The sequence below is a fragment of the Convolutriloba macropyga genome, chromosome 9 (genome assembly GCF_964194025.1).
Source record: "Convolutriloba macropyga chromosome 9, txConMacr16.3, whole genome shotgun sequence".
In the NCBI taxonomy this organism is placed as follows: domain Eukaryota; kingdom Metazoa; phylum Xenacoelomorpha; order Acoela; family Convolutidae; genus Convolutriloba; species Convolutriloba macropyga.
Window position 1 is genome coordinate 18,560,349 of NC_134476.1, and position 72,089 is coordinate 18,632,437.

Consider the following 72,089-nt stretch of genomic DNA (forward strand, 5'->3'; position numbering starts at 1 on the left):
TTAGGCAACAACAACCAAAAACACTTACACGTTCTTTTCTTTAGTATCACTGGATTTTTAAAGGCAGGAAATTTTTTGATATGTTTGTTTTTTTTAGTATAAAACAGTCAGGATGATCAGTTTCAATTAAAAGAAATCTTTGGTATGATTGATTCCAAAAATAGCAAATTCTGGGTATGTTATGTTTTGAAAGTATAATACACCTGGGTGCACAGGTACAAAACAGAAACAAAAACGACCCTACGAACATACATATCGAACTAAGTAAATGTGAGTTAATGAAGTGAACCACCGTCAATTTGTCAGCACACGTGTTAATTTTTTAAAAACATGGTGTTGCCTACATGAATTCTTGCTGTATGTGGCTACATTTTTCAAAATAATGACGTAAATAGCCAAAATGTTAGAACCAAAATTTTTGATGGCAAATTTAAAAATTAAAAACGCTTCCGAAATAGAAAGCCAAACATTACAACTTTTGGAGGAAGTTATTGAGTTTATGTCATTTTATAAAAACGAGAAAACTACAGTTGTTTTCTCTTCCTATTGTTTATGTGTTGAGGGGGAATGGTGTCTTCAGAACTATATAGGGTATGTAACCAACCGAAGTGACAAAAATGACCTGGAATTAATTTTAAAAAGAAATCTTAATATTTCAGCGGCTACTTACAATCTGGCCATACTAGATAACAACAATAATTGCTTTTGTATCAGTAGGTACAGGAAGCAAGCTGAGAAGGAAATAATAACAAAGGTACTGAGGAAACAGAACCAAGATCTCCAAAAGCAGAAGATTAGAACAAACAAAGAAAAAAATCCACTTGTCAAGTCAATGAAAGTTCATATGAGAGACCATGCCATTTCGGAGGCTACATTAAAAGCAAGAATTGAACATTTTAACTGCTGAGAAAGAGAGCTGACCAGATTGAGTGTCTCTTTGACTTCGTTGCTATTTGAACTCCTTCATCATCACTTAGACAAAGCGCAAACATTTTCAGATCACTTCTGTTCTCAGAAAAAACATCATCATATGTTTAAAAGTGAACTAAAAAGACCCAAAAGATTAGATGGCATGCTTAAAAATTTAAAACGCGTCCGAATTAGAAAGCCAAGCATCGCTAATTTTGGAGGAAGTTATTGAGTTCTTTCGTTCTATAAAACGAGAAAACTGCAGATATTTTCTCTCCCTATTCTTTTTTGTGTTGAGGGGGAATGGTGTCTCGAGAACTATATAGGAGATGTAATCAACCAGAAAATGCAAAATTGTCCTGGAATCAACTTTAAAACGTTAAAAGTAAAATCTTAATAGTTCAGCCACTACTTAAAAATTCGCCAGCGTAGGTAACAGCAATATTTGCTTCTGTATCAAAAGAGACAGGAAGCAAGCTGAGACAAGAAGGTGAAAATAATTACAAAGGTACCGAGGAAACAAATCCAAGATCTCCAAAAGCAATTAAAAAAATTCATTGGTAACAACTTTCAAGTCGTTTACAGATCAACACCGCGAAACTTCAACCACCTGATCACAGTCAAGCACTCCTTCACTGCGCTATTTGGAAGCGCTCTGCAATTACAAACTAAAAACTTGATAAAAATAGGAAATTGAAATGAAGAAGACAAAAACAATGTCAATTTTTTGCAAAAAGAAGATGATGCCTTTAAAACTAAAACTTGTGTTCAGTCCGGATCTGACATTGTCAAACTTAAATATAAAAGTTATACAGTAAATACGCAACAAAATCTAGAAACAACAAAACTCTGGATCTGCGATAACCCATGGAGCAACCACAGTGGTTACGTCGATTTGTGTCATCACTGCGTATGTCAGATAAAATCTAAACAATATAGTTTAACCTCTACTTCATTAGAAAAATTATGGGACCAATTCTCAATGCGACTGGTTAACAGGTCGACAAAAAGTTAAAAATAGCAACGAGGTGAAAAATTTAAAAAAAAACGTTTCATTCAAAAATTCTATTTTTGAAAACAATTAACTTCACAGGTATTAATGTCATTAGATATCACCTGAAATTTTCATTTATATCTCCGTAGGAAGCAATTGAGACAATGCGGAATCCAACCTTCAATTGCGCAAAAATTTAAAGCCAATGGGACCTACGATTATTGTTATAAACCAGCAAGAAAACAAAAATTTTCCAAAATTTACAAATATATAAAAATCTCATTTATTTTATGACATCTCGTAGTAAAAGTAATAAAAAAGCAGAGGAACGAAAGTTTGAAGCTAAAAATTTTACAAGGGTTAGTCTATAGCTCGCTTCAAACGGGCTGTGACCTTTTTCTACAAAGACTGAAATACAATTTGTCCAAAAAACTTTTTTAAAAAATGACAAAGTTCAAAAACCCAAATTTGTTTTGGAAACAATTATTTCCAAAGGTCTTAACAGCTTTAAGAATTCAACAAAAAGCTATTGATTAAATTACAACACCTAAGGAAATCAATTGGGTCTATGAATAGCGATACGACACCACGACTCCACAAAATAACAAATGCATAGCAAACACACAAAGAAGCCAAAACTTCAAACAATTTTACGACATCACACTATTCAAGGTACTATACTTATAAGATATTACCCGCATGGACTGTAAATCATTTTTCTCTCCTAACTGTAACATCAACGAGGCTTCCCTATAAAAGGACAGCGTAGACACGACAACAAAAGAAACCCCGAAAATTGAACTGTATATAAATCTAAAAAATTTTTTTGAAAATATATGGTCGAAGCAATCAGTCACAACGTATAACCAAGCTCAATAAAAGTGGATGTATCATCAAACGTAATTGAGACTTATAATCAGCGAGATTGAGTTACATGGTTCCCAAATTGAAAGCAAAAAGAGACAGTTAAAAAAACTATTTTAAAAAATTTAGTTTGAAAGTCATTAAAACAAACAGCTATAAACTGAAATCTTTATCCAGGTGGAGTTATACGCCCTGGGCAAGCAATTGAGACCTATCGTTATCAACTCTATGGTGGACAAACAACAAAGGCAAACATAGGAAAAACAACAAAAAAATTCACAAAATTTTGATAACAAGATAACTTGGTCTCAGCCCAAAAAGCATAAACTAATCAACATAAACAAAAAATATATACAGATACGCAATTTTCCAACGCTGTTCAGATTTGCTATTTTGCTTTTTTCAATAAGGTTTGCCAACAATTAGATAAATCGAGAAGGAAACGAAATGGACTCATAAAATTGCAATTATGCTCAAAAATGAAAATGAAAAAAAAAATATTTGAAAACGAGTTGTATCAAAACAAGGAAAATATAAAAACAATTACATAGAGGAAATGCTTTAAATAAAGTTTGCGCCTCATTTAAATCTAAAATTTTTTATCGTAAGGATCAACGGTGAGATCAAGATCAACCAAGGTCTTGCTTAGCGTCTAACAAAACACTCAATTGTTTGAATGATTACGAAATAGATCACGTTTTAAACAAAATTTTCTGTTTGTCAAAAAATAAATAATGCTTTTTTTGTAATTATCGCCTTTAAATTTGCAAAAACCTTGCAAAAGTATAATCCAGAAGACTCATAAAGCCTGCGGGATTAAAACTAGCTCCTTTTTGAGCGTAGGAAGATTTCGACCGCAGTTTTAAGGTGTCTACTTCCAGCAAATTTAAAACAAGTGGGCTAAAAAAAGCAAATGTGGTTCTATTTTTCTCGAAAAAATCTGACTTTTGAAAAATTTAGCCTATATTCTAGCCAAAAAACTCGGATCGAACAATTCAGCAGCCTTCTTACAAATTTTAGTACATTTAAAGCAGTACATTCAACAAATTTTACATTTTTTTTAAGCAAAATTGAAAAAAATTTGGTCAAAATACTGAAAATGTGAGAAACAGCAATTATTCACAAAAATTTAAACCTGGATAACTCCCTATAAAAAGCGAAAAATGAAAAAATCTTTATAATTCCTTATTCTACGCTGGACTGGCTTTCTAATGATACCGCTTACAACTCTCTACGATGATTATATCGATCGGAACAAAATTGACTGAACAAAAAACCCATTTGAGTATATAGTTCCTCCCTCCCCACTAAATTGGGGGTCGGAACAATTATAAGTGGGAGGAGTAAAAAATCAAACCCGTGTTTGACGTACATTTCTCAAATGGACACTCAATGACAGAGTCTCTCAATTTTACAGAGCCCAGTGATAACTACGCGCTCAATAACAAAACTGCCCCCCCCCTTGAAATTTGGCCACCTTTTCGGAGGTCTACTAACAACAAAACAGTTGATATCAATAACAAAAAGCGATGCCTTTTTGACATAAGAAGGTCTCATTTTCTGCGCTGCAAAGAACCGTAGAAGAAATCCAGTCCCTAAAGCCAGTCAGAACTGATTTTGAGGATTTTATACAAATACAATTTATGCAAATCCGTGCCGGCAAAGTAAATGGCCATCAATTTAAGGCAAACTTCATTTTGTCAAAGAAAAAGGGACTTTCAACCAAGACCCCAGAGAAAGTCCAGTTAAATCTTTTTTTTTTACGAACAGAATCATTTCAATGCATTTAACAAAAAGGAATTTTTTTTTGAAGTTGAATGACATAGTTTTATGATAGGGGGATAACAATGAACTAAGGAAAAGTCTTGGGGACCATGAAGACGACGAGTAGCAGAAAAATTCTCTAAATGTGATAGCGCAAAAATCAGCCTTATTTCACATTTCTAAAACGTTTGGCCGAGCTTGACATTTTACTATTTACAAAATGCTGTGGATTCTGCTATAAACTGTTTGAAAGTAAAGACGACCGGAGGAACACAAGAAATTAAATGATGAGGATGTTTGAGCAAAGACAGCATAGGTGACTTGAGAAACGATCCAATGGAGTCAAGGTATGAATTACATATTTTCTCAGATGTAAACCTGGGAGAATTGCAAATGGTTGCCTATCTCAGAACCGAGAAATTGGATCAAGGAATTAAAATACCATTAGCAATTGTTGTACTACATCGGCTTTATGAAAAAAACAAGAAGCAAACATTCTTTATAACCAGTTTAGCATACAAAACTAAAGAAAAAGTTCTGCTATAGATGGTCCCACCCAGGTTGAGATCCAGACCCAAATTGGTTTATGATCAGACCCAGTCGGACGCACACCCGTGTCTTCCCAGACCGAAATTAAAGGGTCTGGACGGAAGTTCGAGCGCACTACAGTCTGGACGATGGTCTGGAGACGGTCTGATCAGAGGTAATTTTGGTCTGAAAAGTCTGATCATAGGCGCATTCGAGCGCACTTGGGTCTTATTTTTTCATATATTTTTTAATTTGTTTTACTGAGTGATGTTGGCTCTGCCAAGAGGCAACAATAAAGCAATGTTCTGATCAGAGACTCATCTGCCGTCCGATAGCTCTGATCAGAAAAAGGAGTCCAGCTGACAGCAAAGGCCGGTCCCCTTCGAAATTTTGGTCAACTGGAGACCACGAAGTTTCTTATGGAAAGCTGTCCAAACTAATCCATTGAGTCAGAAATGTAAACTAAACGGTACACTCAGTGAAATTTGTTCTCAATAATTGGGTTTCGTTTTCTTTAGGAATACTTCTGTAATTGATTTATCCTTAGATGAATTAAATACTGCAAACATCAGTTTTTATTAAATGAATATATTATAGCGAAAACAAAAGAATTGATCATAAGTAAAATCTTTCTCTGATCAGACTATTTCGAGCGCACTTGAGTCTGATCATAGTCTGATTAAGGTCTGGGCAATGGTCTGAATTTGAGTCTGGACCATGGTCTGAAGATGGTCTGATCAGAACGCCTTTGGTCTGAAAGTCTGATCAGAGACCCTTTGTGTCTGGAAAGTCTGATCAGGGTTAATTTCTGTCTGGAAAGTCTGATCAGAGATAATTTCGGTCTGGGAAGCCTGATCAGGCAAAAATTTGGGTCTGAACCTCGACCTAGGCAGTTTTGCATGAGGAATTGTGAAACGGTGTAGGAATGAAGCCAAAACAACAAAAATGAGCGAGCAAAAATCTGATTGCAAAAATCAGAAGTCTTTGATCAAGATCAAGAGCGCACCAACCAAATCGAACGAGCCAACGTCTAATCGTGGATCGTTTTAGTCATGTTAGTCTTTTTTGAACTAGCACATTGATCTGGAGCAAATTCTTTCAGATTTCCCCTCTAACTTGCGCAGAAACGCGTTTAAAAGGCTCGGAGTAAATTCTGCGGCCCGGGACACGCTGATGACACAGATGTGACTAAACAAAAGTCTGGACGAGGTGAAAGTTGTCGACAGTTGTCGTACGCCCGAATGAAGTAGTTCTGACTGACATAGTTAAAGCTAATATGTTGACCTATTTCTAATACCAACGCCAATTTTCACTGCTTCAGAGAGTTTGTTTGCAGCCTGGAAGTTTGCTTTGTCACTGACTCTGTCCTCTGCCATCTCAACGCTTGAATGTGAACAGAAATTGATGAACTATATAATTCAGTTATTATTTCAACACACACTGTTTGAACTAGCAATTCAGTCGTACGTAAAACTCGACTCAATGGCAATTAATGGACACTTCAATTAGCTAAATGTGTCAAAAGTCATTCAAAAGCAATTTTTTATTCTTTTTTATTTCTTTTCGTCTGATCTCATGCATGATTCCTGTCAACTTAGTTCATACAGTGGGCCAAGTTGATTTTTGGCTCTCGTCGAAACATTTTTTGCGTTTTTGAACAAACAAAGAATTGTTCAAAAAATCAAAACAATAGCCAGCCACATGTATCTATTCGTATAAACAAATTTGATAATCGATATTATGTAATATTATGCGGTCTGACATAAATAGAAAGTCAGCTGATTTTTATTAGCAGAGATTAATAGATTCTCAAATAAGCTTTCTAACTCGGTCTACAAGTATTTGAATAATTTTGCATACAATTAAGGACCAATTTGATTCTACAAACAAATCTTAACAGCAAAAACAGGTAACTTTTTAGTATGTGTGTATAAATGCTTAGTTTCATACCAAAAACTACTAGCTGACTGTTTTTTCGTTGGTTGTGAAAGTTAGTTGCAGATGCTAGAAAACGTTTGCGTGTGTCAGATCGAAGCAAAAAGATTCTTTTCATTTTTCGCTTTAAAATAACGTGCTTAAGTTGTTTAAAAGCGTTACAAATTGACTGAAGTTGAGTGTTGCTACGCTCTGAGTACGACTCAATTTTTCAAACAAATAATCACATTGATCGTAACGCACGTGAACGGCAAAAACAGGTAACTTTTCTGTTTGTAACTTACGATTTTTCTAAATTGCAGCAATCCAACACTGAATTTTGCCCCCGCCCAAAAAAAAAATAATTGATTAGGATATAGCGTTTCAGTAAGCTTTCCAGCGAACCAATTTGCATTTTGTGACTGGAAGTGTCGATGTATATAATTCTGTCTTCCAATAATTAAAATTTTATTCCTGAACGCTTTTAACTATATTTTGAACTTTGAAGTTTCATCTATAAGTTTTCTAAATAATCGGCAAAAATATAACATCGTTTTGTTACCAGTGACGCCACTAGCAATAAATTTTAGTTAAAATTGTTGTGATTTGTAGAATTTTGAGACAAAGGCGTTGTAATGTACCAACCGAACCCCATGGTTTATTGTTCCGACCCACTGTAGTGGAGGAGGAACAATGCACTCAACTTGTTTTTTAATCAGTGAATTTTCGTCGATCGATATATTCATCGTTGAGAGTTGTGTGTGGCACCATCACATAGTTTGTCGAGCGCAGAACTTCAAATAAAAACGTTTTTACCGTACATCGTCGTTTTTCGAGCAGTTACGGAGGTTTATAGAATTGCGAATAATTACGATCATTTTTGCTTAAAATTTGATGAAAATTGTTAACAGTAGACCCATTGGGCTGATTTTGAAAGATAACAAGAAGACTCGGTAATGTGCGTACGCACATAATGTTCCGACCCAACTCATCCACATTTCTGACCTAATCGGCTACCAAATGGTGAAGAGATAGAGAACTTTCAAAAACAAACACACCATTCAATAAACCAAAAAAGGAATACAATGATGCAACGCTGATGCAATACAATGGGCTGATGAAAGTGGTGGTTGATACTGGGACTACAAAAAAAAGAAAATAATCAAACAACAACATTATTTACGACCAAAACTCGATGTCTATAATATAAAAAAAATCATAACAAAATCAAACTGGCATCAGATAAAATCTAAAAAAACAATTGAAGCTATACTTCATTGGGAAAGATATGGGATCAGTCTTCAATGCGACCGGATAACAAGTCGACAAAATAAGCAAAGTGGTGCAATGTTCAAATATACGTTTCTGTTTTTGAAAACAATTAACATCACAATTATTAATGTCATTAGATAACAACTGAAATCACTAAAATGTTCATTTATATCTCCATAGGAGAAAATTGAGACATGTCATTACTATTGTTCAATTGCCCAAAATTTCGAAGTCAATGGGATCTTCAATTTTGGTTACAAGTTAAAAAGCAAACAAAAACATTCAAATTATACAAATGGAAACAAGTCATAACAAAATCAAACTGGCAGCAGATAAAACCTACACAAAACAATTTAAATTATGTTTCATTAAAAAAACATGTTATCAGTCCTCAATTCGACTGGATAACAAGTTGACAAAAAGAGCAAAGTGGTGCGAGGTTCAAAATACGTTTCTATTTTTGAAAACAACATCACAAATATTAATGTCATTAGATATCAACTGAAATCACTACAATGTTCATTTATATCTTCAAAGGGAGAAATTGAGACATGTCACTACCAGTGTTCAATTGTCCAAACTTTCGAAGTCAGTGGGATCTACAATAATTGTTAGAAGTTAAAAAGAAAACGAAAATCCTTCAAATTATACAAATAAAAATAATCATGATAAAATCAAACTGGCATCAGATAAAACCTGAACAAAACAAATTGAGCTATACTTCATTAAACAAGACATGGGACCAGTCCTCAATGCAACTGGATAACAAGTCGACAAAAAGAGCCAAGTGGTGCGAAGTTCAAAAATACGTTTCTATTTTTGAAAACAATTAACATCACAAATATTAATGTCAATAGATATCAACTGTAATCTGTAAAATGTTCATTTATATCTCCATAGGGAGAAATTGAGACATGTCATTACCAGTGTTCATTTGCCCAAAGTTTCGAAGTCAATGGGATCTACAATTATTAATACAAGTTAAAAAGAAAACGATAATCCTTCAAATTATACAAATAAAAAAAATCATAATAAAATCAAACTGGCGTCAGATAAAAACTAAACAAAACAAATTAGGCTATACTTCATTAAAAAAGACATGGGATCATTCCTCAATGTGACCGGATAACAAGTCGACAAAAAGAGCAAAGTGGTGCAAAGTTCAGAAATACGTTTCTGCTTTTGAAAACAATTAACTTCACGAATATTAATGTCATTAGATATCAACTGAAGTCACTAAAATGCTCATTTATATCTCCATAGGGAGGGATTGAGACATTTCATTACCAGTGTTCAATTGCTCAAAGTCTCGAAGTCAATGGGATCTTCAATTACTGTTACAAGTTAAAAAGCAAGCAAAAAACATTCAAATTATACAAATGAAAACAAGTCATAAAAAAATCAAACTGGCAGCAGATAAAACCTAAAAAAAATCATTGTAAACTATTTTTCATTAAAAAACATGGGATCAGTCCTCAATGCGACTGGATAACAAGTTGAAAAAAAGAGCAAAGTGGTGCGAAGTTCAAAAATACATTTCTTTTTTTTTTGAAAACAGTTAACATCACAAACATTAATGTCAAAAGATATCCACTGAAATCACTAAAATGTTCATTTATATCTCCATATGCAGAAATTGAGACATTTCATTACCAGTGTTTAATTGCTCAAAGTTTCGAAGTCAATGGGATCTTCAATTACTGTTACAAATTAAAAAGCAAACAAAAAACATTCAATTTATACAAATGAAAACAAGTCATAACAAGATCAAACTGGCAGCAGATAAAACCTAAACAAAACAAAGTAAGCTATAGATATAAACTGAAATCACTAAAATGTTCATTTATATCTCCATTGGGAAAATTTGAGACATGTCATCACCAGTGTTCAATTGCCCAAAGTTTCGAAGTCAATGGGATCTTCAACTACTGTTACAAGTTAAAAAGCAAACAAAAAACATTCAAATTATACAAATGAAAACAAGTCATAACAAAATCAAACTGGCAGCAGATAAAACCTAAATTTAACAATTTAAACTATTTTTTCATTAAAAAACATGGGATCAGTCCTCAATGCGACTGGATAACAAGTCGACAAAAAGAACAAAGTGGTGCGAAGTTCAAAAATACGTTTTTATTTTTGCAGAAAATTAACATCACAAATGTTAATGTTGTTAGATATCAACTGAAATTACTAAAATGTTCATTTATATCTCCATAGCGAGAATTTGAGACATGTCATCACCAGTGTTCAATAGGCCAAAGTTTCGAAGTCAATAAGATCTTCAATTACTGTTACAAGTGAAAACGCAAACAAAAAACATTCAATTTATAAAAATGAAAACAAGTCATAACAAAATCAATCTGGCAGCAGATAAAACCTAAACAAAACAATTTAAACTATTTTTCATTAAAAAACTTGGGATCAGTCCTCAATGCGACTGGATAACAAGTTGAAAAAAAGAGCAAAGTGATGCGAAGTTCAAAAATACGTTTCTTTTTTTTAAAACAATTAAAATCACAAATATTAATGTCATTAGATATCAAGTGAAATCAAAAAATGTTCATTTATATCTCCATAGGGAGAAATTGAGACATGTCATTACGAGTGTTCAATTGCCTAAAGTTTTGAAGTCTATGAAATCTACCATTATTGTTACAAGTTAAAAAGAAAACGAAAATCCTTCAACTTATACAAATATAAAAAAAGTCATAATAAAATCAAACTGGCATCAGATAAAACCTAAACAAAACAAAGTAGGCTATAGATATCAACTGAAATCACTAAAATGTTCATTTATATCTCCATAGGGAGAATTGGAGACATGTCATCGCCAGTGTTCAATTGCCCAAAGTTTCGAAGTCATTGGGATCTTCAATTACTGTTACAAGTTAAAAAGCAAACAAAAAACATTCAAATTATACAAATGAAAACAAGTCATAACAAAATCAATCTGGCTGCAGATAAAACCTAAACTTATCAATTTAAACTATTTTTCATTAAAAAACATGGGATCAGTCAGCAATGCGGCTGGATAAAAGGTTGAAAAAATGAGCAAAGTGGTGCGAAGTTCAAAAATATATTTCTTTTTTTAAAAACAATTAACATCACAAACATTAATGTCATTAGATATCCACTGTAATCACTAAAATGTTCATTTATATCTCCATAGGGAGAAATTGAGACATGTCATTACGAGTGTTCTATTGCCTAAAGTTTTGAAGTCAATGAAATCTAAAATTATTGTTACAAGTTAAAAAGAAAACGAAAATCCTTCAAATTATACAAATAAAAAAATCATAATAAAATCAAACTGGCATCAGATAAAACCTAAACAAAATAAATTAAGCTAAACGTCATTAAAAAAGACATGGGATCAGTCCTCAATGCGACTGGATAACAAGTCGACAAAAAAGAACAAAGTGGTGCGAAGTTCAAAAATACGTTTTATTTTTGCAAACAATTAACATCACAAATGTTAATGTTGTTAGATATCAACTGAAATTACTAAATATTTCATTTATATCTCCATAGGGAGAATTTGAGACATGTCATCACTAGTGTTCAATAGTCCAAAGTTTCGAAGTCAATGGGATCTTCATTTACTGTTACAAGTTAAAAAGCAAACAAAAAACATTCAAATTATACAAATGAAAGCAAGTCGTAACAAAATCAAACTGGTAGCAGATAAATCCTAAACAAAGCAATTTAAACTTTTTTTCATTAAAGAACATGGGATCAGTCTTCAATGCGACTGGATAACAGGTTGAAAAAAAGAGTAAAGTCGTGCGAAGTTCAACAATACCTTTCTTTTTTTTGAAAACAATTAACATGACAAATATTAATGTCATTAGATATCAACTGAAATCACTAATAACTAAAATGTTCATTTATATCTCCATAGGGGGAAATTGAGACATGTCATCACGAGTGTTCAATTGCCCAAAGTTTTGAAGTCAATGAAATCTACAATTATTGTTACAAGTTAAAAAGAAAACGAAAATCCTTCAAATTATACAAATAAAAAAAATCATAATAAAATCAAACTGGCATCAGATAAAACCTTAGCAAAACCAATTAGGCTACACTTCATTAAAAAATACATGGGATCAGTCATCAATGCGACAGAATAACAAGATAAAAAAAAATAGCAAAGTGGTGCGAAGTTCAAAAATACATTTCTTTTTTATTGAAAACAATTAACATCACAAACATTAATGTCATTAGATATCCACTGAAAACACTAAAATGTTCATTTATATCTCCATAGGGAGAAATTGAGACATGTCATTGCGAGTGTTCTATTGCCTAAAGTTTTGAAGTCAATGAAATCTAAAATTATTGTTACAAGTTAAAAAGAAAACGAAAATCCTTCAAATTATACAAATAAAAAAAATCATAATAAAATCAAATTGGCATTAGACAAAACCTAAGCCAAACAAATTAAGCTAAACGTCATTAAAAAAGACATGGGATTAGTCCTCAATGCGACTGGATAACAAGTCGACAAAAAAGAACAAAGTGTTGCGAAGTTCAAAAATACGTTTTTTTTGCAAACAATTAACATCACAAATGTTAATGTTGTTAGATATCAACTGAAATTACTAAAAATTTCATTTATATCTCCATAGGGAGAATTTGAGACATGTCATCACCAGTGTTCAATTGCCCAAAGTTTCGAAGTCAATGGGATCTTCAATTACTATTACAAGTTAAAAAGCAAACAAAAAACATTCAAATTATACAAATGAAAACAAGTCGTAACAAAATCAAACTGGTAGCAGATAAAACCTAAACAAAACAATTTGAACTATTTTTCATTAAAAAACATGGGATCAGTCCCCAATGCGACTAGATGACAAGTTGAAAAAAAGAGTAAAGTGGTGCGAAGTTCAACAATACGTTTCTTTTTTTTTTTGAAAACAATTAACATGACAAATATTAATGTCATTAGATATCAACTGAAATCTGTAAAATGTTCATTTATATCTCCATAGGGAGAAATTGAGACATGTCATTACTAGTGTTCAATTGCCCAAAGTTTTGAAGTCAATGAAATCTACAATTATTGTTACAAGATAAAAAGAAAACGAAAATCCTTCAAATTATACAAATAAAAAAAATCATAATAAAATCAAACTGGCATCAGATAAAACCTAAACAAAACAAAACAAGCTATAGATATCAACTGAAATCACTAAAATGTTCATTTATATCTCTATAGGGAGAATTTGAGTAATGTCATCACCAGTGTTCAATTGCCCAAAGTTTCGAAGTCAATGGGATCTTCAATTACTGTTACAAGTTAAAAAGCAAACAAAAAACATTCAAATTATACAAATGAAAACAAGTCATAACAAAATCAAACTGGCAGCAGATAAAACCTAAACTTAACAATTTAAACTATTTTTCATTAAAAAACATGGGATCAGTCATCAATGCGACTGGATAACAAGTTAAAAAAAAGAGGAAAGTGATGCGAAGTTCAAAAATACGTTTCTTTTTTTTGAAAACAATTAACATCACGAGTATCAATGTCATTAGATGTCAACTGAAATTACTAAATATTTCATTTATATCTCCATAGGGAGAATTTGAGACATGTCATCACTAGTGTTCAATAGTCCAAAGTTTCGAAGTCAATGGGATCTTCAATTACTGTTACAAGTTAAAAAGCAAACAAAAAACATTCAAATTATACAAATGAAAACAAGTCATAACAAAATCAAACTGGCTGCAGATAAAACCTAAACTTATCAATTTAAACTATTTTTCATTAAAAAACATGGGATCAGTCAGCAATGCGGCTGGATAAAAAGTTGAAAAAATGAGCAAAGTGGTGCGAAGTTCAAAAATATATTTCTTTTTTTTAAAACAATTAACATCACAAACATTAATGTCATTAGATATCCACTGAAATCACTAAAATGTTCATTTATATCTCCATAGGGAGAAATTGAGACATGTCATTACGAGTGTTCTATTGCCTAAAGTTTTGAAGTCAATGAAATCTAAAATTATTGTTACAAGTTAAAAAGAAAACGAAAATCCTTCAAATTATACAAATAAAAAAATCATAATAAAATCAAACTGGCATCAGATAAAACCTAAACAAAATAAATTAAGCTAAACGTCATTAAAAAAGACATGGGATCAGTCCTCAATGCGACTGGATAACAAGTCGACAAAAAAGAACAAAGTGGTGCGAAGTTCAAAAATACGTTTTATTTTTGCAAACAATTAACATCACAAATGTTAATGTTGTTAGATATCAACTGAAATTACTAAATATTTCATTTATATCTCCATAGGGAGAATTTGAGACATGTCATCACTAGTGTTCAATAGTCCAAAGTTTCGAAGTCAATGGGATCTTGATTTACTGTTACAAGTTAAAAAGCAAACAAAAAACATTCAAATTATACAAATGAAAGCAAGTCGTAACAAAATCAAACTGGTAGCAGATAAATCCTAAACAAAGCAATTTAAACTATTTTTCATTAAAGAACATGGGATCAGTCTTCAATGCGACTGGATAACAGGTTGAAAAAAAGAGTAAAGTCGTGCGAAGTTCAACAATACCTTTCTTTTTTTTGAAAACAATTAACATGACAAATATTAATGTCATTAGATATCAACTGAAATCACTAATAACTAAAATGTTCATTTATATCTCCATAGGGGGAAATTGAGACATGTCATTACGAGTGTTCAATTGCCCAAAGTTTTGAAGTCAATGAAATCTACAATTATTGTTACAAGTTAAAAAGAAAACGAAAATCCTTCAAATTATACAAATAAAAAAAATCATAATAAAATAAAACTGGCATCAGATAAAACCTTAGCAAAACCAATTAGGCTACACTTCATTAAAAAATACATGGGATCAGTCATCAATGCGACAGAATAACAAGATAAAAAAAAGAGCAAAGTGGTGCGAAGTTCAAAAATACATTTCTTTTTTATTGAAAACAATTAACATCACAAACATTAATGTCATTAGATATCCACTGAAAACACTAAAATGTTCATTTATATCTCCATAGGGAGAAATTGAGACATGTCATTGCGAGTGTTCTATTGCCTAAAGTTTTGAAGTCAATGAAATCTAAAATTATTGTTACAAGTTAAAAAGAAAACGAAAATCCTTCAAATTATACAAATAAAAAAAATCATAATAAAATCAAATTGGCATTAGACAAAATCTAAGCCAAACCAATTAAGCTAAACGTCATTAAAAAAGACATGGGATTAGTCCTCAATGCGACTGGATAACAAGTCGACAAAAAAGAACAAAGTGTTGCGAAGTTCAAAAATACGTTTTTTTTTGCAAACAATTAACATCACAAATGTTAATGTTGTTAGATATCAACTGAAATTACTAAAAATTTCATTTATATCTCCATAGGGATAATTTGAGACATGTCATCACCAGTGTTCAATTGCCCAAAGTTTCGAAGTCAATGGGATCTTCAATTACTATTACAAGTTAAAAAGCAAACAAAAAACATTCAAATTATACAAATGAAAACAAGTCGTAACAAAATCAAACTGGTAGCAGATAAAACCTAAACAAAACAATTTAAACTATTTTTCATTACAAAAAACATGGGATCAGTCCCCAATGCGACTAGATGACAAGTTGAAAAAAAGAGTAAAGTGGTGCGAAGTTCAACAATACGTTTCTTTTTTTTGAAAACAATTAACATGACAAATATTAATGTCATTAGATATCAACTGAAATCTGTAAAATGTTCATTTATATCTCCATAGGGAGAAATTGAGACATGTCATTACTAGTGTTCAATTGCCCAAAGTTTTGAAGTCAATGAAATCTACAATTATTGTTACAAGATAAAAAGAAAACGAAAATCCTTCAAATTATACAAATAAAAAAAATCATAATAAAATCAAACTGGCATCAGATAAAACCTAAACAAAACAAAACAAGCTATAGATATCAACTGAAATCACTAAAATGTTCATTTATATCTCTATAGGGAGAATTTGAGACATGTCATCACCAGTGTTCAATTGCCCAAAGTTTCGAAGTCAATGGGATCTTCAATTACTGTTACAAGTTAAAAAGCAAACAAAAAACATTCAAATTATACAAATGAAAACAAGTCATAACAAAATCAAACTGGCAGCAGACAAAACCTAAACTTAACAATTTAAACTATTTTTCATTAAAAAACATGGGATCAGTCATCAATGCGACTGGATAACAAGTTAAAAAAAAAGAGGAAAGTGATGCGAAGTTCAAAAATACGTTTCTTTTTTTTGAAAACAATTAACATCACGAGTATCAATGTCATTAGATGTCAACTGAAATCACTAAAATTTTCATTTATATCTCCATAGGGAGAACTTGAGACATGTCATTACGAGTGTTCAATTTCCTAAAGTTTTGAAGTCAATGAAATCTACATTTATTGTTTCAATTTAAAAAGAAAACGAAAATCCTTCAGATTATACAAATAAAAAAATCTTCATAAAATCAAACTGGCATCGGATAAAACCTAGGCAAAACAAAGTAAGCTATAGATATCAACTGAAATCACTAAAATGTTCATTTATATCTCTATAGGGAGAATTTGAGACATGTCATCACCAGTGTTCAATTGCCCAAAGTTTCGAAGTCAATGGGATCTTCAATTACTGTTACAAGTTAAAAAGCAAACAAAAAACATTCAAATTATACAAATGAAAACAAGTCATAACAAAATCAAACTGGCAGCAGACAAAACCTAAACTTAACAATTTAAACTATTTTTCATTAAAAAACATGGGATCAGTCATCAATGCGACTGGATAACAAGTTAAAAAAAAGAGGAAAGTGATGCGAAGTTCAAAAATACGTTTCTTTTTTTTGAAAACAATTAACATCACGAGTATCAATGTCATTAGATGTCAACTGAAATCACTAAAATTTTCATTTATATCTCCATAGGGAGAAATTGAGACATGTCATTACGAGTGTTCAATTTCCTAAAGTTTTGAAGTCAATGAAATCTACATTTATTGTTTCAATTTAAAAAGAAAACGAAAATCCTTCAGATTATACAATTAAAAAAATCTTCATAAAATCAAACTGGCATCGGATAAAACCTAGGCAAAACAAAGTAAGCTATAGATATCAACTGAAATCACTAAAATGTTCATTTATATCTCTATAGGGAGAATTTGAGACATGTCATCACCAGTGTTCAATTGCCCAAAGTTTCGAAGTCAATGGGATCTTTAATTACTGTTACAAGTTAAAAAGCAAACAAAAAACATTCAAATTATACAAATGAAAACAAGTCATAACAAAATCAAACTGGCAGCAGACAAAACCTAAACTTAACAATTTAAACTATTTTTCATTAAAAAACATGGGATCAGTCATCAATGCGACTGGATAACAAGTTAAAAAAAAAGAGGAAAGTGATGCGAAGTTCAAAAATACGTTTCTTTTTTTTGAAAACAATTAACATCACGAGTATCAATGTCATTAGATGTCAACTGAAATCACTAAAATTTTCATTTATATCTCCATAGGGAGAAATTGAGACATGTCATTACGAGTGTTCAATTTCCTAAAGTTTTGAAGTCAATGAAATCTACATTTATTGTTTCAATTTAAAAAGAAAACGAAAATCCTTCAGATTATACAAATAAAAAAATCTTCATAAAATCAAACTGGCATCGGATAAAACCTAGGCAAAACAAAGTAAGCTATAGATATCAACTGAAATCACTAAAATGTTCATTTATATCTCTATAGGGAGAATTTGAGACATGTCATCACCAGTGTTCAATTGCCCAAAGTTTCGAAGTCAATGGGATCTTCAATTACTGTTACAAGTTAAAAAGCAAACAAAAAACATTCAAATTATACAAATGAAAACAAGTCATAACAAAATCAAACTGGCAGCAGATAAAACCTAAACTTAACAATTTAAACTATTTTTCATTAAAAAACATGGGATCAATCATCAATGCGACTGGATAACAAGTTTAAAAAAAGAGGAAAGTGATGCGAAGTTCAAAAATACGTTTCTTTTTTTTTGAAAACAATTAACATCACGAGTATCAATGTCATTAGATGTCAACTGAAATCACTAAAATTTTCATTTATATCTCCATAGGGAGAAATTGAGACATGTCATTACGAGTGTTCAATTTCCTAAAGTTTTGAAGTCAATGAAATCTACATTTATTGTTTCAATTTAAAAAGAAAACGAAAATCCTTCAGATTATACAAATAAAAAAAATTTTTATAAAATCAAACTGGCATCGGATAAAACCTAGGCAAAACAAAGTAAACTATAGATATCAACTGAAATCACTAAAATGTTCATTTATATCTCTATAGGGAGAATTTGAGACATGTCATCACCAGTGTTCAATTACCCAAAGTTTCGAAGTCAATGGGATCTTCAATTACTGTTACAAGTTAAAAAGCAAACAAAAAACATTCAAATTATACAAATGAAAACAAGTCATAACAAAATCAAACTGGCAGCAGATAAAACCTAAACTTAACAATTTAAACTATTTTTCATTAAAAAACATGGGATCAGTCATCAATGCGACTGGATAACAAGTTTAAAAAAAGAGGAAAGTGATGCGAAGTTCAAAAATACGTTTCTTTTTTTTTTTGAAAACAATTAACATCACGAGTATCAATGTCATTAGATGTCAACTGAAATCACTAAAATTTTCATTTATATCTCCATAGGGAGAAATTGAGACATGTCATTACGAGTGTTCAATTTCCTAAAGTTTTGAAGTCAATGAAATCTACATTTATTGTTTCAATTTAAAAAGAAAACGAAAATCCTTCAGATTATACAAATAAAAAAAATTTTTATAAAATCAAACTGGCATCGGATAAAACCTAGGCAAAACAAAGTAAACTATAGATATCAACTGAAATCACTAAAATGTTCATTTATATCTCTATAGGGAGAATTTGAGACATGTCATCACCAGTGTTCAATTGCCCAAAGTTTCGAAGTCAATGGGATCTTCAATTACTGTTACAAGTTAAAAAGCAAACAAAAAACATTCAAATTATACAAATGAAAACAAGTCATAACAAAATCAAACTGGCAGCAGATAAAACCTAAACTTAACAATTTAAACTATTTTTCATTAAAAAACATGGGATCAGTCATCAATGCGACTGGATAACAAGTTTAAAAAAAGAGGAAAGTGATGCGAAGTTCAAAAATACGTTTCTTTTTTTTTGAAAACAATTAACATCACGAGTATCAATGTCATTAGATGTCAACTGAAATCACTAAAATTTTCATTTATATCTCCATAGGGAGAAATTGAGACATGTCATTACGAGTGTTCAATTTCCTAAAGTTTTGAAGTCAATGAAATCTACATTTTTTGTTTCAATTTAAAAAGAAAATGAAAATCCTTCAGATTATACAAATAGAAAAATCTTTATAAAATCAAACTGGCATCGGATAAAACCTAGGCAAAACAAATTAAGCTATAGTTCATTAAAAAAGACATGGGATCAGTCCTCAATGCAACTGGATAACAAGTCGACAAAAAGAGCAAAGTGGTGCGAAGTTCAAAAATACGTTTCTATTTTTGAAAACAATTAACATCACAAATATTAATGTCAATAGATATCAACTGAAATCTGTAAAATGTTCATTTATATCTCCATAGGGAGAAATTGAGACATGTCATTACTAGTGTTCAATTGCGCAAAGTTTCAAAGCCAATGGGATCTGCAATTATTGTTACAAGTTAAAAAGAAAACAAAAGTCCAGAAGTGGCAAAGACGAGAAGCAAATGTTTGAAGCTTAAACTGTTCGTTCGAGTAAATTACTGTGACATATGTTTACGGAGACTGAGCTACAAATCGACCGCAAAACTGTTTAAAAAGTTGGCGAAGCTCAAAAACCCAAAAAGGTTTTTGAAAACAAATGTTTAAAAGTCATATCAGATTTAGGAATCCAATAGAAAGCGATGGATTAAGTTTGCAGCACCTCAAAAAGCGAATTGAGCCGGTTAATAATGACACTGAGTCACGACCTCGCAAAAAACAGATACAGAAAGAAGCCAAATTTTCAAACAGTTTTACGACTGTTCAAGGAACTATAACTATAAGCTGTTACCTGCAAGAAGTATAAATCAAGACTTCCTCCTTGTCCTAATATCAACGGATCGTCCTAATAAAGGGACTACGTATACGTGAAAACAAAAAGAAACCCGAAAGAAGTGAACACTATAGAAATCTAGAAAACATTTTATGAAGCCAAATGGTCGAAGCAGTCAGTCACAACGTATATCTAAGAGCAAAAAAATGTTTGAATGAACAAAAGTAAAAATGAGACTTCTCACCACGGAAATTGAGTCACATGGTGACAAAATTGAAAGCAAAAAGGAGACAATTGAAAAAAAAGTTTAAATTTAAATTTAAATTTTAATTAAAAAAAAGTTTAATTTGAAATTCATTAAAACAAACAGCTAAAAACTGAGATCTTTAACTAGTTTAGGTTATAAGTCCTGATGAAGCAATTGAGGCCTATCGTTATCAGTTATTTGACGTACAACAACAATAACAAAGACAAACATAGGCAAAAAAAATTCACAAAATTTTGCAAGATAACTGTGTGTCAGCCCAAATGCATAAAATATTCAGCAAAAACAATCAACATTTTCATATACGCCATTTTTCAACGTTGTGTTTTTCCCAGTTGTGTTTTCCTGCTATTGGACATGTCATTAATGTAACATTTCGGCATGGAAATAAAATGAACTCTCATAAAATATGCAAATATGCTCATAAATAAAAAAAGAATTTATACGCGTAGTTTCAAAACAAAGAAACCATAAGTTGAAAAGAAACCGTTGTCGACATTTAAGACTCTCAGTAAATCACAACAACAAAAAATAATGGCAAGGTTCAAAAGTTTACCGATATTTTCTTAAAACAAATATATTCAAAGTCAGGTCATTTAAACCTTCTAAAAAACTAATTGGATTTTCGATCGGAGACAATAAGTCACTGGGCTACAAAAAGTATAGCAAATGAAATCCAAACTCAAGAAGTCCATAAAATCTTTACGAAAACAATTTGTCAGAGCCATAAAAACCACGAGCTTAAAAAGAAAAACCTACAGCCATAGAAAGTAGAATACAATCTCGTTGAGCCCAGTTTATTGCAATCTCGTTCATTGTATCTGTCATTAACTGAGTCTTGATTTAAAATTGTTGTGAGTAAATTACAAAATTATTTACCTAGCGGAAATATTTTGAAAAAAGGTCGCGCCCCATTAAAATCTAAAAACTTTTTTATCGTAACGATCCATGGTGAGATCAAGATCAGCTCAGATTTTGCCGGGCGTCTAGCAAAACAACCAATAGTTCAAATGGTTGCAAAATAGATCGAATTTTAAACAAAATATTCTATTTTGTCAAAGATAAACAATGCATTTTGTCTAACTATCGAGTTTAAATTTGCAACAAACTGGCATTTTGTAATCCCAAAGACTGTTAAAGCCAGCGGGAATACAACTAGCTCTTTTTGAGGTTCAGAAGAAAATGCACGCAGTTTTAAGTTGTCTACTTCCAGTAAAGCTAAAGCAAGTGGGCTGAAATAGCAAATTTTGTCCAATTTTTGACGAAATAAGTCTAAACAAAAAACCCGGACCAAACAATTCAGCAACCCTCCTCTATCTTAGGACATAAAGTCAATAACACTACAAGTAACAATTTTAACAGATTTTTATCAAAATTGACGAAAATTTGGTCCAAAATACCGAAAAAGTGAATAAAAAGAGCTGAATTACGTCTAATATTCACAAAATTTTAAAACTCGATAACTCCCTATAAAAAACGCAAAATGGAAAAAAACTTTTTATTTCCAGATTCTACGCTGGACGGGCTTTCTAATGATTATATCGATCGGCCAAAATCGTCTGAACAAAAAAATCCATTTGTGTATATAGTTCCTCGCTCACTAAAGTGGGTCGGAACAAAAAAGAGTTGGTGAATTATTATAACAAATGTTTTGATCAAAATGTCAACCACAATTTTTCCAAAAAAATAATATCAAATATGCTTTTTTGGCCCTCTTTGTCCAGTCTCGCCGGTATTGAAGATATAAAAACTGTGGACACATTTAATCAGATATTGGTTTGTTGGGCCTCCAGTTTATACGAAAGTTTTCTGTGGTCGTTCGCTAATCTGAACAGATATTTTTTTATAAAATGCATATTTTGGTCTTGATATTATGATAGTCAGTTTTATAAAACTGCTACGCAATTATATCGAATAATTGCATATTTCAACAGCCACCCATTGATAGGAAGGCGAGTTTTAGTCTAATTGCTGATTTCGGCAAAGATAAATGATTCTATTTTAGGTCGTAGTTTTTCAAGCAATTTTTGTTTTTTTCATCACATTTACGTGCGTCTTTTGTATTTTAAATTTTCAATTAAAAAAATTTTATAACGTCCAAATAAGCGTTAAATTGATAAGTTTTATAATTTTTGAGTAAACCCGCATGGTTTTTATGGCTGCATCAAATTGTTTTTGTAAATTATTGGCGAATTCTTCTTTTGCCAGCATTTAATCGTCTTTTTGTAGTCTTATGGCCGAGTACAATTAATCAGTTTTCTATTTGGGTCTCTGGGGAGTCTCTAATGAGACCGTCTAATGATTTCCGTTGGTACAAAACGGTTTTATTACTGAGTCTAATTAATCAATTGTCCAACTCAGTATCGAAGGAGTTATAAAAAAAACTATCTGTTGCTTTCAGTTGAGACATAATGGCTTTTTGATAGTTTTACTCAATAAGCATCAAAAGTTCATCATTTGCTTCTGATATAATTTACTTCTTTGTCAAATTAGCCTTTTTGGCAGCAGGAGTAGAACCAGTTTTGGCCTGTTTTTGGACACTTATTGAGCCCGCACTTGCTTTGAATCAAGAATTTTTGCGGATTTTTTATATTGTGTTAGCTGCTCAATTCGCATTCTTCATCTACTCAGTAGTACGATGTGGTTTTAGTTTTGCAATGTTTATATCAGTTTTAACTATGATGTATCTATAATAATAAATTATGCCCATGGGTGAAATATTTTGGTACTAGGAAACTCTGGGCAAACTGAAGCCTGATATCAATAAAATGTTGTCAGAAGAATTTTCGAGAGGATGTCCGAGGCACTTCGATTTATTATGAAAGGTCTCTTTTCCCCGGCCCTTCTGCTAATATTATAACGTGGAATTTGAATTAAGTTTGAGTAATGTACACCAAATGTTTCAATCCAGGCAACATTGAACTTTTAAAATGACTCCTGTAATATTCATCATTTTAATGCCTAATTTTTTTAATAGACTTCACCAGAAAATGAGTTACTTGCTCTTTTAGTTTTGTTTTCTTTTGTGAAATGATTCGTTGCTTTCTTTTAGTTACGAAACACGTCTGACCCGGAGACACTAATATATAGAAAATGAATAAGTTAACTTGATTAGTAAAATAGGAGCGTTTTCAAGTGTGGTTCTGTTACATGTTCACAAAAAAATATAAAAGTTGAATTTTGTGACTAATTGGAACTTTGCTCCGACTTATTTGGCTCGCGCACAAAATGGGCCTGATCATAAAACAATTGGTTATGTGCCTGACGCACTAATGTCACACGCATAGTTATTCATTAAAGAAACGACTGGTTTAAAACAATCACTATTACTTGAAATTGTACGTAAATAATTGATGTTATTAAATAATCTAAATTGTTATTTCGTTGGTGTTGAAATCATCAAGACGGTTTTCCTGCTTTATTTCCGGCTCTTTTAGTTTTTCAGGAACAAAATTAGTAGATCTCATTTTTCAGTTCAATGAACAATCTATTTCGCAAAATGAGACGCACTTCTTACAGCTGTATTTGTCAAATTTGACACTTTTTTGAAAAATTACAAACGGTAATGCTTAGGTTTTGAAACAGCGTTCGCAAATTTTCATTAAATGTTTTGAGTTGAGCAAAAATGGCACTTAATCATTGTTTTCTTCATTATTCATCAGCATACTATTCGGTCATGAAAAAATCAAAATTAAAATAAAAATAGTTTTTTTTTCATTTTACACTCTTTGAGATATTTTAAAACCTAGATATATCTGAATACAGCATGTTTTCCATTTTTCCAACAAATGCTCTCGGGAACTGAAGCCCAACATATGTAGTTCTAGTGCTTTCAGGCATAATAGTCCAAGTTTTGCTTTTTCTCGTGGTTTTGTTTTACCAATCTTTCATAAACTATTTATCAATTTAACTTTGCCCTTGCCAAATACATAGAGTTTTAATCCAAAAAATCAGATTTTTTCCAATCTGAGTGATATCACAATGTTCTTATTGCATGGTTTTTAAACGCAACTCAAATTTGTCTTAAATTTTTAAATGCTCCGTTCTGTAGATACCAGCCACAGTATATCAAAATCGAATCACAGAAAAGAAAATGTATCGGTAGGATATTTTTCTGTACGCATGGAGTAAACCGTGTAGCAACAACTAACAAACCATGAGTAAAATATTTTAAAGGGAACCATGGCGTGTAAAACAATGATATCAAAATCGAATGAATCAAAGATCATAAGGATGACTACGTGCCCTAAAAAAACTGTAAGTTTGCCCTGGGTGAACCCAAAAAAAAAGAATTTTAGTTATCATACTAAGTCATAAATTATTCTTGGTAATTATGATGGAGTGTGAGCGAACGTTCGAGCCAGAAAACGTAAAAGTGGACAAAAAGAACTTTAAATATACTGAGCCATCTTAGTTATAATACTAAGTCATATATGGTTTTCATGGAAGTTTTGTTAAATACACAAAGATAATACAAAAAAATTCTATGCTTAAACTAAATCAAAAAAACAAGTGTGAGCAAAGATTCAGTAACTGACAAATCTACTGTTGCACAAAAGAAGCCATCTTATTTATCATACAAAAATTCATGGGTTTTTGTCGAAAAAACACAATTATGTCCAAAAGACGTCGAATAACGAGACTTATTTTTCTGGTTGCGCTTTTTACGCAAATACTTACCTCCAAGCGTCCGCTTCTTGAAAAAAAGAAACGAATTGATAAAATTTTCAACCAATTGTTTTGTATTTTGTACCAAAATCATTTTAGTTGGAAGTTGAAACTTCAGAAAACAAAACTTATGTTGGTTAAATGTATCAAAAGTTTTTTTGCCTTGTTTTTCGAAAAAAAAACTGCTTGTACCACCTACAGATTGGGTACATGTATCAAAAAAGCAGGACCATGCCCAAAAGAATTTGTAAATTGTTGATTGCTTTTGGCTCTATTGCATATTGAGCTAAGATTTTTGTGATTACTTTATTGTCTTTTCCATCATTAGAGGAGTAAAAATGATTGGTGACTTTTCAGATGGGCTTTAAAGGGTTGCTGATATTGTGAGACAATCACTTTTCGTTTTTAATACTTTGTTCAACCTCTCCAATTTATTCTTTTGTGCATCTAATTTCATTAGTCAACCGGAAAGTTGATCAACTAATAAAATTACTAGAGAGAGTCAAATTTGAGGGTTGAAAATCTGATAAAACTGTTGTTTAAGCATTTTGTACAAAATTAGTAAGTTTTATAGTCCCGGCTTGTCTGGGATTTTTTTCATGAGCTTGTTTTCAACCTCGTTTTGTCTGGGACTTCTTTTTGGTGCTTGTTTTGAGTCCTGGTTTATTTGGCACCAATTTTGCCTGTTTTTTGAGATCCACGTTTCGGTTTGTCTTGAAGCGCTGGCTTGGTTGAATGCTTTAATAGGGAGGCATCAATTCAGCTCTTTCAGTGGGTCTCATGCTTTTTCTATTGGGCTTTAATAGTTTCTTGGTACCCATACAAAGACTATTCTGTCTATTCTGTCAAAGCATACAAAGACCGTGATTTGTTCTTATTGATCATACAAAGACCATAATTGATTCTTTGTAATCATAGAGAGGTCATATATAAATCTTAGTAGTCATAGAAAGATCATATATAAATCTTAGAAATCATTGCAAGTTTATGCTAAGAAATTTTGTATGTCTTATATGGAATCATAAATGATCTTTGTATGACTACCAAGAATGTTCATCACGGGTATGTTATGATATATTGCATTAGTGGAATTGGTACCAGTACACAGATGTTTTGATTCCGGATAACTCGGCAAATGTTTTTTTTATGTGGCCAGCAAATTTTTTTATGCGGTCTGTTTGATCTATAGATTGGTCTGTAGTTTGCTCTGTAGTTTATCAGGTCTTGGCGCGCAAAAAACATATAGATAAACACGTTACCATTAATGTTAATGCGTTACCTTTAACAAACTGAATAAAGCACGAATATGCTCTACATTTGACGAAGTGCTGAAAGAATTTGCTCCACAACAAACGAAGTAAGGGTACAAAACAAGCAGAACAACAAGGAAAATGGGGTATGAATTATGATTTGTACAGCAAAGGGGGGTTGGGGGGTTGGATGTTTCAGAAGAAGTGGTTGTCGGTGTAGTATTAGGTGCAGATGTCGGTGTAAATTTGGATATCTTTGCAGTTTTTTGCTTTAAATATGCAAGACTACTTTTTTGTTGTGCATATCCGCCTTCTGTGCGATGTCGTGTGATCATAACATGCCGTCAGTGTGATGCCATATAAAGTAATTATGTTTGTGGTGTGCTGCGTTTGGTATGGAGTATGTTGCATGACAATACACCCAATTCCGTTCTACCCAATTCCAAAGTACATTAAACCCAATATGCAACTATACCCGATGCCAAAAATCCAATACCATTATACCCAACAGTAATAATATCAAATATCACTTTGATGCTAATTCTGATTCAAAATTCTCATTTTTTGTTCCGAGGAGAAATGGTAACGCCTTATTGTGCAAAAAAGAACTAAGCTAGACAAATGACGTCAACAGTTACAAGACATGCACTCAAATACTTAAAAAAGAACAAACAATTTCAACATTTGATTTGCGCTTTCAGGTCAGTGGTTAATGCATGTAACAGAAAAAACTTGAAATTATAAACTAAGTGAACACCAGAAAATTAGAAATGGGGCAAACTCGCCAATACGTTATTGACTGCTAAATGTAAGTGTAAACTGATAAATTTAATGACGGGAGATACCGGGATATTTTCCACCAGTTCATTTTGCTTTTTGTAGACGAAAATGGCGACAAAGTCTACAATACCTAAAACAAAACGCCGTACCTTATTTGGTAACTTTGTGACTTATGAGAAAAGCAACCTGTGGTGCTGCAAGTGTCTAGAAACGTTGGTTGACGTCAGAAAACTTCCTTGTGGACACCTGATCTGTGGACCCCGGTCATGTGATTGTATCAGAGAGTTACTGGATGGAGACAAAAAGTGCCCTGTCCAAAGCTGTGAGAAAAGCATTGGGGATAACTTTGACCCGGAAAGGGCAACTAGACTTAAAGCTGGATCTGCTAACTTGGAGAGGAGCAACTCGCCGTCGCCGTCAATATACTCCGAGCAAAATGGTTTAGAATTTATAGTGATCTAATGGGTTTTGTTTACTTTAAATTTTATCGGCAAGCAGTACGGTTTGCTTATGATATTCTATTAGACTCATGCAAAAGCAATCATCAGCAGACCCTCGCTCGAGTCACACTAACTGAATTTAAGGTAAATTGATGTTAACAGAATTGAGGTAATTAATTAGGTAAAGTTAAGGTAATGTTCACAGCTTTAACGCACATCTTATTAGTGCTCTCCAATAGTTTGAGGCCTATTTGGATGCCTTCTTGACGGCGGTCTCATATAAGGTGTGTACTATTTGCATACTGATCAGAGATTCAATTAAATATTAGTTGTAACATTTACACCATGGAAGATGGGGGGTTGTCATCCCATGTAAGAGATAGGGTTGTCCTGAGGACAACCCAACCTTTTGCATTGGCAAGGACAACCCAACCCTTTACATGCGCTATAACAACCCAACCTTTTGCATGGGATAGGACAACCCAAGCTTTTACATGCATGGACCGCCGAATTATTATCCAAACCTCCCCCCCCCTCCATTTCCCGCTTTTGAAGGAATTATTCAGTGTATGCCGAATTATTATCCAAACATTTTCCCCCCTCCTTTGAGGGAATTATTTATTTTTTTATCAAAGAGTGAAATAATAGACCTATCAGAAAGACTGGATATAAACTGTGAATTTACTGTAGAACCAAACCACGCAATTTGCTCAAATCCAGCAATTGAAATTTAGCTAAACACCATAAACTTGGGTCGAGAAATTGAACCAAAACTTAACACAAAATCTGTACAATCGAAAGGTAACAAATCACGAAAAAAGCGTTGTTACTGAAACCAGTGTTATTCACGGGTAGGTTAGAGTTTTCAAATGGGTTTTGAGCCATTTTTAACGAAAATTTTCAACAAAATTAGCAAGAAATGAAGAAAAAAATACAAATATTCAAATTTTTTCAATTGTTGTAGGGAATATATATATATGTATATATATATATATATATATATATATATATATATATATATATATATATATATATATATACAATTGGGGATATATTAGAGTAAGTTAAACAGTTTTAATTGAAATAAAAGACATTAAACACAATTCTCAAGAGTTACAGATGTAAAAATATGGTTGAAAATTGCTGTTTTTTATGTGCGTTGCCCCCTTTTACGCGGTGGTTTTGCTTCTTTCTCCTCCAAACGGTTATTTCCCTTCCGTCCTCAGATTCAACAGCTTCATAATCTATGAATGGACAATTATTGATTTGAAATTATTTGTCAATTACTTCCTCGAAATCGAAATTATTGTCACTGACAAAGTCCGATTCTTTTATTATTTTGTTGAATCCGGTATCAAGTAGCTCCCAATATTCAAGGGCGGGATCGGGTGGCTGCAAACTTTCAGTAGAAGCAGCGACCGTGCTGTCAGACTCATTATCGGTTTCCCATTCTTGCCCAAACAGATCCTCAAATTTCATCTTGCGTCGGTGCATCCCACTCTGGATCAGTTTCGAGATCAGTGGCTTCAATTGCGTCGGCATGACCGTACGGCAAAGTTTTTATACCGCCCTCAAGAATGAAACCTTTGTCATCGAAGGGTCTCAGGGACAGTCTATTGATTGAAACAGTTTGTAGAACGTGACGATCTGACACAATTCTCTGTTCGGTGTTCGTAGTGTGGATGACAGGAAGAGAGCGAGCGTTTTTGTTTTTTTGGTGGGTTAATTGTTCCCTCATAGCTCTCTTAACACCTTTTGCAGAGATGTTTCGGTCGTCTTAATACAAATTAGTTGCGAGAAAGCGTGAGAGTTTTATCAATTTGTCATCAGAAATGTTTTCCAAAGAAATGCTTGCTTACTTCTCTTAAAGTTTAGTGTGATGTATGTGTGATATTGACTAACCATAATAACACCAGAGTTATAATTGAACAGAAATCTGTTTTACCTGTTGAAGTTATGGAATATGACTTCGGTTTCATCGAAACAAACTCGTCGATGAATTTTTCGTCGAACTCATCTTTGTATTTGAGAACGACGAGTTTGTTGTTGTTGAAAATTTGATGCTCCTTAGGGTAATTTGAAAATCAAACTCCAACAAAATATTGTGTTTTGCTGCTAATTCATTGTAGAAATCGTCAGATCGATTTTTATATAACAGACTGTCTGTGTCAGAATATAGCAGGTGACAATCAAAATGCGGCTTCAATATGTTATAGCGAAACCTGTACATTTGAAACTTAGATAATTTTAGATTTATCGCGCCAATAATTGTTGGCTTATATCAATAGATTCTCTTTAGATTGTGCGTGATAGCAGCTAAATTTTGAATGTCTTGATGAAGCGTCTTGATGGTAAAGAGCGTGAGACATTCTGGCGCACTTGATCTGCATTCTGCGCTCAGGTAAGTTTCATTCTCCTTCTATTTTACTCACAGGTTTTACCATAAGCGCTATTGTACATAAGTTTGAACAAATTTTCTTCGAATTTGTTACTCGCGGTCTGTTTTTTTTCCATGTTTAGTCTGATTTATGTCTCCATCCAGTTTTTGCTTGCGAAAATTGGAGCACGCGATGTACTCATTCCACAATCAGACCAAGTTGTACATAAAGCTGAAGATTCCGGTGTAACACTTTTTGTCCGTAACGGTTTGTAGTAACTTGGGGACAAATGACCGCGGCATGTTGACATTGAATTTCAAATATCTCTGGTAGGCGCTCAACCACTCATCGGGTACTATTTCCTTTGTTGGAGCGAGAGGGAAATCACTATGGAGGTCTCGTATATTGAGTGGGTACGTCAAATCTCCTTCAAGTATGTAACCTACGGGAGAATTGGTTGGTGTATTGAGTACCTGCTCGAGTCGGACTTCCACCAGAAAAAAAAACACCAACGGGTAGATTTTCTGTTCTCATGATGCCACCATACAAGTTGTTAGCGTCTACCATAAAAACAAAATCGACTCGAGCGCACTGTCATAGTTCTCCATGTACTTGTTGATCGCCTTGAAGTAACGTTCCTCGTATACCGAGGCGAGATATTCTCCAATCATGTTTTAAACAATTTCCACATATTCTCGATTTGTCAACAATTGAATATTGGCCCGGCAAATTTTGAGAAATGCATCACCAGCAAGGTTTGAGGCACTGTAGTGATGTGCACAGTCCAGTCCATAGGTGTTCATACACAGTCTCCGAAATTCTTCAAACACGCACGCAAGCAAAAGTGTATCGCACTTCAGATATAAGTTATGGTAGTCTTCAAGGTTACGACATTGGAAAGTCGCGAAAACAGTTTTTGCTTTTTGTAGTTCTTCCTCTGTAATTTGCAATTTTCCATTGTCAAAGCTGTTTTTCCACTTTTCGATTGGGGGAAGTTCTGTTTCTGCGAGCTTTGAACGGTCAGTCATGTACGAATAGGGGTATATTCCTTTCTCTTTAATCGAACTTAGAGCATCAACTGACTGATCGCTATCGAACATTGAATCAAAAATTGCGAAAGCCGAAGCGGGTAGGTTAGCAACTAACCTTTCAAGGGATGTAGTTAAAAAATTGAAAGAATCGATGAAACGTAAATATTCGTAAATTTTTCTGACTTTTCCATCTCTCCCCGTGACTGTTTTGATTAGGACACCGAACGTCATCGATATGTACTTCTCACCTGTAGATGGGATGACGCTTATTGTTGTTGATGGCTCAATTTCTCGAAGTGCCAAGCATACTTGGTGAAGGTCGTAGTTAGCGATGTTGTGACCAATTACGGGAGTGAAATTGATTGTGCGTCTTATCCAGTTGCACTTTTCATGTGCAAAACCAAAGAAATCCCCGCGGTGGTGGCAATGGTTCAACACTTTTGTATCTTCGGGTCCGAAAGATTCTTCACAAACCCAACAATCAATTGCACTACTTCGATTTAGTACTTGCTGTCCCAACCATATCGAAAAGCGTCTGTTTGCATAGTATACTTCTCGCGCCATCTCATGTAATTTTTTAATAAAATTAAATTTGTCATGCAGTTTTCGGAGCTGTCGATAACGAATTCTTTTGGTGTTGAACAACCGTTCTCAATCAAAATTAGAGCAGAACCGGAGGATATGTGTTGTTTGATAACTTCAGTATAACGTGCTTCCGGGTTAGCTCGACAGGACAAGACTGGCATTAGAAACGGCTCAAAGTCGAAGTAAATACTATATGGAGCGAACCATCGCGCCTTAAAATTTTTGAACCGGAAAGAATTTTTATTATCGCCGGGCATCTTTTTTGTTGCTGGTGCATGGTTTCGTCATGCATCATCATGAACTTGATGTTGCTCTTCAGAGTGGGAGAGAGCAAAACACTTCCAATAAAGACGCAAACTGTTTGTGATCTGTTTTCCCATTACAGTGCATACCAGTTTAATGAGGTTATTGATAAGAACATAATGATGTACGTCTTCGTTTAACAGGAGTAGAGATCCATCGTTGGTTCGATGTTTCTGTTATTAGGAATGTACATAGTAAGGAGGTCTCCTTTTGAAAACTGAAATACGTTGACCTGCATGTCATTCATGAATTCGAACTGATGTATATTGTGAAAGCCCATGGGCATAGAGAACTCACCGCGGGGTTTGGTAGCCTCAGGTTTCCTAAATGTAGCCAGTTAAGTCAATTGTGTTCTAATGTCTCGGGAAGGGTCAGCTAAGTTTGGTCCGTGCAGTTCGTTGTAAGATGCGGTGTAGCAGTAGTTGAAACTTTCGAAATCATCATGGTTGCGTATATTAAGTAAATACCGTTGATTACAGAGGAGAAAAGATAGTTTCGCGCTGAATTGACTTTTTTGTGGACATTAGTTCAATGTTTTTTATTCTATAATGTCATTGATTTCCTCTCTGAGCAGTCATGAAAGCGAGAAGGCCAACGCCAACGGTGTTGTTACCATCTGCAATACAATAAGACTGGAGACTATTTCTAAAAACCGACTCTGTGAGGGTACCTCGTTGCTGTTGTTGTTGTTGTTGTTGTTGTTGTTGCTGCTGTTGTTGTTGCTGCTGTTGTTGTTGTTGTTGTTGCTGCTGTTGTTGTTGTTGTTGGTGTTGTTGTTGTTGTTGTTGTTGTTGTTGATGATGATGTCCCTGTTGATGAACAATTGGGTTGAAAACTCTCAAGTTGTCAAGAACAGATAACACGTGCTGTTTTCTGATGTGTTCGTTGAAAAAGTTTTGTCGTTGAAAGCAAGAGTACAATAATGAAAAAACTTTGTAAATCTGTTATGGCAGTCAGAGAGGTGAATTTGAAATTCAGATAAATAACGGCGAGTAATTGGACAAATTGAACGGCGATATACGGGTATACCTTTCTCGTCAGCATGAACAATGCATTCATGACGAGCACAGTTACTTTTGTTGCTGTAAATGTTGTCATAAAAGTTACACTTTTCTGGCATTTTCAAGACAATTTTGACCGAACGGTTTATCAATGCAGGAGTTCTCAAATACGGTTGATATCAATCTTAATTTACTGTTAAGCTGTGCAAAGTTTGAAAGTTTGCGCGCGCAAATTTGAATTTGAAAATAACCAATCAAATTGAAGTAAACTTGAAAGCGCCGCAAACATCAAATTTAATTATAAAATGGCTATCACTCAGTCAAAGGAGAGACAGAATTTAAATAACCAAAAATGGTTTAAAAAGCATGCAGATTGAATGTACCTTCCTTTTTTATAGTTTTAATATACAAATAAAAATAACTTTGGTAAAAGTTGAACATTTCGAATTTAATAAAGTTCTTGTTTCATGTCTCGGAAGCATGCATGCTAAGGAGCACATGAAGGCATCTACACTACGGGTTTATATTGAGGTATATCGTACAAGAAAGTTAGTCCTGGAGTCAACAAGATATCAGTTGAAACTGCAACGAAAACTGAGTTTTTTCAAATGATTTTGACCTCTAAAAAAGGACAATACCAGGTGTTCATGCGTTGACAAATATGACAGAGAAACGCAGGAGGACCTCTTTGTTGATGGAGTGCTCCTCTATGAAACTTTTGTAGAAACAATTGAAAGATAACATCACATTTTTTAGTTTTTCAATTTTTTTGACCAAAAGGATTAAGGGTATTAGGCTTTTTCTCCAAGAATAAAAAATAAACTTATACGTAGATTACTTCATCAGCTCTCTAACAAGTTCCCATTACAAAAAACTTATATTTAGTGATGGTAAAACTGCCTCCTTTATGTTAAAAGATGGCATTTTTTCAGTTTTAGGGATTGGGAGGCGTTAACTAAAATAACAAAAATAATGCAAAAAAACCTTGTTGCAGTAACTTTTTTAACCTGAAACTGTTAGATCTTTGATAGCGGGGACATATTTTCATCGTATGAGCATATCCCCGTTCATTTGAGATAAATTTTTCTTTGCTTTCGCATCATTACAAAAAAAACATTATTTTGTGTAAAAATTGTTGAAAAAAAAACTGTTTTTGATAGGAAGAAGGTACCTGTTACAGCGATCAATAGCATGCTACTCATTGATATCATCACTAAGTCACTTTCGTTTTCATTGGTTATGACACTCGGCTGATATAAAGCAAAAATAAAGTTTTTTTTCAGTTCAAGAAAAAAACGGTCAAAATATTTTTGCAAAAAATACAAAGTTGAACGTTTCAAACATTTGTTTAGTGAAAACAGTAAAAGAACAAACACTAGAACAATGTCACTAGATTGTTAGTGCTGGCAAAAGATCCTTGTTTCACCACAAAAAACACCAGAATGACAATATCAGTTGTTATCCTCTTTTTATCAAATTTTGGATTCGCCCTTAATTTTCGAAATTTCTTTGCAACCCTTTCCTCCAAACAAGAGCTTTTCACTGCCAACCTAATTGAAGCAAAATTGTTCTTTGGTTTCCTGATTAATTGTTGTTCTTTCTCTTAATAATTAACATTTGCTGTTGGTGTGAAATACTTCATTTTTTCGAAATGTTTCAAAAAGTTTCATTTTATCAAGATATTTTTTACACAAACTGGAAATATTAAAAAGACAAATCTAATAAATAAAGAGCGGTAGAAATTTATTATTTTGTTTAATAAATTTGTTCAAACAAGTTCATTTTCACCAAAAAACAATTATTTGTGTTCATTTGGGACATGATTGAACTTGTTCAATTACTTATGAAAAGGTTGATTCTTTATTGTGAACTAAGTCTATATCAAAAACTGTACAAAGCCAATCAACACAATTACCGAATGTCAGATACACAACTATTGAGCAATCTAAAGCACGCATATAATGAGAGATTTAGTTTTTAGTTTCAAATATCAAATTTATCCATCAGGTTGCTTTCTGATCTTCGTTTTTTAGGAGCTTCACAAACTTGCGTCTCACCGCTTTCCGACGTGTCTCGCCATCGGAAAGTGTCTCACCGCTTTCCGAAGTTGCAAGTAAGGCTGAATTCGATTGTTGTGGTGTATGAAAGCTTGTCCCGGATAGAATGTTTAAGCCGAAATCTTGGTTTCTGTTGGAAAAATTTCGTTGATACTTTTCTCTGTTTTCCGCAAACAGGAATGGGCTGGGAGTCCCTGAACTGTAGGACTAGGGTCCACTGCAGTCGTCACTGGCTCACTTGTGGGAATTTGACTGGCCGATGAATCGGGCGCAGACTTGAGTCCCCATATATCTGCAAATTCGTCGCACGCCCGATAAACCCAGAGTTGATTTTCATAAAGTGGAACACACTCACAATCGTACCGATAGAATATCCTCCGCACTTCGTCTGTCAAGGTGTCAACATCGTAATCTTTGAAAGCAGGCGTAGTTTTGGGATGCAATATTCCACCCAAAGTAAAAATGTTCCTCTCAGAGGGCTCCGTTTTGATAGGTAGAGCTGCAATTGCGTTGATAAAGAATTTTGGAATTAGACAATCCTGGTATACTGTCAAACATCGTTAATTTTTTTCTGTTGAATCAAGACGACAAAGTTTTTGTACAAGGTCTGATAAACAAAAATTCGTTCTCGAGAAACTGCTGATTCACAAAGAACTATAACAGACAATGTAATAATCAAATTATAACGGAACACTAGTTTCAAGTAGAGACTGAAATTACAACTGTTTAGCAAGAGGAACCAAAAGGTTTCAAGTAGAGATTGCAATTACAACTGCTTAGCAAGAAGAACCAATGGAAATGAACGCAATACTTTTAGTGGTGAAAAAAAGTAACGTTATTAAAACAACTTACCGCTTATCTAGGATCACATGTGTTTTTAATTTCTACTTTAAGAATATAACGGTCCACCAACCAAGTTAACTTTGCATTGGTCTCAAATGCATTTCAAGTCAATGTTAACATCTGTTTTGAATTTTCTGTAGGTAAATACTGCACTTTCGTTCATATGAAATTCAACCTGTGGTTTTATTAACGTTAAAATACACACCCAGGGTCACATCTGTTTTTGTCTTTCAGGTTTTTTGGTAGATCGGACCACCAACCATTTTGTCACATTTCAGTAGGAAAACCTTATTTACGGTCACATATGAAATTAATTATACAATCCAAAGTTAATGCAAGAGACAGAGTCAAGTACGCCATAGGCGTACTTGACTCTGTATTCACATTTCAGCTGGATTTAATTAGACAAAATGACTACACTGGTTTAATCCCAACTTGCCTCCGTCATTAGTTTGAATCTTTACACATTAGAAAACTTGAAAGTGATAGAAACAATTTGCACACTATGCCTTTCACTTCCACTAAAGATACAGAGTTTGGAGATCGCTATTTTGATATTTCCAAAACTGATAAGCGTTTAATAAGGGCAACGCTGAAAACTTATGAAGAGACAGGAACGTATGTGTTTCTGAACTGTTTAAAAAGGCAGCAGAATATTACGAGTTTGAACAGAGAATTTTGTTAACTCTGCAAGAATATGGAAGTTTGGTCAACACGACAGAGAAGATACTTGAATCAGAAGAAAAGTCAGCAAAAGACTGTTCAACAAAACCGCCACCAAATAAAAAGCCTTAACTTCAACACGAGAGCAAAGATGGTGGAAGCAATGTATGAACGTTCTCCAAGTTACTTCAGACAATTTCAAAAACAATTTAGATCCAAAATTATTGAATAAAAGCCAACAGACATTACGAGTTTGATTAATTATGCAGTTTGTCCTCACTTTGTGTCTGAGTTCTGCCAAATAGCAACTAACAATTTTCACCTTTTGATTGATAGTTCAACTGATATTGGGTCTACAAACAAAGCCAAATCATTTGCTGTCCCCTTTCTTTTCACAACTTTCAAACACCTATTTTCAAATTCTTCAAAACTGGAAACGAATGGAGACGTATTTACAAAGTTGAAGTTAGCCGTTGACTTCAATGACAAAACAGGGGAAAAATTGACAACGCAACCGTTCACAAGCGTCTCCCCATTTGAAACACAGCAAAGATGTTGAAGACAAAAAAAACGACGGCGACAAAAACTACAGGAATCGCACAGAAAACAATCCAAAATACTATCTCAACAGCAACCGGAAATGAACAAACTCAAATTAACCAAATTTGTACAGAAACTTTAAAACGATTTGAAAACATTTTAAAAGGTCTCATTCTGGTGCTTTTTGTAAAATTTTGGACATATTTGTGAGTGGTTATAGAAATTTAGATATTGGTTCTGAGTTACTCTTTGTTCGTCTTGTACTTGAAAAAATTAAAATATTTCATTCAACAGATATTAAAACATCATATGAAGTTCAAAGCGAAAAAATTGAACACCATTAATTTTTACCATTTGTCTTTCACTAAATATAACATGCGCAATATATATACAAAAAAACCACATAGTTCTGAGTTTTGACACTGAATTAGTTGATGTTCGAGAAATTGACTTATTTGTGCATTAGTGTCAGAGAGTCGGTAATATGAGTCTCTATGGGAAAAAATCGATTGTCCCTAGGGGTCCGCAAAAGTAATTTTATTGTTCCGATTACATAAAAGAAGCCAGTGTGTACCAGGGCTGTTCGTGGGCAAAGCATTTACGATGAGAAAACTATTTTTGCGGACTTTTTGTGCGGAAAGTTGTTCGCAGCTAATACTCCACGAAATTTTTATTTCAGTTTTCTAATTTTTGAATTAGGTCATTGATGTCATTTTCATCCATTAGTTGGTTAAAATGTGATTTTTTGAAATCCGGCGTGCAGAATCCACGAAAATTGTGCCCGCTTTTTTCGCCAATAGTGAATATTTCAATATTGTTAAGCAACGAAGCCGAAAATTTCAGCTCGATCAAAATTGAGCTGTTTGTTAGCTCGGGATGAATAGAATCATGAGAAACTTTTTGCGTACTGGTCAAGTCAAAAACCATAATAGAATGGTTTGTGTAGTCTCTCAAACTTATACCATGACCATTTTCAATATAGGCTAAGTCTCATATTGTATTGAAAAAAGACATTCATCATCATTTGTTGATATTTGACTATCTGCGACTGCCATTCCATTTCAATAGATATAATTTTGTTCCAAATCAAATTTTCGGAGATAAAATGGTTTCTGTCTATTGTTACCGAGAAAAGCTTTCTTTGTGTTCAGACATAAAGCCAATCTTCGGATTCGTTCCCTGGCAAATATGTCTACTTGTTTCCAGCTGTGAAGACCAGTAGAAGCCCAATGTTTTTTGTAACGGTTTCAATGTACTTATAGGAAAATGGGCTGGTAAGCAATTTTTTTCAATGGCGTAAACAACGTCATCGTTCAAAGTCATCTTGCGCACATACAAATTTGCTTCGACAATTTTCACTTTATAATGCTTAGCATCATCATCTAACATCAAAACGAAGTCATCAATTGATCTTCGAAAAACATTCCGATGAGTTAAACCACTGATGAGACGCCTGTCACATGTGAAAATGTCGATTGCAACCTTTCCGTAAAACGTGCATTCATTTGACTGTCTGACTAAAGTTTTTCTTCTATTTACTTCAGTAGTTGATAAGGCTCCCAGATTTTGCTCATACGCATAGCCTTGACAAACTAACCAAGTGTTGTTTGCGTCTTTGTTGTGTGAAATCTCAATGAAACTTTTGTGAGCATAATTTCCCTTTGCATTCGATATTTTTAGTCCGTTCGCTGACACTGTGCAGTCAGAGAACAGTGAATGCAGCACATTGTTAAAAAGTATGGAGCGTCAGTTTTAGTCACACCTCCAGCAGCTGTACCGTCATATTTTAAATTGTTTTGGACGACCGAACAATTTTACATTTGACTTCGAGCAATATTTTTTGTGAATCAATAAAGTTTTTTCTATCGCCAGCAACTTTAAATCCCAATATTGGACTATCGGGGCTATACACCGGGCCCAGTTTTTGACATAAACTTCCATCAAATGTTACTAAGAGGGATGGTTTCTCAAACGGATCGAGGGAACTGTGACTTGCCTCAGTTGGTAATAAATTAGCGATCATCTTTCACCTTTGCAAAAAAAATCTGATCGGCTTTTTTTTGGAGCTCTTGGCTTTGAAATGAATGAAGTTTTTCGCTGTTTTGTTAACTTATTTGAACGGCTTCCAATTTGTTTCCTTGGGCGTGGTTGGAAGTGCCGCGCCTGCCCTCCTGTTTGTTTTTTGATGGTGTTTGAGACTGCGTTTTTCAAGGCTTGTTTTGGTGATCTTTTCTTTGACACTACATCTAAAAGTTCGGGAACACCATGTTTTAAAAGCTCTCTCCCGATACGTTTTGCAGTCGGTAGAAGAAAGCTTCGAGCCAATGGTAAAGCAACAGATCCAATTCCCGCAGCTAAAGCCCCAAATCCAATTCCTCTTTGTCTAAAATGTCCGGAGAAATGCGGCAATGATGTTACCTGATTGGCATAATATAAATCCATCCTAGTCAGAAAATTTTTTGAGTTGTGAAAGTAAAAAAACTTTACCTGTTCCCGAACAAAGAACCAATTGTTCTGTCTCAGTGCTAAGCTCAATTGAAATTGATTGCATAGTGTTTGATAATAGTTTTTTTATAGTCTAAACTTGAAAATAACAATTCGGTGTGGTGGTTCAAGTTCGCACACGCTACCGTTTTTCAGACCTTGTTTTGAATCAATGACACAAAATAACGGAATTTTTGCGTCACCCACATGCTGATACTAAAAAATGTTTGTGTAAATGAATATTAGGTGCGTTCCCTAGCATAGATCAGCAGGGAATTCTCGAAAGTATCCTTTTGTCTCATCACTCTTCATTAACTTATTTGATGTAACTGTACCCATTTTGCAACCAATGTGTACACCGCGTCTATCTGGAATTCCCGTACAGCCCACAATGCTAAGTATTTCCTCACTAGGAAAAGTGATTACTTCATATTTACCAAAAATTATTCCTTTTTTTCCAGTACTCTTGATTTCTCGAAACGAAAAATTGAGTATTCCGACTGTTCGTTTGATAGTACCAAGAAATTGATTAACATTGTCAAAATTGCCAGTCATAAAGGACAGTTTTTCTTCATTGTAGGGTCGCAAAATGACATTAGCATCTGACGAAATTTTTTGCGAGTCTTCGTATCCCTTAAGACTGTATGCTTTTAAATCTCCATTCACGACGTGTTCAATTTTTGTCGAAAAAATTATTTCAGTAAGAGCCACCCTCCAGTCACCAGAGAGTTGAATTTCTTCATTGAAAAAATTTCGAAAAGAAGCCAGATTGTTTGACTCAAATATTTGCACAGAAGCTGATGAAATAACATGCACAGTGAACTCATCGTCAAAGCGATTTCTACTCATTTGCCTCTCTCCGTTCACGAACAAACTGCAATTCTGATTGATAAAATTTTCCTTCTATTTGTTCTTTGTTTGGATCAATGAGGGAATATGATGGCGGAAATAATGTCGGAATATGTGTTATATCAAAAATTTTGTCAGTAAACGATTGTTTGAAGCCCTCTTTGAAAGATTTGTCTTTTTCGACAATTCTGACAAAATCTCCAACAAAAGAGCGAGGTTTTTGAGAAACAGTCGTTTCAGCACTCAAGGACACAAGCCGCGGTACGTCTTATTTTGTAACTTTGTTTGGTGTGAGCTTAGTTATCCGGTTAACACGTGAATTTATTGTTTTCACAAAGTCGTCTAATTTGTCAATGTAAAAAAAATCCAATTTTATTCAAGGTACCTACGGATGAAGTGAACGAATATTCCGTTCGGCAGAAACAAACTTTTTTCACCAAACGTGCTACAGAAATGAATTGCTCGTGGGTTGCACAGTCTTTTGAAAGCTACTTTCTCGGGTTGCTTATCAACTGCTACCAAAAAGTACTTAACATCGCGATTGTGTTTTGCAAAGCTGTCAACATATGCTAAATCCAATGACCAAATTTCGTTGATATCATTCACAATAACTTTAAGTCTGGGAAATTGCATTCGAATCGAGCGGTATTTTGTGAAGGACGGCTTGGTATCTAAATCAGACTTGACCTTTGCTAATGACATTTCGCTGTGTTTTTGTAGTCGTTTTGAGCTTCCAATCGATGCAGGACCTCTTGAGTACAGTTGTTCTAAAGTTTTCTCTCAGAAGACGAAACATTCCGATGAGTTACACCACTCATGAGATGCCTGTCACATGTGAAAATGTCGATTGCAACCTTTCCGTAAAACGTGCAATCATTTGACTGTCTGACTAAAGCTTTTCTTCTATTTACTTCGAAGTTGATAAGGCTCCCAGATATTCCTCATACGCATAGCCTTGACAAGCTAACCAAGTGTTTTTTGCGTCTTTGTTGTGTGAAATCTCAATGAAACTTTTGTGAGCATAATTTCCATTTTGCATTCGATATTTTTAGTCCGTTGGCTGACACTGTGCAGTCAGAGAACAGTGAAGGCAGCACATTATTGAAAAAGTATGGAGCGTCAGTTTCAGTCACAACTGCAGCAGCTATACCGTCATATTTTAACTTGGCTTCGGACGACAGAACAATTTTACATTTGACTTCGAGGAGTATTTTTTGTTAATCAATAAAGCTTTTTCTATCGCCAGCTACTTTAAATTCCAACATTGGTCTATTGGGGCTATACACAGGGCCCAGTTTTTGACAAAAACTTCCATCAAATGTTACTAAGAGGGATGGTTTCTCAAACGTATCGAGGGAACTGTGACTTGCCTCAGTTGGTAATAAATTAGCGATCATCTTTCACCTTTGCAAAAAAATCTGATCGGCTTTTTTTGGAGCTCTTGGCTTTGAAATGAATGAAGTTTTTCGCTGTTTTGTTAACTTATTTGAACGGCTTCCAATTTGTTTCCTTGGGCGTGGTTGGAAGTGCCGCGCTTGTCCTCCTGTTTGTTTTTTGATGGACAGTTTTTCTCCATTGTAGGGTCGCAAAATGACATTAGCATCTGACGAAATTTTTTGCGTCTTCGTATCCCTTAAGACTGTATGCTTTTAAATCTCCTTTCACGACGTGCTCAATTTTTGTCGGAAAAATTATTTCACTAAGAGCCACCCTCCAGTCATCAGAGAGTTGAATTTCTTCATTGCAAAAATTTCGAAAAGAAGCCAGAGTGTTTGACACAAATATTTGCACAGAAGCTGATGAAATAACATGCACAGTGAACTCATCGTCAAAGCGATTTTTACTCATTTTCCTCTCTCCGTTCACGAACAAACTGCAATTCTGATTGATAAAATTTTCCTTCTATTTGTTCTTTGTTTGGATCAATGAGGGAATATGATGGCGGAAATAATGTCGGAATATGTGTTATCTCAAAAGTTTTGTCAGTAAACGATTGTTCGAAGCCCTCTCTGAAAGATTTTTTTTTGACATTCTGACAAAATTTGAGGTTTTTGAGAAACAGTTGTTTCAGCACTCAAGGACACAAGCCGCGGTACGTCTTGTTTTGTAACTTTGTTTGGTGTGAGCTTAGTTATCCGGTTAACACGTGAATTTATTGTTTTCACAAAGGCATCTAATTTGTCAATGTAGGAAAAAGTCCATTTTTCTTCAAGGTACCTATGGATGAAGCGAACGAATATTTCGTTTGGCAGAAAAAAACTCTTTTCACTAAAAATGCTATACAAATGAATTGCTCGTGAGTTGCACAGTCTTTTGAAAGCTCCGAGAAATTATGTTCCATCATCAACCCATACTTTCTCGGATTGCTTATTAACTGCTACCAAAAAGTACTTAACATCCCGATTGTGTTTTGCAAAGTTGTCAACATATGCTAAATCCAATGATCAAATTTCATTGATATCTTTCACAATAACTTTAAGTCTGGGAAATTGCATTCGAATCGAGCGGTATTTTGTGAAGGACGGCTTGGTATCTAAATCAGACTTGACTTTTGCTAATGACATTTTGCTGTGTTTTTGTGATCGTTTTGAGCTTCCAAACGATGCAGGACCTCTTGAGTACAGTTGTTCTAAAATTTTTCTCTCAGAAGACGAAACGAGACCACGTTTTCTGATGGGCCTTTTTTTTTGCTTTGTCGTTTCGTTTTTTTTTCTTTTTTTCTGTTGTGGTTCGTATTGAAGTACCGCGTCCTGTTTGTGGACTTTGTTGCGTTGGGAAAAAATCATGTTCGTTTTCATAGCTTTCCAATATTTGCTTGGCGTAAGTGTTTGAGACGGGATCAGGCTGAAGTCCAAAAACCATCAAGATTCTTGATTATGCCTCTTGATCAATTTTTTTTTGGTTGGTTGTTGCAAATTATACAAAAAAGATGAAAATTGTACATCCGTGGGTTTATTGTCAATGTAAATTAGTTGGCTCTCTTCCCCAATACAGATTTGGTTTGATTGGAGAATAAAATCAAGTACTATTTCTGCACGTTTCACATTGTGACCATCTTTTATTTTAACGATTTTTATTATCGACTCAAATGATTCAACTGTTGGTTTTTTTGTAACAATTGGATCCGTTTCACTGTCATCACTAGAAGCCTCCAATTTTTTTTTCCTCGTCGAAAATTGTTGGATCTGTTTGGACCACTCTTTCTGCTTTATCTACATCTCGTTCATTCTTTGTTGGATCTGTTTGGATCACTCTATCCGTTTTTCCTACATCCTCTTCATTTATTAGCTTGTTTCGTTGCATAAATGATAACTGAATAGCTTTGTTTTTATATTGTGGGCTTTCAATAATTTCGCTTTTTTGGGGTTGCTTCGTAATGAACATTCGTTTTGGAAATACAATGGACTCTTCTGTACGCATTATGATTTCATCAGGTAGAAATAACAGGAAAAATCAACTTTTTTTAACAGTTCTGATTCTCTGCCAAGAATTTTTTTCTTTTCCCTCAAACCTGTTTGTTTGGATAAAATTTTTTGAACTGATTTTTGGTGAATTTTTTTGGTTTTGTATTAATAAAAACATTACCGTTGACTACGTTGAGAAAACACTCGCAAAGAAATTGAATAAAGTTTTTAGAAGCTGTCTTTATCTTTTTTCTAAGTTGATGTTGCTTTACTGAAGCATTTGCCGCAGCATACATGGTTCTCTCTGTTTCATTTGTTAGTTTTGTTATTACGGCTATTGCAGATGGTAAGTAGAAAATTGATGGTCCTGGTGGCACAATGTTCGAGCAGTATCGTAAAACGTCCGATATCTTTGGGTCTAAATCAATTAATTAATGACCAAAAGGCTGTTTGGTAGCTAGCTCGTAATTTTTTTAAAGAAATTGTGTGTTGTAGAGCTGTCGAATAATTAAACCAATTTGTTGGACATCACGTGGTGATTTTAATAAAACGATTTGTGTTGTATTCAAGCCGATTGTTCTCGACCACTTGCTTTGTTGGAATAAATTGTGCTTAATAACACTTATATTTTTGTGACGACCTGCAGTTTGTGACGACAAGTTTTGAAAACTCTTTATCGTTGTCATTTTTTTCAAATGAATAATCAAAAACAAGAAGACAGTTTTCTAACACTGAGTCAACTTCGAAGCTTGCAAATTTTTTAATTTGAATATTCAGTTTTCTCTCTAAGAACTCAAACTTTGATTGGTCATGCTGATAGAAAAGAAATTGATTGAAATTTAGGTGAAAAAGTGTTATGTAGTAACAATTTGAAAATAAGTTCAGTTTTTCCACAGCAAGATTTGCCATAAAGAGTTTTGCAGTTTTCCCATAAAAAGTCGATCGCTGGTTGAAATAATTTCATTCATAGTTTTGGGTTTGGAAGTGCGTAGCCAACTGTGCAAAAAAGGAGCGAAAACCAAAATGTTGACTCCTCGCAATCCAATTGAAAAAATTTCAACTTTATAAGAGATAATGCAATAAGAAAAAAAATAATTAAAATTTTAGTAAAATAAACAACTTCTGATCGTGGTACTCTTGAATTGCAAAATGTCCAAGATCTTTTTTTCTGTTGATTCTCATCAAAAACTAAATCGGTTATGCCACCTCCCGAATCTAACTGATCCGCAGTTGAACTCATGGAGAAAACGTTTTCTCAAAAATGAATTCAAACAAAATAAATAATTTTATAAATTAACATGACTATTAGTTTTGTTCGTCTAGTATAAAAAATTCGTAATTTGTATAATGAGAATTTTTGTCCTCTTTTTTGTAGACAACTGTGTAGCTTGCTTTCATGTCATACTACATCCCGTAAAACGTAACTGAATCCACACAACCTTGATCTACAAGCTGCTTGATTTCTTCAGGTAGATTGTCATCGTTCAGAGGCACTTGCACCGGAACTGACCTCTTGGGCATAGGTAAAGGAGTTAGATCCATTTTCTGCATTTTTCCTTTCATAGACATGATACAGTTGAAAATATTCTAAAAGTGAAAGATATTTTTTTAAAGGTTCTATTTCGGTTCCAGTGCAAACAACTTGATGTTTCCTCAATGCAGTTCGTCTCCGACTGTCAATTTTTTTCTCCTTGACTGATGTAACACTCAATTGATTTTCAGCCGTTAAGCAACTGTAAACGATCGAGTTTGGAGACAAATTCACTGAGAGTACATACGGTGCTGTCTTTTTCAGTCGACGGTTGTTCGTGGATCAGCCAGTAGTAGAACAATTGGGCCATCTTCCTCGCACAATGTTTGTTTTTTTGTCGTTTTGGGCAAGTTGTTGAATGCAAGTCAAAATTTGGGGTCTCCTGATAGAAACTCAAATGTTCAATTTTGGGGCATAACAAATCCTCAAGGTTTGAAATTTTTCTCTGAAGCATTTTTTGCAACGTATCAGTTTTCTCTACACCCTTCGCATAAAAATCTGATAGAGTAAATCGAAGCACAACAATCTGAAGAATTTGCTGTAGATAGCAGTATGGATAATCTCCCTTCTCCCAATCCAAACCATAGAGATATTTTGCCATAGAGATAAACCCACTGATAAGGTTTTTGTTCACTCAAAGTAAGAGAATTGAATGAGTGCGGAGGTGAGAATGAAATTGTATCCGTGTAGTTATTGCAAGTTATGGCTAGCTCTTTTATAATAAAACCAGATTTTTTGCTACGAAAGCCTTCAACGTCAAAAACAACCACTCTTGCAGTCAACATTCCAATCGATTGAATAAACGGCAATTGTTGTCATCCCGCACTATTTCAGAAATGGTATTTTCTTGACATTAAACCAATCCCTTAATCCCCTTGTCATCATAATTGCCTCAATGGAGGGGGGGGGAATGTTTGGATAATAATTTGACTGTCTTTGCATGTAAAAGGTACGGCGGTCCCTGCATGTAAAAGGTTGGGTTGTCTTATCCCATGCAAAAGGTTGTGTTGTCATAGCGCATGAAAAGGGTGGGTTGTCCTTACCAATGCAAAAGGTTGGGTTGTCCTCAGGACAACCCTATCTGTTACATGGGATGACAACCCCCCGATCTTCCATGGTGTAAATGGTACTACTAATATTACAGCATGCCGGAAATGGTTTTTACAATGGTCGGTTCTTAAATTGGTTGGGGGAAAATATTTTTGACATGGTGGCTCTTACCTTGACCGACTTAAGGTAATTTGACCTGAAATTCTCTAAACCTTAACCGGTAGATTTGCCCTACCTGTTCTTTACCTGAACATACGTTCACTCGCCTTAACTCGCAGCATCTTTTACCGCCACTTTACCTGACTTTACCTGAAAAATTATGGTTTCACTGCCTTAACAAGGACCTTAAACTTTACTCTAACTTGCTTAAAAAACCTTCATTGATTACCTTAACGGTAGCGGTAAAATTCCCATAACTTTGCTTTCACTTTCCTTATTTGTTTTACCCTAACTTACCTTAAATTTTGGGGTAGATATTTATGTTTAATTAAGGAAAAGTTAAGGGAATTTTAACATTACCGTTACGGTAACTAACTATGGCAATTTTAAGGCAATTTATTGTAAAGTTTAATGTCTTTGTTTAGGTCAATAATCTCCTTCATAAGCTCTAATTTCTCGTGCCGTTTTAGGACACGAAGAATTGTCCCAAAGCTCATCAAAGAATGACTGTTCGAAACACAAACAACAACTGCAATACTTCTGCAAAAATTGCAATGTTTCCATATGCGGATCTTGTTGGGAGTTTGATCACAGAGACGAAAAAAAACATCAGATTACATTGTTTAAGTTCATTGTGGAACCCCAAAATAAAGTCCGTGATCGAATCCAAGACTATAAGAGACAAATTACCGACGCTGTGAACAAGTTTAACAACTTTCTTAAAAATGTTTGCGAGTTGGAAGAGAGACACGAGGAAGTGATGAAGTCGACAAATAATGAAGAGTTGATGAATCGCGCACAAACTGTGAAAGAAATGGTGGACACGCAGAAGAAAGCTGTAGATTCTCTGCAGACAGAAATAAATGAACAGTTTGGATTGATTAAAGATAGGCTGGTAAATTTGTTGCAACCTGAAGGTAGCGATAAAGAGTTGAAAAAGGGTACAAGCAAACAGACACCTAAGGCTAGTGGATATCAAGGTACAAGTGGGGCCGTGACGTCACAGAGAGTGAACGGAAAGAGAAAAAAACTGAAATCAATGAGAAGTAACTTTGTGTCTGAGGAAGAGATTTGGTGTCTATTTGCAGTTTACAACTCGAATAGTCAACAAATATTATTTACGTATTCCTCTGAAGTGATAGTAATGGGAATAAACAGTGAAAGAAACAATTTGTTACTAGAACACACATTGGATTGGAAAGAAGTGAGAAGAGATGAATCAGATTGGTTGTGTAGAATAGCAATGACAAGTGACAACACTCTCTATGCTGTTATACTAAACAAGAATGACAAGAGATACAGAGTGAGTGTGTTGAGACAGAGTGACTTGAGAGAGGAGAGAGAGATTGACACTTCTCTCATCAAGGAACAACGCACAGAGGGTTATAGGTGGGTATTGAGAGGATGTGGTAACAGACTGGCCATTGTCACTATATTACATAATGATAGTGATAAAGTGTATAGATGGGAGTGTGTGTACATCTACAGTGAAGAGAGATGCACTCACAGAGTCACACTTGATATTGAGAGAGATTATTATTCATTCTTCTCTATGTGTTACATTGGGAGTCACTTGATAGTACAGACAAGTGGTAATAGAGTAGCAGTTGTGTCATTGGATGAGAGAGATTCTATCCAACAGAAGGAAACAGAGAAGAAGAATGAGAACAAGAGAGAGACAAAGAGTGGAAAGAGTGAACAACATGAAGTAGAAGAGAGGAGAGCAACTCACATTAAACACATCACTCTAATGGATACAAGAGGCATATTGGACCTAGTGTGGTTGGCAAGAGAAGATAGAGATGAGGATGCTGATGATTACGATGAAGTTGAGGAAGGGAAGAGACAGACACAGAAGAGTGCACAAGGATATCTGTTTGTGGGTGACAACCCATTAGATGAAAAGAAGTGTTCAGTGTTTGAGTTGGATTTGGACAGAGTGAAGGATGGAGACAGTGTGAACAGTAGGAAGGATCTACAAATGAACGATATGTTCCCAAAGTGTATGATAGACAAGTCAAATATTTTTGCTATTAAAAGAAAGAGCCTTTTTACCGGTAATCCATCAATTGTAGCACTTGAATTTCACTAACTCAAATCATTATACGCTTCAATTTCCAAACATCATACTTTGTGACACTGACGTTACCATAGACCTTCACCAGTTGGGAAGAATTAAATTATATACAAAATATCAATAAATCTAGTCAACTGCCCACAGCAATCCTTGAATTATGTTGTCACTGGTGATACAAGTCATCATGCAAGAATTAAGCTGGCACTTCAGTGATCATAAACACTATTTGTGCAAATAAACAAAAAGGAAGAAACCTTTGAACGTGACTTCTTTAACAATATTAAATTTTGTATATAATGAAAACTCGATTGTTTTGCAAATTTTAAAGAAAAATTGTTCTACTAACGCCTTTGAGAAAAATGTTTCTAAGTTCTTTGACAGTCGTTATATTTTATACTATAGTCATTTGAGTTCAAGTAGAAAGCTTATTAAAGCAACTTTATTTGATTTTAACTCTACGGAATTGAGAAGACGCAAGCAGTATGAAGAGAAATAGCAATTTAAGAAATAAAATAACCATTGTACTATAAATACTAATGAAGAGAAATAGGATTTTGAGGCTCAGATGCTTTAGCTCAAGGCGCCATTATGAGGGTCTCTTTACCAAAAAAAATGTTAGGTATACAATTGTAATGACGTAGGTTGGGCACTGCACGCTCCTTTTCTGAAATTTTGAATTTCACTAAAATAGCAACTTTTATGCATCATGATCTTACTATCCGAGGTTGAGGTCGCGCACTGGGAACAATTGTGCGCTCGAAGACCGTCTGATAAGGGTCACTTCGGTCTGGCCACCTCGACCTGGGAAAGATAAAGCTAGTTTGGCTTTGCAGAAACCAAAAACAGTAGAGAAAAAATTGACACCTTGTCAATAATCAGATCACCTTTTGTAGACAAAACAATTGTAGATAAACCCTCCGACCCCCACCTCTAATTCCACGAATTTAATCTTTACTGTATATCATAAAACATCTCAGAATCACCCAGTGCCTATCACTGGACAGAGTCGTTTCAATTGACCTGCGTTTTCGACGAACAGCAACGTTAGCAGTATATAATACCTACGTAAAGAAAGGGGGGTGATCATTCGACTCTTAACCATAGGATAACAGGTAGTGGCGGTTAATTGGGTGTGGTACGGTTGTACCAAAACTTATAAAGTGTACCAAATCATCAGTTGTCCTTGTGCTAGTTAAGATAAAAAATTATACATTCACATAGGTAAAATTTTACCGCCGACCGTAAAGTCAATTGTTGAGTATGTTCACACTTTAGCACTTATTACTAAAGAGTTCTTTTCATACTCATCACTAATTCTCTGAATTTCAGTTGGTCTCAATCTCTCTAGTTTTGACAACAGAATAGTTCACTAAGGATTCGAGACAGAATTCTACGTCAAAAAATAGAGCTGAGTTTGTAACACTATTGTCAGACGAAATTGAGAGCTGTCACTCTGCAGTTCACCGAATACAGTAGATTCGCACCTCGGATCTATCTTCACTAATTTATTACGTACTTTTGGCTTAAATACGTATCTCAGTAGTAAGGGATATCACATGGCGCACTCAACAACTAAAGAACGTGCTCTGCAAGAAATAGAACCCTTTTGGGAGCGGTCGACATTGGAACACCCGTTGAGATGGGAACGGTGGAGAATAATTTTAAAACTGGTTACACTTGCTACGGAGGGTATTTTGATCGATACCTTACCAGAAGAACCACCAGATAAAGTTACTCTCCCTCTTGATTCCATCTACGAGGAAGATGTAGACAATAGCACCACTCAAAGCGAACGAGACCGCGGAATTCGGAATGAACAACTCAAGAATTCATGGATTAACAAGTGTTAGATGATTGAAGTGACGGGAATACTGTGTGGTGATAGACCATGGAAGTTTTGTGACACCAAAGCGGTCTCGCTCACCTACCTTAGTCTTGGTATGGAAGGCCGTCGAATATTTGGCTCTCAGGAACCAACTACTCAAATTGATCAGATATCTACAAAGGACCGTTGGGAGAGTTTCGATAAGGTCTTCACCAGGCAGAGGAATATAACTTTTTATCGTTATACTTTCCGAACCCGAAAACAACTTAAAAAGAAACCGGTCGAAGAATTCTACGGATGTCTCCGAGAATTCTCTCTAAACTGTGACCTTGGCAGCCATGAGGAATCTATCATTCGTGATTTTTTCATTGCGAATTTGCAGAATGGTGAAATACTGTGAGAGCTATTGAAAGAAACGCCTTAGAAGTGGCGATAAAATTGAGATGGGTATCCAAAATCAGTTGAAGATGTCAGGAGCAGTTGCTCATTCAACTTCCAATGAGGTAGCGAATATGTCCATCAACAGCATTGGAAATCCTTGGAATAGTTCCAGACCTTCAACGAGCAATATTGTCAAACCTACAATCTGCCCTAACTGTGGTTATGGATAGTTGGCTAGTCACCGTCAAACGTGCCCTGCTCGCGGAAAAAACTGCAAAAACTGTGAAATTGCGATTCATTTCGCAAAAGTTTGTAGAAAGACAAAACTACAACTGAAGCCCAAACAAAGGGTCAACAACGCAGATGATACTTCCTCTGAAGAAGCGACGGTCTGTACTTCCGCTACGGCAGGAGAGCTAGCAAATCAAATTGAAACAATGTTCCAAAAACGTAGTATTTATGATGCCAATTATGATTCCGATTATGACAAATTTTATGACAATTGTGTTGCTATAATCTCTGATAGTGGCAATATCAGTGAAGTGGAACCAGTGAATGTGCATATTCGCATTAGAAATACAGAGACAAAAGCATTAGTGGATTCGGGGAGCGTTTGCGCTATCATTAACAAAAGTCTAGCAAACGCAGTAGTATCAAACTGCCAGGACAGCTTTTGGGTACAATCTCCGGAGATGCATGAGCTAAACACTTTCTTCAATGAATTAATCAAGATTATCGGAGTAATCAATACATCGGTAGAATGTAACGATTGGATAGCTACAAATGTCAATGTTAAAGACGGTCAGAGACTGATAATTGGGCGAGTCCAGTTTATACATATCCAAGTTCAACTGTCGATGAAATTCGCAAACAATCCTGCAGTGTTCCGCATTCCAGAATTTCTCAAATCCTGCGTGCGCGTTGAAAATTAGTCTCTGTTACCTTCATTGCCCCTCCGTCCACAGTGTTACCCCACTTGCTCAGTGGTGGGAGACTGGTTTCACTGAATTTCGACCAACCAGTCACATAAGAGTAAGGGTAGTGTAGCCTTTCTGTTTAAGTAGCTGAAGTTTAGCATCAGATAATGTAGAAAACATTTCCCATATTATTTCGAAGCGGCCATCGGGTAAATTTTAAACAAGTTTTTTCAAAGAACTGTTCATCATCTCGAAGGAGTCTTTGAAACGAAGAGATTCGTAAACTTTCACCGTTTTTCCCTTTTCCGTTACAAAAGTGTCAATAAGCACACCAAATGTCATTGGTATGTGTTTTTGTTGTCGATGAATGGTATGACGTTGATGGTTATGGTTGGTTTACAGTTGTTCAGTGCCTAGCAAATGTGATGTAATTCACAATTTTGAATATTAAGACAGACAACAGGGGTGAAATTAATATTTCGTTTCGAGCGATTGCATTTTTCATGTGCCCATCCCAAATATTTATCACTTTAGTTGCAAGAGTCAGAGTCAATTGTGTTCTCTGGATCTTCTGCTTCTGAAAACGGTTTTTGACAAATCCAACCGTGCGTAGCGTGAGATTTCACCAAGTTTCGTCTATCAATTCTGAAGAAAGGCTGCTTTCTCTTCTGCTGATAAAAATTTCTGGCTAGTTTGTGAAGCTTTTTGACGAAATTTGTCTTGCAAGCAGGCGAACTGTCTACAAGATGAAAGATGGGCTTTGATGAGTGGTGATCTATCACTGTTAGAGCAAAGCCACACAGTTCATGTATCTCCTTGACTTGTGTAAAGGCTTTATCACTTGGTCCCTTGGAAGCAGACACAGGCCGTAAGAACGACTCGAAGTCCAATTAGTTAACAAGAGGGACAAACCACGTAGCAGCCAATTTCCTGAACTTGTATGAGTTGTTCTCACTTGAAGGCATACGAATGATAGCAGGTGATTTTTTCGAAAGTTATTGAGTTGTAGGTTGTAAATTTCAAGACCTTCTCGACAAATCCAAAAGCAGTTTTGACAAATCTTGTAGGAGAATCTTCAACCAGGTCCTCCCACGTAGCAAATAACCTTCACAAAGTTGGTAATGAGGACGTAGTGGTGATGGTCACAGTCATACAGCAAAATTAGGTCCATTTCAAAATATGAAATAAATGACGACATTTTCAGGGGGAAAAACTGGCCGTTATCGTATCTAAACACGTTTACCTGAACGTTGTTGAGTCTTTCAAATTTAGGAATGTCTGCAAAGCCCCTGGGCATAGTAAAATTGCCCAAAGATTGATGAAGTCATGGTTGATTGTATGTAGTTGGCAAAATTTTGTCGGCTTGATAGTTTCGAAAAATTCTATCTAGACTAATTTGATGATACATGTGATAAGCCGCCACAAAGCAATACCTGAAGCAATCTCGGTCTTCAAGATTCCTAACATTGCGCTATCCTCTACAGTTGGCAATTTTTGAAGGCAACGCGAATAATGATGACCCATGAATTGGTCTGAATTGTGCGAAATTGATGTCGACTTTGAGAGCTTTTTCGAATGTCCAAGCACTTCCTAAAGAGTTGAATGTTGCCAATACGCTCATCATCTTCTCCACCATTTGCCAATACGCTTCATCCGACAGTCCGTTTGCGTAGACAGGAGTCATCAGAGATTTTGCTTGTATTTATATATGATCATCTTCTGGCTTATCTGGCTCATCATACAGAACTCTGATAAGCCGCAATTTTGCCTACAGTTGAACATTTTGAGGTCACTGGGTTAACTGTTTAGATATTAGAGTGTCTGTTTTGGGTTTTTGTATCCGCATGAAGTTTTCGAGATCATTGGACTCTTCGGCCTCTGTTGACGTTCTCAGCACTCCATGGAATGCACTTTTCGACGGAGTGTCTCGAGGCTAAAATTGTTCACCTAGGACGGGTAAGTGATGAACGGAAGTCATATGCTGTACGTAAAGATGGCAATCGTTGAATCCGAGTAGGCAAATTTGACAGCAATTGGTGAATCGTTGGTGTGCAGTCTTCATGTGTTATTCATGCAAAAAATCTTCCACCAAGTACGCTCACATAATGAGTTTTGATATACAGGTAAGCCAATCTCATCAGGATGGAAGTTATGCTCATACTTGGAACGATGTCTTTTTGTACTCAATATAACGACACTGGAAACCCATTTTTGAATGGTCTAACTTTAGAAACAAAAATTGTTGAACTCGAGTACGAATAGTTGAGCTAGAGAGTTGAATGAACAATAATTGGCATCTCGGTTTTTCAGTACTAGAAATTAGAGTACCGCATAGGCGCCAAATTTGAAGATTTGAGATGCTGTTATCTGATTGGTCGGTTTTGGCGATACAATATGAATAGAAATTTTTGCGTATTGCAGACAAAAATGTCAAATACTTTTGAAATTCTTTTACAAATTATTCCTATAGACGTCTAAGGTTTGCTGCACAGACCGATTAATAGGGCCTCGAATTGTTTTTTTTTCTAAAAAAAACAATACAAGAAAGTATTTGAACATGGTTTTGTTTCACAGAAAACTACACAAGAGGGCGCCAATAAAACATTCTCTGGAACGAGGTGTTAGAGTCACAAAAGCATGAGAGGCATAATGAGCAAAAATGATCCCAGTGTTAGAAAACATTGGTTTGCGTTGAAAAAAAATGATCCAGCATTAACAGAAAACAAGTTGATTTTTTGGCCAATTAAGTCATTAATTAACAATTACATGACGGTTACATGTGTGATTGTTGGAGGCCCTTTTTACTGACAGCTGTTATCAAGAAGTTTTATGCCAATCCCACGGGGTTTGAGGAATTGAAGTAAACAACATGCCATAATGTTTCCATGTTGTAGCTCAGGTGCTAATCAATGCCAAAATATTTGAAAATTGATGAAGGAGCCGTTTTTCGACATCGACACTTCTGAGGAAAATTGTCCAGCATAACTTTCTCATTAATAATCGTCGAAAAATATTGAAAGCTTTTTCCGCTAATTAGATTTTTGCTAATTAGTCACTAATTAGCGCTTAATTAATGACTAATTGTCTCATTATGGGCTACAATTTCAAGCCTAATTTCTTTTGTTTTCGAAATAATTAGCTTCTTTTGCTCTATTGTACGCTACTTTTTGCGTTCATTGACTTTTCTGAAAAAACAGAGTAACAAGACATATCTTTTGCTTAATGTGAAAATGTAATGTGAACCTATTCCGCAGAAAAATTTGTAATTTTGTAAAAAGAAATTGGATTTTTTCTTGTTCTGAATTTTTTCTACATAATACAGCTCGAAACGAATTTTCGATAGCAGAAGTTTTGGTTCAGATGAAATTAATTGAAATTGTCCATATCTCGTGGGTTTGGTTTAGAGTTAGTTTGGGAAAATGACGCCAAATTTCTCCTTTTTATTCAACTGCAAATTCATTTTGAAGAACGTTATATTCAACAGTAAACTCAATTTGTAGAGTTTTAAATTCTATCTTGGTACTATATATAATACATAATGACAATACATCTGGGTACATGGAATTGTGAGTACTTTTCTAGCGATATCTTGATTAGAATTTTGAAAAAAACCGAAGAACATGTTTGAACGCGATCAGTTTATGAACAACAAATAGGTTTGAAAATTTAATTTGAAAAGAGATCAAAAGTTCACGCGCACATTTAAAACACAATTAAGCAAACTAATAACCAATATCTTTAACAAAATCATAAAAGAGAGAGCTATGCTATTAGTTTTCAAATAGTTCACATAATGCAGTGTCAGATTTCTTTTTTTTTGGTGGGCTGCAAATTTTGGGGTCTGCATGTTGTTTGGCGTGACTGTCAAATCTCCCGTATCTATTTGTTGCGTTGGTATTTTGAGTGAATCAAAATTTGCTTCTGAAAGCATTGAAATGATGGGGGTTCCTTGTCTATTATCGTCAAATCCAAGAATCCAAAAAACGTGCTCACTACAAAATGATTCAAAAAATGATGGATTCTTTGTCTGCGGCGTAGTTGTAACACTTGGATCACTCTGAAGAGATGCTGGTACACTCTGTCCCGAAGAGTTCGTTGGAGACGTGGGCACTAATTGCATAGCCCAAAGGCTTGCCAAATTATCCCGAGCATCTTCAGCTCCAAGGCGATTTTCAAATAGCGGCACACAATCACAATCATACTTTAAGAGCATTTGCTTTGTTTCGTTGGGTAATTTTCCAATGTCCTGCGGCTCACAATAGTGCAATTTTTGTGGAGGCATCAGAAGATATAACACGTACATTGACTGGTAAATTTTTCCCTGGTAGAGTGGTTACGAAGTCTACAATTGATTTTGGAATAATGAATCGGTCTGAGGTAACCCAGTTTTCACGAGAGAAGTCTTTATACTATTGCATAAAAACAAAATAGTTTTCAAACATTGTCTGATAAACTAGAGTTCGCTGCCACGACTCTTCTGAATTGGAAAATAAGTGACAGGACATTTTGAACACGCATTTTCGAAATACTAAAAACTCGAGCTATGTGTGTTATGTGCACGACGCCAAACGACAAAATCCAACTTTATTCTGCGAGGATAAGACTGAAAATAAACTATACCAGAATGAGTGTTGTGGTTAACTGTTGTTTTTATTGGTCACAGTTTTAAAACCATTGGAGTAAAATACACTTTGAACAAAAAATTTTTTTGGAGTTCTTTTCAGTGCAACTGTCCGCGCACACCACAAAATTTCCATTATTTAAGTTTACGTTGGTTTAGTAAAGTAATGTTGGTCACAGTAGTTATGGCATATGTTTTAAACACTAAATATTGAAATTACTCTTATGTAGTATTATAGATACAGGTTTTACAGGTTTCTTATCAGTAATTTCTGATCTCTGACCCCCATTTTTATGTAGTAACGCTATTGAGCCTACTTATCGAAAACATGTGACATATTGCATATGTTTTTTATTAGTCACACTCTTACACCAAAATTAGTGTTACGGTTAAAAGGTCTCTGAATAGGTCACAGTTTTAAAACCATTGGACTAAAGTACACTGTGGACACACAACTCATGGGAGTTCTTAATAGTGCAACCGTTTGCGCACACAGCATGTATTCCCATATTTAGGTGTATGTTGGAATCCTAATTTAGTTATGATCACAATGGTTATGGCATATAATTTAAAAACTAAATTTTGAAATTACTCCTAGGTAGTATTATACCTATAGGTTTTACAGTTTTTCTTATCAGTAAAAGCTGATCTCATACCCCATTTTCTATTAGTAACATTATTGTGCTCACTGATTGGATACATGTGGCATATTGCATATGTTTTTCTTTAGCCACACCCTTGCATATTTTCAACTTTAATGGAATCAACGGATTCAAGTACGCCTGCTGCGTACTTGAGTCTGTATTTTCAACATGTAAACCTGCTTTCAAATAAAAACAATGAGGACAACAATTTAGTCCAAGCCTGCTGCGCCATTTGATTTTGAGTGTTTCTTCAAAGTGGTCGTTTAATTTTATATCTAAAGCTAGTTAGTTGTTGAAGAGTTTAATATGCCCTTGACAGCCACAAAAAAACTGAATATGGTGATTGCTATTTAGATATATCGAATACGGAAAAACGTTCAATCAGGGCTACTTTAAAAAAATAAAGAAGGCTGGAACAAGATGTGTTTCCAAAACTATTTAAAAAAGTTAACGATGAATTTTAGTTTCAACAACGAATTTCTTTGACTACGGACAAATTTGACAATCTTATTAAAAAAGAGGAAAAAATTAAGAAAGCGTTCCCAGTCAATGGCAACGAAACAAAGAAACAGAAAACCAACTCTCCTTTACCTGCAAAAAAGTCTTAAAATAATGTGAACTAAAAAATGGTGGAAGAAATGTTTGAGCGTTCTCCAGGATACTTCAAACAATTATTTCAGAAGCAATTTCATTTCTTTGTTGCAGATTAAAAATTAAATTTGACCAGCTTAAACAATTTTGCAATGTGCTCTCATTATAATTCAGATTTTATCGACAACAACTAACCAACACCACTTTCACGTTTAAATAGACGCAACTCATGATGCTCTCGACACAACTAAACGATACAATTTTTATTCTGTGCCTTGTCTGTTCACGACATTTCAACATTTGTTTTCACTGGCACCAGTTTTAAGGACAAAAGGTGCGTGTTCACGAAACTAAAGCTATCAGTTGTCTTCGAAATTAAAAATGGTGAGAAAATTGACACTTCGTTAATCAGGAAACGTCTACCCACAATCACTACTACTACTACTACCACTACTACTACTACTACTACTACTACTACTACTACTACTACTACTACTACTACTACTACTACTACTACTACTACTACTACTACTACTACTACTACTACTACTACTACTACTACTACTACTACTATTACTACTACTACTACTACTACTACTACTACTACTACTACTACTACTACTACTACTACTACTACTACTACTACTACTATTACTACTACTACTACTGCTGGTGCTGCTCCACCCTTTCTACTTCAGTCCAAAACCGCCAAATCGAAATCCAACGACGTAAATTCAAATCTGTTGACAGTGACACCAGCGGCACAGAAGTCAGTGCAAAATCTGATTTTAATGCAAACAGATACAAACAGACAATTTCAGCAGTGAAACATTGCGCAAATTTGAAAAACTCTTAACTGGCGCCCATTTTGGGTGCTTTTTGTCAGGTTATGGATATAATTGAGTGGATATAGAAATATGACATTTGATACTGACTTGTTGTTTGTTCGCTTAATTTCTGAAGAAAAAACTAAATTAAAAAAAATATATTTCCACAAAGTTATTAGTGTTAAACCATCATATGAAGAGCAAATTGAATCAAATCAGCATCTTTTATTTTTACGATTTTCTGTGAATTAAATAAAAGATGGGCAATATAAATACAAAAGAGTCCGCACAGTCTGGAGATCTTGCTTTGAATTGGGTGATTCTTTAACCTTTGCTGTACTTGAACATTTCCTTCTCGCGAAAGAGTTCTTTGATACACATTTTTGTATGATAAATTAGACATTCCCAATAGATCTGCAAACAATAATTGGTTGTCTTTCTAACAAAACAGTAACCAATGAGTACCAGCTTTTTCAGCAGTTGCTGAATTAACTATTAAAAAGCTGTTCTCTTTCAATTAGTTTGGAAAATTGCTTTCTGCAAAGACGCCAATTAACTTGTGTTTGAGATTATTACAATTCCAAACATACTCATTAATGTCATCCTCGTCAATTAAGGGGTTACAATATGGTTTTTGGAAACTGTTCGGGTACCGTCAACAAAAATTGTTCCAGTTTTTCTCCAATTATGAAAATCTCAATGTTGTTTGGTAGCGTTATAGCAAACTTAAGCTCAATTGAAATCGAACAATTTGTCAACTCAGGCTGAGTTAAATCGTGAGAAGATTGTTTTGTGCTAGTATTTTAAATACCATAATGAAATTGTTGGGGTAAACGGTTAACATTATTCCATGACCGTTGTCAATATATGCTTAATCAGATATACTATTAAAACTCGGTCGCTTTTCATCGGTTGTAGATATAGGGGAATCGGCAACGGGAAAATCGTTTTGACAAATATATATCTGCTCCAGTTCAAACTTTCGAAAGTGCAAGGGGTTTCTTTTTTTATTGCCTAGAAAAGATTCGTTTGCATTTAAACAAATTGCTACCCTCCGAATTGGTTCCAGGGAAAAAATATCCTCTTGTTTCCAGCTATGAAGACCAGCTGAGGCTAAAAACTCCTTGTTAGTAGTTCAAAATAAGGGTAAGAGGCTAGGCTTTTGAGTAGATTTTTCTTAATAGTTGATAGTACATCGTCGTTTATTGTCATCTTGCGCACATACAAGTTAGCTTCAATAATTTTAACTTTGTAGTGTTTAGCGGCATCGTCAGACATTGAAACAAAGTCATCGATTGCTCGTCTGAACGGAATTCAAAATGTATCATCACTGAGAAGGCTTTTTGCCACATGTAAAAAAATCCACGGCCACTTTACCATAAAAAGTGCTTTCGCCCGATCCCCTCACCAATGTTGACAAGGCACCAGGATTATCCTCATACAAGTAGCACTGACATGCAAGCCACGTGTTTTTTTTAATCTTTGTTATGTGAAAACTCTGTTTTAACAAAACTTTTGCGAGCATAACTCCCGTTAGCATTTGAAGTTTTCAATCCATTTGCAGACGCCTTACAGTAAGAGAAGAGTTAATGTAATACATTATTACAAAAGTACGGAGCTTCTGTTTTTGTTATGTCCGCAGCAGCTACTGCATCGTAATTAAGGTCAGCCCTAGAAGATTGCGTATTTTACATTTTAACTTCGAGAACAAATTTCTGTAAATCAAAAAAGTTGTTCCGGTCACCCGCGACTTCAAACTCTAGCATTGGTCGGTCAGGACTGCACACGGGAGCCACTTTTTGACAGAAATTTCCACCAAAAGTTATTACTAACTGAGCTTGTCTTCAAACAAGTCTAATGAACTGTGAGTTGCTTCTGTTGGTAGTAAGTTAGTGATAATCTTTCATTTTTGCGCAAAGATCAGCAATACTTCATTTTGGAGGCCTTCGTCTCAAAATGATACACTTACGTTTTGAAACTGTTGCTTATGTTTTTGTCTTTCTCGGCTTTCTGAGTTTTTTTGCCGAGATGAAGAACGTTTATGGGATACTCCTGTTTGTTTTTCAACAGTTTTAGATATTGTGTTTTTCACTGCCTGTTTTGGTGACTTTCTGTCGCTGACTTCAACTAAATTTTCCGGAACAATCTGTTTTAGGAGCTCTTTTCCGATGCGTTTGGCGGTTGGTAGAATAAAAAGACGCGCAAGCGGTAGAGCAACACGTCCAATGCCGGCAGCTAAAGCTCCAAAATCACTTCCTCTCTGCCGATAATGTCCAAAGAAATGAAGCAAAGAACTTGCTTGATTTGCATAGTATGAATCCACTTTAACGACAAAAATTTTTCAAATTGTTATGTTAAAATGACTTTTTCCGTCCCAGAAAAGGGAGCCAGTTGCACGGTTTTGGTTCTCAATTCAATTGAAAACCACTGAAAAGTGTTTGTTAACAATTTCTTGTAGTCTAAATGTGTGAAAAGTTTTCGATGAGTTGGTTCAAGCTCACATACACTGCAATTTTTGAGACGTTGTTTTGAATCGATGACACGTAAAAAAGGTGCCTTGAGGTCACCGACGTATTGGTATTCAATGATACTGGTGTAGATAAAAATGAAGTGTTTTCCAGCGCAAAGCTCGGCCGGGAAGTTGCAGAATTATGCTTTTGACTCGTCACTTTTTTTGCGGTCAGAGTCATTTTATAGCCAATATGTATTCCATTTCCATCAGGAATACCTTTGAACTCAATTAAGCTCAGAATTTACTCACTAGGAAAAAATATGCCCTCATATTTTTCAAACAAAATTTCGTATCTACCCGAGCTCTTTAGTTCTCTGAAAGAAAATTGAGGAAGCCTAGCTGTACGTTTAGATGTTTCAAGAAGTTGCGCTATTGAATCAAATGTTCCGAGCATAAAAACCAGTTTTTGTCCGCTGTGAGGTCGAGAGATAACATTTTTACCAGAAGAAATTTTTTGAGAATCTTCATAATCTTTCGAGTTGTACCCGGTTGTATTCCCGTCGTAAACATTCTCAATTTTAGTGGAAAAAAATTACCTCGTTAATGCAACTCTCCTTTTGCTTGAAAGTTGAATTTTGTCGTTGAAGAATTTGAAGAAAAATGCAAGTGTATTTCAGCCAAATTTTTCTATTGAAGCTGATGAAATGACATGCACTGTAAACTCGTCTTCAAATCGTTTACGTGACATTCTCTTCATGAGGAAGACGAACAAGCTGTAAGTCTGATTGATAAAGTTTTCCTTTAATTGTTTCGTTGCCTGCGTCTACTAAGGACTATGTGTTTGGACTAAAATTTGGTATTCCTTTTGTTTTGAAGACTCCATCAGTGAAAGACTGTTTGTAACTGTTCCTGCATGCCTTATCTTTTTTAACGATTCTCACAAAATCACCAATGCAAAATTTGTGTTTGTGTGTTTCGCTTGTTTGTAAGTTTGTCAGATGCAAGTTTGGTTACTCGGTTTACGCGTGATTTGATTGTGTCTATAAAATTTATCTAGTTGGTCAATTTAGGAGTATGTCCATTTTTCTGCCAGTTAGCGATGAATTTCTTTCACTGAATGTTACTTTTTTTCACTGAATGTGCTATACAAATTAGTACCGCGTTTGTTACCGAGTTGTGTGAACGCTCCAAGAATTTCTATACTATCGTTAACCCACACTTTTTCTGGTTGTTTGCTTTTTATCAATTTTTGAAGGCTTCAGCTGCTTCTGTTGCATATTTTGTTTTCAATGGTTCCACTCTTAAATATCTTGACAAACAGTGTACACAAACAACAAATACTTAACATTGCGATTTTATTTTGACAGTTTGTCAACGTGAGCCAAATCCAGTGACGAGTTTTTATTAAAATCTTTCACAAAAATTTTAAGCTTTGGAATTTTCAATCGAATCGAACGATACGTTGTAAAGAAAGGCTTTGTCTCCAAATAAGAGTGTACTTTGCCTAAAAGTAGTTTTCTCTGAGCCTGTCAGCGTTTTACGCTTCCGTAGGAAGCTGGTTCATTTAAATAAAGTTGATCTAAGTTTTTTGATTCATCAAAAGAAAGACCATTTCTTCTGACCCTTCCTTTCTTTGTCTAACGTTTTTACGGTTGTCTCTTTGTTATCTTTTTTGGGGACTAATCTTTGGCCACTGCTTCTGCTGGTTTTTTATCGGCTTGCGTAAAAATGTTTTTCATTGTTGGGCGAAGACGCCAGGATTTGTTTGGCATAAGTGTTTGCAACTAAATGAGGGGATACACCGAGAGCATTCAAAATTGTTGAGTATTTTTAATGTTCATTTTTATGTGGATTTGCTGCAAATTATATCAAAAAGTAAAAACTTTCACGTCTAGAGGCTTTTTGCCGATATGAAGTACGTTGTTTCCTTCTATGGTTAATAAATCATATTGCATATAGAGATCGTGTAAAATTTCTGATCGCTCAATTTTACTTTTTTTTCATTGATCCAAGATAGGAAATTATCGTCTCAGGGTCAAAAGTTTTTTGTTTTTTCACGATTGTTTCAATCTCACTGTCTTCGGTGGGTGCTTCTGGTTTGTCTTCCTGTTCCTTAGGTACCTCTGTGATTTTGTTAGTGTCTCTCATAGGTTCAGCGTTTCCAATTCTTGTGCTGGTTTTTCCGTGTCAATCGATCGGTTTCTTTAAAAAAGAGATAAATGAGCTGTTTTTTGTTGACATATTGGTCATCAATTATCTCACTTTTCGCTGGTTGCTTGGAGGTAAGCAATCGCTTGGGAATTAGTATAAATTCTTCAGTGTGCATTTTTCTACTATGATAAAGATAACACGAAAGACCAATAGATTTCAGTAGCTCAAGTCTTCTTGCAAGAATTAGTCTTTTTGTTTAAGGCTTGTTTCTTTAGACAGTATAAACTCGAATTCGTCTTTATGACTTTTTAGAAAATTCTTGTTGGCGTTTTAGGATCCAAATCAATCAAAATTTGTCCAAAAGTTTGTTTTAACGCCAACTCATAACTATCTTTCAAAAATTGAGTATTATTCAATTGTCTACCGATTAAACTAATCTATTGAACATCATGTGGTGATTTGAATAACATGATGTGGGTTGTATTTAAGCCAATAGTTCTAGACCATTTACTTTGTTGAAAAAGTTTGTGCTTAACGTATGTAACACTCAAATTTTCATGACGTCCTGTTGTTGCTAATTTAGAGAATTCTGTATCATTGAAAAATTCTTAACAAGAATAGTCAAATACAAAAAAACAGTCGACAAGATCTGATGTAAGATCAAAACTTGAAAGTTTTCTAAATAGAATGATCAATTGAATGTTTTCTCTCAAGAAACTGAGATTTAGGCTTGTCATAATGGTAAAAACAAGAAATTGCTTAAAACTTGGATGAAAATGTGTCATTCAGCAATATATTGAAACTAAGCTCCGTTTTCCAAAAACATGATGGACCACAGACAGCCAAAAAGAAACAATCATTTGTCGAAATAATTTTACTCATTACCTTGTGTTGAATAGAGCGCATCCTACTGTACAAGAAAGAAGCGAAAACCAAAATGTTGCTGCTTCACAATCAGTTTTAAAAAAAAACTAGTTTAATCAGTGATATAGCAATAAGGAACAATATGAAGAAAATTTGGATAAAGTACACAACCTCTGATCTGCGTACTCGTGAGTTACAAAACTTCCATGATCTTCTTTTGTAATTTTTTTCATCAAAAATCAAATCACTTATACCCCCACCAGCATCCAATTGATCCACATGGTGATCCATTTGAAAAATCGCTTCAAGAAAAAATATATATTCAGTAAGCATACAATCGTGTCATTAAAAAATTGATTATTCAAAATCAATTGCACAAAACACTTAATCAACAATTAAAAATCATGTGTATTAAATTGAGAGTCTATGTCTTGTCTTTTGAAGATAACCGTATAGCTTGCTCTCATTCCCAGCGCATTGTCATAGTAGTTGATTGAGTTAACGATTCCCTCGTTCACAACTTGCCGCATTTTTTCTGGAAGAGTGTTATCGTTTAAAGAGATCTGAATTGGCACTGGCCGTTTGAGCTTAGTTAAAGGGATTAGTTTCAGTTTTTACTTTTTTTGCCTGTAGAGACATGATATAATTGAAAGTACTCTAAAAGCAAAAGGTACCTTTTAAACAATTCTATTTCAGCGCCAGAGCAATTGATTTGTTGCTTCCTCAGTAAAGTTTGTCCACGCAAATCAATTTTTTCGTCCCCGACAAAAGTGACAGTGAAATGGTTTTTAGACGTTATGAAACTGTATACACTGTCAAGTTTGGAGACAAATTCACAGGAGCTGACGTTCTGTCTGATCGACGATTCATTCGTTAGACAGTAGTAGAAAAACTCCGCTTTAAATTTGGCGCAATGCTTTTTTAATTGACGTTTCTTAAAATCTCAAAATTTTGGTTTTGGAAGACAACTATTTTTCTAAGTTTACAACTTTTTTCTGGAGAAGTTTTTTTAAAGTCTCACTGATGAGATCTTTGCTCACTTGATGACAGGGAGTTGAATGAGTTTGGTAGTTGGAATGAGACAGTGTCTGTATAGTTTTCAGTTGCAATAGCAAGTTCTTTTATTATGAACCCAGATTTTTTATCACAAAATCCTTCAAAGTCAAAACAACCAGTCGAGTGTTAACATCCCAACAAACTGAATAAATTATTTTTGAAAGCTCTAACATACAGGCAAAAAGGAATGCTCTTCCTATGACCAAGATACTCGTTGGTGACTGGCCAGGGTATAACATAAGAATAACCAGGTCCCTTCTCACTATATTCAAAAATAAAACCGGAAACGTCGTAGAGTATGGTATTTAATCCCAATTTTTTTTAAATTTTCGAAAATTTTGTTTAACGAATGATTATCAATGCTAATCAAACCTCCGTATGCTCTTAACTTCAACGCAATATCCAAGTCGAGATCCGTATCAAGGTAGAGACAAGTTGCTAAAAAGAACACAAAAATCGTTGAATATATTGTGAATAAGTTTTTTTTTAACCTTTTAAATCTTGTGAATAATTTTCAAATCAAACGTTGTAATATTTTCCATTTGATCTATGCGCACCTTCTCTCAGTAATGATCAATTTTTCGCTAACAACTGACCAAAACCACTAATCACACCTCTAATTTTCACATAATAACCGCTCCCCTCTTTTAGGGCAGTAAGACTACTCTTTACATGTAGCGTTGAAATCAAAGGCAAACAACCAGAAATAAGTAAAACTAGCGCGGACGGCGGAATAGAACAATCCAAATTGGCAATGAACAGCGGCGGAAAGATTATATCCCGCCTACCCTATTCCCATTTAACCGCCATCACTTTTTATCCTATGGTTAAGAGTCGAATGATAACCCCGCTTTCTTTACGTAGGTATTATATACTACATAGTTGTTTCAATTGAGTCGTTTCAATTATATATAGTCGTTTCAATTCACCTGCGTTTTCGACGAAGAGCAACGTTTATTATCCATCCCAACTCTTCTCGCAATCCATACGTGACGTAGAAATAGAAAATTCGACAAATGAATTTCGGATTAAATTTTCTTACGCTAAAATGCAGTAAATTGTTTTAAAAAAATAATTTCTCACTGTTTTAAAACATACAGTGATAAATTATCACTGTATGTGCACATCTAAGTCTAAATTTCAAGTTACTGGACAAAAGAGTCAAAGTTTTTGATGCAATTTTGGCGGTCTATTTCAATCGTCATTTTTTTGAAGGTTGCAATAACATTAGCAACACGCTGCAAGGCCACAAAGGTTGCATCAATAGCTTTCGGAGGCATCAGTTGATTGAAGTCTTTTGTCATGTTCTCTGAAATTGGCTCTGAAATTTTAGGCTGAAAAATTGTCAATACCACCAGTCCTTCAATTTGTGGGGGAAAAGAGTAACTCAAGTTGCCTAAAACGGAAGCAAAAAAATCAAAAAATGATACGGAGAAAAAACACGTGCGGGACCGGAAACGAGGCAAACGTATGTGCCGTAAGCCGGTTTTACCTTTAAGATTCCTGTTTCTCCATCTTGTCCTGGTGTTGTCTTGATGACTCTTCCAGTGGCCAAAGGCTTCTTGGTGTTTGGTCTTTCAACAACCAAACGTTGTCGTGCACTTTGAGCGGTCGAATGTTGCTGTTTGACCGTTGTGACCGTCTGCTACTCTTTCACCATGCTGCGCCATATAAGGCTCATTAAATTCTGCGTGTTCTTCCATGTCTTCAAATTTACAGGTTGCTGGTCTCCAAATTGTCCTTGTGGCAAGTTATTGAAGGGACCCTGGATAAGAAAGTTGTTAAGAGTCAAAATTTGCTCGTTGTCAGGTTACTCAAAAACGTTAGTCGGCAGTCTGGAATTGAAGATTGATTCTGTTTCCACATTGATTGTGAGGAAAGTGAAAAAGGATAGTCTCATTGATCTTAGAGTGAGAAGGTGCGTACTTCTGTTGCTCCCGATCAAACGTTCCCATATACCGCCAAAATGAGGGCCGTTTTGAGGTTCCACGTTGTGTTGGCAACTGCTAAAGTTTTTTAGATTCTGTCATTGTCCAGGGCTTCGAAAGTTTTCTTCAGTTCACTAGAAGCGCCAACAAAGCTCTGAAGAATTTGGTGCTGGCATCGAGAACTCCAGAAAGTTCTAAAAGCATTGAGAAACGTATCTGTGTTTGGGTCTGGACACGTTTCTAAGTGATATGCACGCGTCAACACGCATGTAAACATCAGACCATAACGTTTTTCTATAACGCCTTTGGTATTTTCAATGTAAAGGGTCCAAAGAAATCTACACCAGAAATAGGAAAAGGGAACTGTGTTTCTGTTGTTGGAAAGCGAAATCGGGTAATGTTGCCATACTTGGTTGAAAGTTTTTCGTCTCAAACTGTCGACAAAAGAAACAATAAAATTGTATGCTTGCTAACGCTTTGCGAAGGCCAATCATAAAGTTACGTTGTTGAATGAAGGCTTTTGTCGGTTTTGTGGACTGGTCAATACATATTCGGGCATGTTCCGCGTACAAACAAAAAATTTTCTCCTTGGCGTGCAAATTAATTGAACATTTTCCCAAAACCATTTGTGTTAGGACTTTCCGTGACTGCAGCGCATAATGCTCGTAGTTTGTATATCTTTTTTCAAGAAGATTTGTTTTTGCAAAGAAATTGGGGTGGTTTTAACCATTTCTGCTGAATCTCGTTTGTTTCAAGACCGTGAGCTCTAGGGTCGGCGGGATTGATATAAGTTTAAATGTGATGTAATTGATAGGATGAAGAATAGTCGTTGTGCTACTTAGTTGAGGCTATCCAGTCAAAACTACTTGACTGCCGGACCAGAGATAAAATTGGTTGAAGTTCATGGTCATTTCTTTTTAGATTAGCTTTAGAAGGCGCATTTCTAATACAGCGGCTTTTAGTTCAATTTTTAGCACGCTTATTTGTTTAATTAGAGCAACTTCGGACTTTCTCATGAGAAAAAAGGCTTGTTCCTGACTGTTTTGGCTATTACGGATGCAAAGGTGAACAACGGCTGCCATAACTGCCAATGAGGCAATCATACAAGCGTCAAGTTGGCTGGCTGCGGTTCTGTTCAAACTATGAACAGTTCTTAGTATTCAAATCTTGGCATGGCTAAGTAGTTTTTTAGAAGTTTCTGGAGGGAATTGTGCAGTTTCTGTGGTATCAATTCATGCTGCAGAATAATTTTGATCTTAGTTGTCAGAGGAAACATCACGCCGAGGGGATCCTTGATTGAGGTTACCAAGCTGATTGATTTCCTTTGTTTGTACAATGCTGCATCTTTATAAAATTGCTGTCGTCGAAACATGACAAAGTCTTCAATTGTTACATTCCATTTTGACGGAGAACTCTTATGATCTTTTTTGTTTCGTCTTTGTCATCGGCTGCGGTTTCAACGAGAAACTCTGGTATGTTCGAAACAAATTTTTACAACCAGGAGCCGCCTTATTTTACACAGTCTTTGACTGTGAAATGGATTTTCTAGCTTCCGTTATTGTTGGCAAAGAATGAATGTAGTCATCCATATAAAAGTGATGTCTAATTGCATTCAAGGCTATTGGAAATTGAACTTTGCTATCTTCCGCACCTTTACGAAGCCCAGAGATTGCGCAAAATTTTGAAAATATAGCACGGACGATCAAATTAGTTAAATGAAGTTGTCGGATGTTGCTGTCTATCAGTCGAAGAAAACGAAGAGCAGACTGGTAATTTGCATATCAACGACGGCAATTTGCATAAACATCCCTTCGATGTCTGAAAGGACGGCAACCGTATGTTCTCTGAATCTGAACAAAACTCCTGAGTTATTTTGGGAAATCGGGACCAGTTAGAAGATATGAGTTCTGTGATTCAACACGAAATTTTGATGCTGCGTTGGCAAAGTTTTTCACTTTTACGGGTTTGTTTGGGTCGGTGATTGGGTGTTGAAGCAAGTAACATATTAACTCTGGTACTCTGGGACTCTGAAGTGCTGCTTGCAGTTACACTGGCTGGACAGAATTTTCATCCAAATCTCTTTGGAGTGTCTGAGAGCACTTTTGATTGAGACCAGGATCTTTTTGTAGTAGTTTTTTGTTTAGTGGACTGACTGCTAAGATTAGTTGTTTGGGAGTTCCTTCCAAGAAGTCCAATTTGATACCTTTCGACGTTTTGACAGATTGAATTCCCCATTGTTTGCATTGATAATTTGTCTAGTGAGCTGTCTTTGTTTTGTTCGTGTAATGTAACTTCAATTTTTTTTCCGAATCTTTGAACCAATTCGTTCAATGGTTGTTCTTCAATGTCTTTACCGCAGACATGGTTAACAAATGGTTGTTGCGGGGGCTTGTTTGCGTCTGCTGTTTAATGAGAAAGCTCGTACTCTGCGTGAGAGTCCAACCAAGCTTTGTTTTGACGCCACATGGACGCTTTTTGCTACCTGGGATTACATGGATTGAAAGCAAATGTATTGACACAATGGAGGGCGCCTATTGCACCGCTGGCTATGTCAGGGATGTAAACATGACTAAGCTCTTCAAATGTTGAATAATTAGATGAATTCAAGAACGTTAGCAGGTAAGACATTGGGACATGGCGTGCTATAGGCTATTGCAATGCTGAAATGTTGGTTGATTTTGTCAAGAGTTGCTTTGACAATTGCATTTCATGTTAAGTGTTGAGTTACTACAGAGTTTTTAATGCCTTTGCGTCTAGGGGAAGATCGAGAAAGATAAAAATTTTATCCAGCTGGAATGTGACCTGGCTTCCGAGACCAATCAAGGCGGAGGTATCAAATAATTTGCTTCCTTTTACAAATGAAACCGGTAGTATTTGTAGTTGTTTATACCATTCAAGAAAAAGAATTGTTTTTCGGTTGATACTGAAATTTTGGGTCCAATTTGAAGCATTCAAATGCGCAAATTGAGTATTTTGTTGTTTTGATTGTTGTTTTACCAGAAAACGATTGACCATATATTGTTCGCTGGCACTTTTTACCATTGACCTTATCAGTATTTTTGTTATAACTTTGTTGTTGAAAGGTTGACTGTGTTTGGTGGCTCATTAGATTTGTGTCGGCTGAATGGGATTACTTGTTGTGAAAGCAGCGGTAGGCGGCTTAAATTGTTTCGAAGGATCATGAAAGTTGTGTGGTGAAATCCTTCACATGTTTGGCATCGTTTAGTGGACGGACAAGACTGTATAAAACGTTTGATGCTTAAACAGTCCGAACAAAAATTGTTCCTGCTCACAATTCATTTAAAACCTGTGGTCTGGTGACCATTGCTGATATTCAATGCATGTAGCAAGTATGTGACTTTATATGCATTTTTCGCAAGACTTGTTTGATTATTTAGGATCTTTACGCAGAGGCAATAGCGGTTGACCATGCTAATTTATTGCAATAAATTTTGTATGGTAATAGATTTGAAATTTTATTCATAGCTTTACTGTTCCTAATATCAGTGTTGTTGTTAATTCTGCTAGCGTTATTTTTGTTTGGCCCCAAAATTTTCAAACTATGAAAAAAATTTATGAAAACTTCTGTGGTAACTGTGTCGTACACCTGGGCATGTGTTTCAAGCCACTTTTGGGAATAGGAGAGTGTTGTTTTATTACCAATTGATGTGATTGTATACTCTGTCCAGCTTAACAGAATGTTATATGGAATTTTTTCATTTTGCTTTTTTCATCTCTTTTAAGCTTTGCAAGTCAGCTTTGAAACCAAAATAATCGAAAACTTGCACTAATCGTATGAGAAAAGAAGCAAAAGATACGAACTTCTGTTTGTTGAAACCCTTCTTCAGACACCAGGCTTCCAATTGATTGATGAAAGCTTTCACAATAATGCTAGAACTCGCAAAGTTGTTCCTAAGTTCTTCCTAAGCATTACACAGGAATAAGCTTGAATTTTTTCTCTGGATTTTACTACGACCGAGTTTTGCAAGTGTGTTATCCGATGTGTATCTGCAACACCGATATTTTTGTGGACAAGGTTGAGAAAACAGTCTGTCCACTCATGGTATTTCAGTGGGTTTCCATTGAAAATCGGGATTGTTATAGGTGGAATTTTATTGGAACTCTTATTTGTGGTTTGTAGATTGAAATTGTGTTCAAACGGATTCTGCCGAGCCGAGAGATCAAATTCGAGTGATGTGCTATTAGTGAGTTTATGCTACTAGAGCTTACTTTTTCCATCTTGATGCTATCGAGGTTTGTCCTCAGCTCTTCAACGCTCTGCTTGATTTTGTTGATCAACGAAGAAAGAGTGCGACTGCTTTTTCTCTGCTCAACGGTTGTCTTTAAGAAATCAATGTAATTTTCATGTTGAACTCAGTCAATTTGAACTTGTTCAGCGCGTATTGTAACTACCGGCTGTTTTATTTTCATCTTGATAAACAAGTTGTAGCCGACTTTCAATTGTTTTGTCTTATGTAGAGTAAAGGTAAAAAAAACTGCTCGAAACTAACAGAACGACGACATGTTTTTGAAAAATTACAAAACTCCTCTGTTTATGTAGGCTAATCAGTCTAGCTCTTTTCGTTCAAAAATAGCGATGGAACTTTTCACAAAAACAAGAGTCCTAGGTGTGTTTTTTGTTGTGCTGAATCTAGTTAAAATTTTTTTATTTAAAAAAAGGAAAAGATAAGCGTTCAAGCGTTCTCGCGTGTACCGTTCATTTGTTGGCAGGACCAAATAATTTTTTTTTCAATTGCTTTTTGAAGTGTGTTACTAAAGTGCCTGCGATTTTCTTGGCGTTAAGTCTTAAAAAATTTGAAACCCAAAAGCGCGAAAATACATAAACTAAATCGCTACTTTTTGATGAGCTACAGGCGAGCAGATAAGACTGGTTGCTCAAATGCTGGATCTATTATTATTTTCTGTAAAGGTGACTCCTACCGTTAACGTTTTGTTTCTGGGTATTGCTGTCACCTTTGAATTGCACATCTTTACTTTGGTGACAACTTCGACTCAAAGGAAATTTACTCCTCTTCAATTGGTTACTACTGAGACCAAAGGGGAAAAAGGGACTTCTTTTGGCAACTTCTGTAACCGCGGAGAAAAAGGAAGCGAC

At 34.9% G+C, this 72,089-nt stretch overlaps 1 protein-coding gene across 1 annotated transcript; it reads left to right on the forward strand.

The window, feature by feature from the left end:
- Positions 1-7,128: 7,128 nt before the first annotated feature.
- LOC142346261 (uncharacterized) lies at positions 7,129-49,059 on the forward strand. Its single transcript, XM_075398775.1, has 3 exons — positions 7,129-7,254; positions 27,424-27,760; positions 47,110-49,059. Exons 2-3 carry the CDS (start codon positions 27,430-27,432, stop codon positions 48,729-48,731), a joined length of 1,953 nt encoding a protein of 650 aa, XP_075254890.1. The 5' UTR covers positions 7,129-7,254; positions 27,424-27,429; the 3' UTR covers positions 48,732-49,059.
- Positions 49,060-72,089: the final 23,030 nt, after the last annotated feature.

Bases quoted from the DNA above. Each gene is read 5' to 3' on its own strand.
- LOC142346261 (XM_075398775.1), top strand. From the start codon at position 27,430: ATGGCGACAAAGTCTACAATACCTAAAACAAAACGCCGTACCTTATTT. The intron at 27,761-47,109 runs GTTTAGAATTTA...GTGCCGTTTTAG, and splicing joins AATATACTCCGAGCAAAATG to GACACGAAGAATTGTCCCAA.